This window comes from Urtica dioica, chromosome 5, assembly GCF_054948205.1.
Source record: "Urtica dioica subsp. dioica isolate 48M chromosome 5, U.dioica_male_clone48M_v1_H2, whole genome shotgun sequence".
Lineage (NCBI taxonomy): Eukaryota > Viridiplantae > Streptophyta > Magnoliopsida > Rosales > Urticaceae > Urtica > Urtica dioica.
Window position 1 is genome coordinate 4,341,859 of NC_142760.1, and position 72,089 is coordinate 4,413,947.

A 72,089-nucleotide genomic window follows, 5' to 3' on the forward strand; every position below is an offset into this window, starting at 1 on the left:
TGTCTACCGATATGATAAAAAAAAAGGATTAATTCCGTTTTTACCCCCGGACTCGTACCTCGATTTAATTTTATCCCCTGGACTTGGGATTGTTGCATAACTCATCTCAGAACTTAGACACGTGTTACAACTTGGCACTTCCGTTAGTATTTGGACGTTAAGTGGTCACGTGTTTAACACGTGAACTGGTCTGAAAGGGTATAAGTGTACTTTTGCATATACTGAATATTTTTATTGTTTAAATAAATTCTCAGATATATTAATTATTAGAATAATTATTAAATATTACAATTGTTTCAAAAATATAAATACTTTTTTAAAAAATGAAAGAACAAATCCCGCGTACACAAATCTAGGGTTTGTTCTTATCTCGCGAAAAATGGTGAAACCTTCGACATCCAAATCTCCGGCGAAATTGAACCCTAGCAACAATGGAGGAGGTTTCAGAATGAAGTCTCCGGCACAGAAAAAGAAAAAAACCCAGCCAGCGAAGTCTCCGATGGCATACTCGAAGAAGAAATCACAGGGTCGGAGAAAAAAACCAAGTCTCCGACGAAAAGAAGAGCTGGTCGAGAGAGAAGTTCATCAGAGACCGCGTCGGTCAATAATAGACCATTACATGGTGAGAAACCCTTTTTATATCTGTATTTAGGGTTTGAAAAGTGTAGGGACCACATTGTCTGGTTTTGGTTGGAGTTATGTTTCGATTTCGTAAAGAATCTGAGTAGGGACCACCATTGTTTTGTTGTTTCCTTAGTTTTGAGTGTTAGAATCTTTAATGGGGGGACCAGTGGTGGGTGGTAGTCTGTTATTGGTTTTTTGTCCTTTTGAATTTGTTTAGTAGTTGTATTTTAATACTGCTTTGGTTGATTTTCATTAAAAATTGGTTGATTTTAATTAAAAATTGGTTGATTATTGTTTCAGTTAAAGGGTCTGGTATGTTCACGTTCAAAGTTCACCACGGGGGTAGAGTGGAAGTGGTGAATGAGCGTTTGACCTATGTTGGTGGTCGGATTGACTACGTAGACCACGTAGACGTGGAAAGACTGTCGTTGTTGGAGCTAGACAAGATTGTAGAAAAAACTCTTGGATACTCAGCGATTCCCGTGTACTATCTGGAACCTTATGGGGAGTTATTTTTCCTAGACTGTGATCTGAGCCTGTTTATAGCAGTGTCAAAGGTGTATGAGGAGTCTGAAGAAGTGAATTTGTATCTTGATCACCCCGTACAAGATGCATCTGTTGTACAAGAGCCTGGGCTATTGCCCCCTGTGCCTGGAGTTGAAGAAGAAGAAGAAGTTCAAGACTTTGAAGTGGAAGAGCCTGAAGAAGTTGAAGAGGGAGAGCTTGGACAGAGTCAAGTCGTGGATGAGGCACCGAGTCAAGTTGAAGACCCTGAGCATGATGGAGACGTTGAAGTTCTTATTGAAGACCTGACTTACCCTGAACCAGAATTGACTGAAGTGGATTTGGGCTAGCCTGAAGCATGGAGTGAACAACATGAGTTGGGCCAGAGTCAAGCTGATGACTTGGGCCAGACTGAAGTGGATTTGGGCCAGAGTCAAGTAGAGGATTTAGGCCAGAGTCAAGTAGATGACTTGGGCCAGAGTGAAGCAGATGAGTTGGGCCAGAGTCAAGCACATGACTTGGGCCAGAGTGAAGCAGAGGAGTTGGGCCAGAGTCAAGCAGAGGATGTTGTCAATGGTGCCCACAAGAAGAGTAGTAGAGTCTATTTATGTACATTTGATGTCATATAGTCTTACGAAGACTCTTGCTTGTAATTACCTATCTATTCATTAATAAAGTTGAAACGTTCATTCATTCTTTCTTTGTTTGAAGCTTTATGATAAAACCTTAGTCTTTTAGTCCATAAACAAACTTAACAACTTACGAAGAGACAAATGTAGATTTGCATGAACAAACTCTTCGTAGTTTGCTTAAAACGATATATTCGCAATCTTAGGGTCAAAGGACTATTGACCTCAGTATGATTGTTAGAAGAATCTATGATGTCTGGTTATGAGGCATTGAGAGTTGGGGACTCTATAGTTCTTCTAGGTATCTTCCGAAGGTACTGAATTGACCAGTGCACTTCTAGAGACAATATAAGAACAAACCATTTAACCTCTTATGTCTCGAAGTCACTATGTATGAATTGCATCATGCTTACCTTAATCCTGAAATGAGACATGCCATTTCACACCTTAGTATTCTCATTTGAGAAAGTCAAAGTTCGGACTCACTATGTGATTCGGAACAAGGCCTATTGGTGAAGTACTAAGTTGTGAGTCTGTCATGAGTAACTTTGTGAAGTTCTCATAGATATGGAATTCATGTACAAGATTGCTGAAATGCAATGTATGTCACCTCATGCTTTGTTCCTTGGAGTGTGAATAAATGAACTAGCCAGTGTCCAAATTGAGTCCTGACTCTTTTGGATGAAACAATGTGACTTGTTAGCTCCTCGTCAATACATTGTTTCTAACTTATTCACAAGCGACAAAGGAGTTGAGGAAATAACAGCTAGAAGGGTAAAATGGTAATTTAGTAAATCCCGACTAGCTGATGACATTCATGAAGGGTAAACATAGATAATATTCAGTGGATCCGCTCATCATAATTAGGTTGAATTCTTGAGTAGAAAATAAATTCATTTGAACCGAGAGATTTTCAGTGTCAACTCTTTAGTGGAGTCAGTTGGCATTAAGCTAAACTTGGAAAAGGTTTGTGAACTTTTGAGTCCAAGTGTTTAGCTCAAGCTTTGTTCATTTGGGTCCATGAGGTCACTGTCACGAATCACATCGATAGGAATAGTTAAACTGGAAGCTAAGTCAAAACAAGAACGAAAAATTGTCAAAAGGGTAATTTTGTCTTTTTGGACATGGCATGAAATGAATGTCAATAAATTTTTTGACAATGTCATATGATGACATATTATATCACACGGCCATAACATGTTTATTGGGCCTTGTGAATTAATTTCATTTCATAGAATTTTACTTGAAAATTCTTAATGGGCTTTTCTTATGTTGTCATGAACAATTAAAGAAAAACCTAGAAAGCCTTTTTAGATGGCTTTTGGCCGTCCAACCCAAGTGAATGGGAGACCAAATTTCGTGCAGCCCTTAGTGTGAAAGAGAGATTATTTTGTGCATTAATGTATTTAGATACTTGCCAAAAGAAAAAGAGGAAACAAATTTCCTCTAAGAGGAATCAAGATGGGCGCCCAAGTAGAGTCAAAAGAGGAAACAAATATGATGATATCTTGGATCCTCTTTGGCCGTGTGAAATAAGGAGAAGAAAAGGAAATTGGCTCATGAATATGTGATATTCTATAGAAGAGGAAACTACCTTATTGAAGGTGAGACCTCTCCTATAAATAGGAGCCTTATTCTTCACATTTCATTCATTCCAAGTTTTAGAGATTGAGAGCTTCTCTCTCTAGCTTGGCCGCCCCTCTCCTCTCTCTCTCTATTCAATTTAGATTTTTGTTTTGGCACCTAGGTCCTCATTTGACCTAGAGTTTAGCTCTGCGACTTCAAGACTCGTTCTTAAGTCGTAGTGTTTAAAAGTGCCCACTCACTGATTCCTTCTTTTCGAGTGATTTAGTGATAGAAACTTTCGTGGTTGCTCGAGGTGCCGAGGAAAGAAAGAGAGACGTGCTGCGAGGGGAGACGAGCGTTGCAAACTTTCCACAAGCTTCTTCAAAGTTCAAGCTTCAAGAAAGGTTAGTAAACTTCTAGCTCATATTGGTTTTTAATTACATGTACTTGCACTTGTCTAGGTTAGTAAAAACTGTTTTACTTGTAAAAGAAAATTTTTAAAATTCCGCCGCTTACCGAAGCGTTAATTATTTTCTCAAACCCTAGATCGATTCCAACAGAGGAGTTGGGCCAGAGTCAAGCACATGACTTGGGCCGTAATCAAGAGTTTGAGGAATGTCAAGACCATCTTGATGACCTTGAGCAAGACAGTGGGTTTGAGAACAGTGAAGACGAAGTTGAAGTCAATGGCGTTGCCGTGGACCGTGGTCTAGGATTAAAGGGCAAAGAAAAGGTAGCTCTTACTGATGATGAAGCCGATTCTGACGAAGACAGTGACTATAACGAGGAGGAAAACATTGTGCTGGAAGATGAGTCGTCTACTGAAGATGAGCCTGAGCCTGAGCATAAGCCTACTAATTTGTCCAGGAAAATTCTCCCCAGGTTTCAAGAATTCCGTGAAGACACTGACATGACAGACCCCAAGTTTAAGTTGGGCATGGTATTTTCAAGTGGGGCAATCTTCAAAAATGCCATCAGGGAGTATTCTATCAAGGCAGGGAAAGAGCTGAAGTTCAAAGTGAATGATCGAAACCGAGTTCGAGCAGTTTGCAAGGACGAGTCATGCAAGTGGTTGTGCTATGAGTCTGAAATGAAAGATACCACATCATTCCAGATCAGGACCTATGTACCAGAGCATACATGTGCTCGAACAAACAAGAACAGATTTTGTACTGCTTCTTGGATGTCCAAGAAGTACCTGGAGGAGTTCAAGGACAATGAGAGCTGGTCATCTATCAAGTTCATGAATAAAATCCAGAAGGACTTGATACTTGATTGTTCGAGGACTAAAGCTTGGAGGACTAAGAAAAAAGCTTTGGAAATCATTGAAGGCTCTTATGCTCACCAATATGCCAGGTTATGGGACTATGAAGCCGAGTTGAAGAAGACCAATCTAGGCATAACAATCGAGTTCTTAACAGAGGCAGATGAGGAAGGTAATCCAATATTTAAGAGACTTTACATTTGCTATAGTGGTTGTAAGGCAGGGTTCAAAGCTGGCTGTAGGGCAGTTATTGGGTTGGATGGTTGCCACATCAAGGGACACCATGGTGGGCAACTTCTCACGGCCGTAGGAATCGATCCTAACAATGGCATGTTCCCTGTGGCCTTTGCTGTTGTGGAGTCAGAGTGTAAAGACTCTTGGGCATGGTTTCTAAACTATTTGAGAGATGACATCAACATCTACAATGGATACCATTGGACTTTCATAACAGACAAACAAAAGGGTTTGATAGAGGCACTCAATGGCATGTGGGAGGAGGGTTCTGTGCAAGCTGAGCATAGGCATTATGCTCGTCACTTGCAAAGCAATTTCACTCGGGTAAAGTAACTTCTAACACTTTCAATTTTCAAATATGATTTCAGTAGCTTGCATAAGAAGTTAAGAGTTTCTTGTTTTTTTGTAAAATTTGGTTAGGTGTTTAAGGGACAGTTCTTGAAACACAAGGTCATGGCCGCAGCCAAGCAGTATTCTGTGGAGAAGTTTCACCAAGAGATGAACTTAATCAAGGATGAGGATGAGGAAGCCTACAACTGGTTGTGTCAGAAGAATCCAGTGCAGTGGGCAAGAGCCAACTTCAGAACTACCCCAAGATGTGATATACTCCTTAACAACCTATGTGAGTGTTTCAATGGTAACAGGGCTATTTTACTAGCTCGACAGAGACCCATATTGTCTATGCTAGAGAGGATTATGATGTACTTAATGAAGAGGATGACCAAACAACGCCTTGCCGTGGAGAAGTGGCATGGGGACATAGGACCTAGAATCTACAAAATCATAGAGAAGAACAAGACCTTGAGTGCTGAAAACATTGCAGAATGGTATGGGGATTCATTGTATCAAGTTACAAATCTGCATGGTCGCATGTATAGAATTGACTTGGCATTGAAGACATGCTCTTGTGGTCGCTTTTAGTTGTCAGGTAATTGTCACGACCTTGAACTATTCATTGCACTGATATTATTCATGTTATTAATCCTTAAATTTGTCAGGTATTCCTTGTGCTCATGCAATTCAGTGCATTTGGCAAAGGGACGAGCAACCAGAGAACTACATTAGTGAATGCTACAAGAAGTCAACATACATGAATATCTACAAGCACAAAATCTGTGCAATTAATCCCGTGGAGCAGTGGCCCGAGACAGGAAAGACACCTATGCGAATGCCTCCCAACAGAGTAGGACCAGGAAGGCCAAAAAAACTAAGACGACTCGAGCACGATGAGGTTGTGCCACCACGTGGGACTAGAATGACCAGGAAACATGTCACAGTCAAATGTTCTGGTTGTGGAAAGTATGGCCACAACCTCACTACATGTTTTAGAAGACAACAAGAAATTTTGGTAAGATTGTACACATGTTGGTAACTCTGTTGGAAGATTATAAATGTCTATAAATGTGGTTACATTTCTTGATATTGCAGAGACAAGAACAACGTCAAGCCAGAGATGCACACCTACGTGGCCGTGGAAGGGGACGTGGACGTGGTGGTGGATCAAGCCAATCAACTCAACAACCCACACAACAAGCAGCTAGTACGAGCCAATCAAATCAACAACCGGCACAACAAGCACCGTTAAGGGTAAACTCAACCACTCTTTAACCCAATTTTGTTCTTTGTATGTGGTCATTACTCATAACCTTTCGTATTGCAGCGGAGTCCTCGAATGAACCGGGGCCCACCCAGGCGTTTCGGCCTTCTACCAAGAACTTTATTTGGAGACTGGATGTAAAGACAATTAAATCTTTTTTTTTTGGATGATGTACTGGCTTTGGGTGAAAAAACTCAAGCACTTTTATTGGGTGACAAGTTCACAAAACTCAATACTTTTTTTGGGTGACGGGTTCACAAAACTCAATGAAAAAACAATGAATTACGTGTATGAATTATGTGTATCAAACCTAGTTCTTTTTGTATTGACAATGTATCAAATTTATGTCTTTTTATTGGCAATGTATTAGACCGAGCTAGAAAATACCACATTCCATTACAAAATACCAATTACAAAGTTTAGACCAAACTTCAATTATCATAATCCCCAATACATTACAACATAATTTGACAATTACATAAGTCTCACTTAACAGACTTAGAATATTCACAGACTTAATAATCAACCACAATTAATTCATAACATATACTTATTTGAAACAGATGACATAAACAAGAGCAAGCATGACGAGAACCATATAAAACTTGATCTTTTGCGCTTCTGTAGTTATCTTCTCCCTCAGTCTATTCAGATCGTCTTCGTCTCCTCCATAAACATCATTCTTTGACACTTCAACTTGTTTCAAAGCAGCTTCAAGATTGTTAATCCTTTTAAGTAACCCAGGAATTATTTGAACTGACCTTTTACACATCTCAGGATCAACCCAAATCAATATACCACAACCTCTATCGTCGGGACTCTGCTAACAAAATAAGGACACGAAATCAGTAATCCAAAACAACAACGAAGACGAGAAATCAGTAAGGACACGAAATCAGTAACCCAAAACAACAACGACGACGAGAAATCAGTAAGGACACGAAATCAGTAACCCAAAACAACAACGAAGACGAGAATAGGGGAAATATGAATTACCTTGTATCTTGAACACCCATAAAAACGCCGACCAAGATGATCACCTTTCCACGCCGTCCGTAGAACACACGTCATCTTGCATCGACACCGCGGCCTCTGCTTGTCATCGGAATGGCCATCGTCGACTCCGTCAGAGAAATTACTCGTGGAAGACGACGCCATTGACGAACATCAGAGAAATAAGCTTGGAATAGGGTTTTGTTTCGGGAAGAAGGTTTTTTTTTCACGATCTAGGTTTCAGTTGAAATCGCGTTTTAGTTTTGATTTGGGATTTTCTATTTAAGTTCATTCTTCTATTATTATTCCTTTTTATTTCATTTAGATTTTAGTTTTCAATTTCATTTTCACTTCAAATCAACTAAGTCAGGGGTGAAATCATAATTCCACCAATAAAGCCTTTTAAATCATGCCACATCATCAAACCGTTACAATTTAACGTCCAAATACTGACGGAAGTGCCAAGTTGTAACACGTGTCTAAGTTCTGAGATGAGTTCTGCAACAATCCCGAGTCCAGGGGGTAAAATGAAATCGAGGTACGAGTCCAGGGGGTAAAAACGAAATTAATTAAAAAAAACATAAAAACATTGTAACGGGATACCCATAAACAGCTAGGTCTTATTTTAGAATCTTTAATCAGCTTAAAGTTACAAACTGTATTTGTTTAAAAAAAAATTAAAAACACTTAATTTATTCACTTTTTTTAACGGAAATGCTTTGTAGCACGAGTCACGATTTCACAGAGCCCCACCTAAAAGCATTAAACACAAAAAAGTATTTTAAAAGGTGTCATGTGTCAAAAAGTGTATGGATCGTTCAAATTCATACTCGGGCTAAATAGCAATGCTCCGTTTTTAATTTTATGATTTAGATCTCAATGAATAAAATAAGTTTTTTAGTTTTGTAAAATATAAAATATTTAGTTTTGTGAAATATAAAATATTTTACAACTACTGATAGAATTTGAGAATGAGATAGTGGTTTGATTCAGAGAGAAATCCTCAACTTAATCTTGTTGTGACTGTATTGATTTCACTAACTGAATATTATAACTGATGCTATGGATATAAATACACAATCGTAATTCCTAACCGCTTCTATCCACACTACGCTAACAACCTTGACTCTGAATCTTCCGTCTTTGAATCTTGAGGTGACGTGCCTATTGGCTTAACCAAAGTCTCAACGGCCCCTCAAGTTGGATGGAGTGGTCTTGACATGTAGCTTGTAGATAAACAACTTGCAAGGAACTGAGCAGGGTGGACTAGCAGCGTCGATATCGAGATGGTTGGGTTATGGTTTTTCATTTACAGAATAAGACTTCCGCCACAAGTCTTTTAGAAATAAATTTTTAATGTTTTTATTTTCAATTGTTTCAAAGTTATGAAGTTTCAAAGAATTTTCTATTTTGGTTGCGATTTAGAACATGGATTATTTCTTAGTATTCTCGCCGCTATATTTGGTTTTAAATTCGTATTCTCAATTTTAATTAAGTACTGCGCATGGAACGTTTGAAATGCAATCTTCATTTTTCTTAATGGCTTTTGTTTCTTTTTAAGATCTTTAAAATTTTGGTTCAAATTGATTCGATGTGTTTTTTTAAAAAAAAAATTCTCCAACTTTTTAAAGTTTAAAAAGCAAGTAGAGTAAGATGGTCCAAAAAGTCGGGTCGTAACAGTTGGTATCAGAGCAACGAACCTATGACCCCTTTCGCTATTCGATCGCACGGCTACCGCCTACTCAAGTAAGTTAGTATTTTTTTTATCTTAGTCGTATTTTTTTTTACTTAGATGGAAACGTTCAAGCTGCTCGTGGACAAGGTAGAGGTAGGCCACGAGGTCTAGGTAGAAGAAGAGGCAAAGTTGCCGCTGATGTCCCACTGCAAAATGCTCATCATGTCGCTCAGTTTTCGGCATAACATGGAGATGCAGAGAATCCCAACGGTCCAGCCCCCGGACCTCAACCAGCGGCCCAACCAGATCCTGCAGTGCTCGTTACTGCATTACTGCAACGCATCGAAGCTCAAGAAGCGCAGATAGAAGAGTTGAGGAACCACCTCCCCCAAGTGAATGGAAATGTGGGAGAGGATCAACAAGAACCTCCTCAAGGCGTACCTCAGATAGGCCAAGTTGTTGTGGCTGATGATTTTTTTTGAAAGGTTTAGAAGGATAAGAGCTCCAGATTTTGAAGGATCGACTAATCCTTTTGTGGCTAAAGAATGAATGTCAGAGATGAAGAAGATCTTCAACTTCATGAATATCTCGGAAATTGAGAAAGTCGTATGCGCTTCTTTTGTTCTGAAGAAGGATGCACGATACTGGTGGGAGACAGTAGCAGTTAGAAGAGACACACGCGCTATGTCTTGGGATGACTTCATCGAGAAGTTCAACAGTAAGTATTTCAACATGCGCGTGATGAACATTCAACAAAAGGAGTGTACAGAGTTAAAGCAAGGCACGATGATTGTGACTGAAGCTGTGAGGAAGTTCAACCAGCTGGCAAGATTATGCCCTCACCTGGTTTCGACCGAGTCAGAAAGAGTTCGAAGGATGATGAGAATGTTCCGACGAAAACTAGCTCTAGCAATTGATAGTGAATGTCATCAACCATTCACTGTTGCAGACTGTCTCGAAACGTGCAATGCGTGTTGAGTACCATTTGGTTCAAGTGAAGGAGGAGCGAGACAGGTACATCAAGGCACGGAAGGAAGAGAAGACTCAAAGTAGAGGAATATGCAATAATAAGAAGTCCGACCAGCCTCCCTTCAACAACCAAGTCGGTAAGGCGCAATATCTTGAGAATGAAAATGGGAAGAAGAAGAGCCATCCTGAAAATAGTGGTAATGCCAATTACAAAGTCAAGACAGAAAATGGGTCATTTCTGAAGTGCAACATCTATGGGAGGATGTACCCAGGACACATCTTCAAAGATTGTCTGAAGCAGAACTTTGAGCAGAACAATCAGAATGAGCGACTAAACTTCATTCAAGCTGAAACTGAAGGTTCATAGATTTTCCAGGGCCGACTAGAAGCACCACCAGCAACTCAGACACCATAACGACCTCAATGTCGCATCTACGCCTACACCAATGTTGATGTCCTAGCCAGCACCTCGGATGTAGTAGCAAGTCCGTTATAACGCCTTTGTACTGTTTGACTCTGGTGCTACTCACTCATTTTTTTTGTTGGAGTTGGGAAAAAAATTAGGCTATAGTCCAGAGAAAACTAGAAAAGTTTTATGCACGGCCTTACCCTCCGGTGATGCTTGGACCGATAATAATTAGTGGTCAGATCTAAGGATCGATTTCATCATCTTGGAGATTAAAGATTTCGATTATTTTTTTAAAGAGACTTAATATTTCCAATTAAGAGTTTTTAGTGTTCTTCTCAACTTTCTTGTTAATTTTCAGGACGAAAATTCTAATAAGTAGGAGAGATTGTGAAATCCCATATTTTTTCAGCTTAATTAAAAAGTTAAAATATTTGTATTCGAGTGATGTTAGTATTTTTTTTAGTAGTAAAGTAGTAGTGAATGATTTATTTACGTGGTAGTTTTTGAAGTTTTAGTTTTTATGTGTGCTTTGGTGTGTTTTTGAATTTTTATATACTCTTTAAAATACAAATTATGGATATTATATAAGTGTTATATATTATAACTAAGTTATATATATATATATATGTTATATATGTTATATGATTATATATTATATATATACTTAAGATTAATTTGTTAAGTATTATATGTATTATGTACGTATATATAATTATGTGATATACTATATTATATAATATAATATTATACTATACATAGTAGTCACGTAATACTAAGCATTAGGATATATACATATACGTATGTACGTATATATAATAAAAATAATTATTAATATATTAGGGGTAAGAGTAAGTTTAAGTTTGGGTTTTTAGGGCTTAATCAAGCCCTATATATAACATCCAATCCATTATTGTTAACACTTTCTCTCAGTCCTCTCTCTTTCGTTTCTCTTTTTTTTTTTTAAATTCGTAGTCCTAGATAGACAATTAATCATTGAATAAAAATGTATGTATTTCTTCTATCTGGTTCGGATTCAGTAAATATTGTTTCTTAAAACGCTTGCCATGGTTTCAAAAATCATTATTTTGCATCGATTCTTTTTGGAAAAGTTAGTTTCAAATGTCTTTTACCTAAATCCTTAAATGAAAAATATTTTTATGAAATACAGAATATTTTCCGATTATTTTCAAATCAGTGCGCAGACCTGATTCGCTGGTCTGACCTATTTCTGATTTTCAGTCTTTAAAACGTTTACTGTGGATTAAAAAATTATTATATTGCATTGATTCTTTTTGAAAACGGTAGTTTTACATGTCTTCATTTTAAAAAAGTAATCGAAAAATATTTTCATTTTGTACATAATATTTTCTAATTATTTTACGATCAGTCCGCAGACCAGTTTTTCACAAGTTTTTAAAGTAAGATGTTATACTTGTTTTATTTTTAAGAAATAGTTAAAGGATATTTTTCGTCGTGATGCCTTTACAAAAAGTGCTCAAATTTATGTTTTATAGTTATCAATTTTTTACAGAAGTTTTTACAGAGTTTTATTTTTCCCCCGGAATCCTAGTAGCCAAGGGTATTTTAGTAAATTCACGTTGAATGTCGTTCTGAAATTTTCCAGAATCTAAAGTTTGTCTTGAAATCCATTTCTAAGCTGATCCCCGAAAATATTTTCCGTTGATTAGGTTCCGAGCCGCTTAGCTTTTCCGAGCCGTCTAGTTTTCCCGAGCCGTCCACGACCAACGGTCGTACTTTCCGAAACGAATGTAAGAATAATCTCAATGCAGCACAGATTAGTTCAAAAAGAAAATATGATAAGTATATCATCTGAATGAGTTAATAATATTTTTTTTTTTGAAATTGTTATTGTGTGTTTGTTTGACATATGTGTGGTATGGTATGATATAGTATGGTATGTTAAATTATGAATGATATGTTATGTAAACTGAGCTTATGGTATGATATGGTATAGTATGTTATGTAATGATATGATATTGTATGGTATGTTATGTGATGATACGTTATAAATTAAAATATTTATATCATATTCTTATTTCTAGTCATGTTATCATATATATTTTATGTCGTACGTCATTCATGCGTGTAACGAAAATAAAAAAAAGTGAAAAGATAAGGAAAACCAAGGGAGTCGTACCGCCTCGAATTATGGAGGTCTTAAGGAGAATTTCTGGAGCCGACTTACGGGTCCAAATGGGGAAATTTCTGGGTCAAGGCCCTAATATGTTTATTAGCTAGAGCAAAGTGTGGGACGTTGCAATCCCATATCTTTGTCTCTAAAATGCGCATTGAAATAAAAGTTGATAGAATCAAGAAAATAAAGATCGAATCACCTGTTAGTTTTAAAATACTAATAACCGGTTCATGTATTGCATTACTCTTTTTATTTTGTGAGCTTTATATTGTTCTCGCTAAGTGTAAGCTCATCTTTTCGAGAAAAAAATATACGTCTGTGTTGTAGATAAACAACTTGCAACGAACTGAGCAGAGCGGACTAGCGGCGTCGATAGCGAGAGGGTTGGGTTATGGTTTTTCATTTACAAAATAAGTCTTCCGCTACAAGTCTTTTAGAAATAAATTTTTAAAGTTTTTATTTTCAACTGTTTCAAAGTTACGAAGTTTCAAAGAGTTTTCTATTTTGGTTGAGATTTAGAAAATGGATTATGTCTTAGTATTCTCGCCGCTATATTTGATTTTAAATTCGTATTTTTAATTTTAATTAAGTACTGCGCATGGAAGGTTTGAAATGCAATCTTCATTTTTCTTAAATGCTTTTGTTTCTTTTTAAGATCTTTAAAATTTTGGTTCAAATTGATTCGATGTGTTTAAAAAAAAAATTCTTCAAGTTTTCTAAAGTTTAAAAAGCAAGTAGAGTAAGACGGTCCAAAAATTCGGGTCGTCACTCTCCCTACTTGAACTACCTCATTTGGTCAATTTGTCAATTTTACTTGAAACCCCAAACTACATCACACAAAACCCCAATATAAAATGGGCATTGTAGATTTATAGCCAAAAATAAATTATAAAATTGGAATGTAGTCAACGTTTGCAAACGTTTAAGAAAATTGTCAATGACAATCATATTTGACTTAAATATAATCATATTAAACATGCTATAATTAACAAAAAAAAATATATATATATATAAATAATTTAAAAAATTCGACAATTAATAACAAGTGTATGGGCTTCGAATTTCTAGAAAAAATTTCAACCTACTTTCTCAATTAAAAATTTCACAAATTTCGTTTCTTAGCTTTTTTATGTAAACTAAAAAATCTAGACTAATCTTCATTAAATTTCTATTTATTTCTGAAAATTTCCAGTTATTTTCCATAAAAAAATACGTAAATTTCTACTTTTACATAGAAAAAGCCTAGAGTATCACTGGGAAGAAAAGACGACGATAATGACGACCTTGAAGTTTTATTATGTCTTGGTATTGAAAATGCGGATAAAAAATACATCTCGTCGGTGAACGGAAAATGTACCAATGGTGAATTCCGACAGAATTCTACAGCATAAGACATGATTTCATCCAACACAATGAGTCTATTTTTTAAGTTCTCCTTGTCACGAATTCGTATGATTTAGAATTACTCAATTTCGAGTTCATGTGAGGAAGATATGGATTTTTGAAGTTTTGATAAGAAAAAAAACTGTATGAGAGGAGAATAAGAGTAACGAATCACTATAACTAAAAATAAAAACTAAATGAATGAGAAAATAGAAAATTCAAATGGTTTATTCAAATTTATCTGTTTGACTATTTTTTAATAAGTTTTCAAATGTTGGTTATATCCTAAACGTGATGTTTAAAATGATCTAATAAGTTAAAAATTTCATATAAAATTTATAACCCTAGAAGAGAACAATAGATAACACATTTTTTAATATAAAAATTCATTTTTCAAAATATTCAGTTGTAGATAGTTTCTCTCTCTCTCTCTTCTCTCTCTCTCTCTCTCTCTCTCTCTCTCTCTCTCTCTCTCTCTCTCTCTCTCTCTCTCTCCGACTGCTAGGATAGGCGGCCTAACATTTTAAATATTTGTTGTTTAGTCCGAAACCATTTTTTTTTAAATGAGTACCTTGATAGATTTCTCTATTACTTGTCCTGTTAAAAAACTTGTACAATAAGTTATATATAAATGATTCACGATTTTCAAAATTAAAATCATGAGCCATATCTTCTAATTTTTAGTTTAATACGATTGGGAGACAGAGTAAAAGTACAAAATAATATAACCCTGAGTATATTAAACATTCTAGACATGATTAGTCAAGTCATTAATTAGTTAGCTTGAGCGTACGTTGAAGCATACACTGACGAGACGGACTAAAATAAAATAAATAATATTTAATAATTATAACAATTACGTCGCTGTACGAACAAACAAGCCCAATCCCTATATAATTACCTTGGATTCTGAGAATTCATAATTATTAGTATTCACAACATTTGGCTTCAAAGACAAAGAAACTTCATAATATATATATATATATATGTATGTATATATATATATATATGTATGTATATATATATATATATGTATGTATATATATAAACCGTTGGTGAGGCTGACATTGAGCTGTGATGTGTATGGGTTCACTGTAACAAGACTGAGAAGTCCTAATTTGCCATTGTGGTTCACTGCACCACACGATAAAATCTGCAGCAATATTATTTAATTGTCGCCTATCATGTTGCTTGTTTAAAATTTAAACCAGTTAGGTTTAGTTTATCTTGTTTCATATTTAAAGGAAATTTGAAAATTAGATTTTTAATATTTTTGGTGATGTCAACACCTCCGTCAGGACAAAGGTGTATATTCAGACAAGATGGGATTTGGACCCATGATTAGATTAGTGCATACTTCCAAAACAAATGGAAAAATCATACAAATTAAAATATCATTTTATTAAATATGTAGATGTGATTTTGGTCTACTTGGAATATTTGTTTTTATTTTAAGTGTCTTGAACATGTGTTGTCGCTTTTAGTAACAACTTATTAAAATGTTTAATGTTTTTACTTAATAGTGCATTGATGCAATGTCACAATTATTTTGGCATGTATTGTCATGCATATGAAATATTTTACGAAATAAGTTTTAGTGCATAACAAGTTTTACATTGTTTTTGGAATAGTAACTTATATCTTACAGTTTATCCATCTAATTTTAAATCTATATCTCGGACCTTATTGAAAAAAACTTTGTTAATTATATATATATATATATATATATATATATATATATATATGTGTGTGTGTGTGTGTGTGTGTGTGTGTGTGTGTGTGTGTGTGTGTGTGTTTTTGAAAGAATTTGTTAACTATAAAGTTTAGATGTTGAGTTTCGAGCACAACATTGAATAGTTGTATAATATTCAGAAAAATAACCCGTATAATTATTTTGATAAATAAATATTTGATAAAACATGCTATATACTATCTGGTATATTTATAACTTTTATATTGTCAAAATTGAAATATACAAGTGTATTAATTTACATCTTGGAAAAGTAATACCCCTTGCACAATAAACCTCGTTTTTTACCACTGGCAATTCGCGATCATTTTTGTGATCATCGTGAATGGTCAAAACATTTAATTGTAAATTAAAACTTCTCAAATACTCGCAAACGATTGCTTATCATGAAATCATCTCGTTCCCATGAAAAAACAGATCATCACAAATGGCCACATAGATGATAAAAATGGGTGAAAATTGCAAATTTTCCGAATAATAAAAAAACATACAATTCAATAATTGGTCGCATGAAATCATTTCAACTATATTTTTTCTTTCTCATTTTCACCTTAAAATTACCATCTTATTTGTAGATATTTACATTTCGATATACGTTTAGATACATGTTCATGTAAAAATAAATGGTTGTGTTGAATGCCTGCATCTTTTCGAATATTTACTTTTGCATAATATTGTTTTGAATTCATAATGAAAAAACAAATAAAATAATAATAATAAAACTAGGAACTGGTGTTCATTAAAATAATAGTTTTGATCCCGCCATCTTTGTACATTATAACCCCAAACATACTTTATGTAAGTACACTTTGTTTTAATATTACAATAAGTTTTCTAATAGACCGACAAGAGATTCTAACGAAGGAGACATCATATGGATTCCCTGCTGATATTTGTACTTCTATCTCTCTCTCTCTCTCTCTCTCTCTCTCTCTCTCTCAATATACATTTGCATATAGAGAGAAACAGTGGATCACTTCACGATCCGTATTAATGCTACCCTCTATCTCTCTCCACTACAAATTTAATATTATATATGTATGTATATATATACCTCAAATAATCTCTTATCTTCGCATAACACACACACACACACACACACACACACACACACACACACACACACTCTCTCTCTATCTCTCATTGCACTCTAAAATAGTATCTCATTTTTTCTTTCTTCTCTCAAACATGGATTTCCAGCCAAACACTTCACTTCACCTAAGCCTATGCAACAACAACAACAACACCACTCCAAGCCTGGATTTCTTCACAGACCACTCTTCACCATCATACTCGTCCTCATCGAACTCTCTCAACACTACTAGTCCCTCAGAGCCCACAAAAGTCTTCTCATGCAATTACTGCCAGAGAAAGTTCTACAGCTCTCAGGCCCTCGGAGGCCACCAAAACGCCCACAAGCTCGAGCGAACGCTGGCCAAGAAGAGCCGAGAGCTCTCGTCCCACGTGGCACAAGCCCAGGCCTCGGCCCACGTGTCATCGTCCCAGGTGCGAGCCCATCAACATCATCTTGGTTGGTTCGGAGGGAATAATACTTCGTGGTCCACTTTGAACGGATATAGAGCTGACCTTCAAAATGTTCACCAAGACGAGATTGCCCATATTGACTTGTCGTTGAGGCTTTAATTTTAGGGATCCTGATAATTAAATTTAATGATATATATTTGCATGCGTACATTTCCTGCAGTTTTTCATTTCTCTCCTTTTTCTTAACGACTTATTATTGAGTGGAAGTGCAAATTTGTATTAATACCTGGTGAGTGTCATATTTGGTAATTTTATTCACTGCTACGGGATTTATGTATGCTGCGAATTCTCTACGTATTTATTATACATAAGAATTGGGATTTTTCAGATCTTATCATTTACTGCGTGCGTATTATTTTAAACGACATTTTCTAGGTAATACAATAGTGTTTTATAATACCTATCAACTGTCGATTGTGTTAGTATATATATTACAAAGGATATGCTTTATATTAGTTATTCAATACTGCATATCACTCAAAATCACAATCTAGTCGAAACACAATATTTGACGTAGTGCATCTCTGCCCTGCGTGTGACGTAAATTTTCAGCTATTATTATTTTATACTTGAATAAATTATTCGTCTCTAAATAATGTGCAAACGTACTACCTACGTAAAACTGAAAGTACGCGCAGAGTTTCAAAAGCAACTATACAAAATGTAGGGCCGTCATGTCAAAAGGTTCAATATACAAGTCCTCGTCAGCTTGGAGATATGCTTCAGTTAACCAACTACCAAATTTACATTCCAGTTGCAAAAGCTCCTATCTACTGTTTAAGTTGTCTTATTAGATATTATTAGGTAAAGTAAGAACAATTGTAAAGACAAAAAGTAAAAGAACACACAAGAACGGTAATCCAGTTTGACCAAACTGTCTAATTTGGGGGATATGAATCCTGGTGAAAAGAATACCTTCACTAGACAATAGTATATATGAGTATAATGACATAATACATATGGATGGTAACTTTCCACTATTCCTAACTCCAAACTATTCTAGAGAGTTTCTAATCTAAGTTTCTCTTAGATTTGAGCTCCTCTCACTTTTCATTCTCACACACTCTAAGTGTTTCAATGAATCTCAACCACCAGCAACAATAGATGAGCTAAGTTTGTTCTCACCGAAAAGACACAAACACTAGTTGGCAAAAAACACATTTTTCCTTGTCTGAAGTTTTCGGCGTAGTAAATGTGTAACCCTACACAAGAGGGAAACATTCTCTTTTATACGAAACAAGCAAAGAGAATGTCCTCTGATTCAGAACAGAGACAGCTGGCGCACATCCAACGTAGCCAGTAACAAGGTGTCAGCGAGACCATGTCTCACCCTGACAGTAAGAGATTAAAGATGTTCTCTGTAAAAGGAGAAGCAACATGAGGGACATGAGATTTGCCTGAACCAAACGCCAAACTCCATGTAACAACAATCTCCCCCTTTGGCTTTGAGAAGGCAAATCAATGTGCCTTTTTCATAACAGATGAAAGATGTTCTCTGTAAAAGGAGAAGCAACATGAGGGACATGAGATTTGCCTGAACCAAACGCCAAACTCCATGTAACAACAATCTCCCCCTTCTGACAAAGATTAGACAAATCGATGTGAAAAAGAGAAATGACTTTTTTCGTCTTTTCATCGGATTTGTTAAGCTTTTATTATTAGGCACATAGTCCCTGATTCGGCTTCGGTAAGACGAATAAAGAACATCTAATAATAATGTGTTTCATTATTATAATCTCACTAGATGTAATTGTCATTGACACATCAATTCTGAAATATGGGTATTTGCATAATTAAATAATTATTTATGGTAGTATTAATTATTTATTGTTTGATCAAGTAAATAATTAATTAATTACTTATTTGATTATTGTTGGACCAAGCAAATAAATAATTAATTGAGTTTTAAGCAATTGGACCTTGCACATAATGAGGTGGATGATTTTCTTGAGGATCTCGGCACAAGATTTGCGTGAATTCCCTCCTTGGCCATGTGCCAAAATTCGTCCATGCTAATTATTGGTAGTTACCAATATTTTCTCTTTAGTTGTTTAAATAAAGGAGAGAGAAAAATATTTAAAAGAAAATAAGATATTGTCCTTTATTTTCACTCATGAATATTAGGAGAGAATAATATTTAAAAGGAAATAAGATATTGTCTTTTATTCTCTCTCATGAATATTAATGAGAGAATAATATTTAAAAAGAAATAAGATATTGTCTTTTATTCTCTCTCATGAATATTAATGAGAGAATAATATTTAAAATGAAATAAGATATTGTCATTTATTCTCTCTCATGAATATTAGGAGAGAATAATATTTAAAAGGAAATAAGATATTTCCTTTATTCTATCATTAATAAATATTATATATTTAAACAGAAAATAAAATCTCATAGATATTGATCTGATGGCTAAGAGAGAAAGTATGATTCATGAGATAAGATCAAATGGTCAAGCTTAGATTCACTAATGTGAACACAATAAAATGAAATAATAGATTTTGGAAACTACCAAGAATATATCATTTCCACTACTATAAATAGGGGGTTCATGAGAAGAGAAAAATACACTTATGTGCATTCAGTAAAATCGAACAAGAGGCTCTCCCTCTCTCTCTCTCTCTTGACCGATTCTCTCTCTCTCTCTCTCTCTCTCTTGACCGATTCTCTCTCTCTCTCTCTCTCTCTCTCTCTCTCTCTCTCTCTCTCTCTCTCTCTTTCTCTCTCCCCTTGGAATTGCTCTATTCCGTTCTTAGAAAATAAGAGTGAGATCTTAAAACAATATTTGTTTCTTGATCGTGTGAGATTAAAGAGTGTGGTCCCACGCTGTATTTCTTTATTTGTCCGGAGATTACGTTTCGGAAGACTACGGTGTCATCAAGAGTGTTAAAGTATACATCGTTAGATCAGCGTTAGTTACCAGTCTGTCAGTAGTGGACAGTTGAGATTAATATCCCAGATGTATTTATATCAAACACTGACCAAGAGTCAATCATTCAGTCAGAAAATCAATAACAGAATTCTGTTGTGCCTCTCTCTCTCTCTCTCTCTCTCTCTCTCTCTCTCAAATCTTGTTATGGTATAAGAGGCAAGACTCAACAACTAAGCTCAGCAAACTCATCAATGACGTCTTCAATCGGCACGACAGCGTCACCAACGATGAACGATCCTCAGCTTCAATCGCTGGCGAATCAAGTCCAGATGTATCAGAATGTGGTTCCACACATCAATCCATTGTCGCTTCGACTGGATCGGAACAATTTCCACTTCTGGAGCACTCAAGTCCTATCTACAGCTCGCGCTCATGGATTAGAAGGTTTTCTCCTCGGTACTCTCGCCTGTCCTTCTCAATCGTAGAGCTCAATCAACGCAAATGGTGAAATCAGTCAAGTACCGAACCCAGAGTACTATCTGTGGCTCAGACATGATCAATTCCTCCTGAGTTGGCTCTTCGCCTCCATCTCCGAAGGAATGTTAGGTCACGTCAATCGATGCCTCACGGCGGCGACAGTCTGGTCAACTCTGAACTAGATCTTTCAGACGACGTCGAAAGCTAGGGTTCTGCAACTTCGATTTGCTCTGCAATCGACGAAGAAAGGAAATCTGACAATCAACGAGTTCATTCTCAAGATGAAAACAATCGCCGATGATCTCAGCTGTGCCGGCGCGGTGATTAAAGATGATGAGCTAATCCTCTACATCCTCGGCGGACTCGGCTCTGAGTATGAATCTGTGATTGTCAATCTAACTAGCCGATCGGAGACTCCTACACTTCCAGAAGTTCAATTTGCTTTGCAATCTCAAGAAAAGAGAATTGGAGCTCTCAATTCGATTTCTGCAAACGATTCTTTCACATCTCCATCGGCGAATCTTGCTCAACGAGGCGGACGAGGAAACAATGGCGGAAGACGAGGCGGTCGTAACTGTGGAAGAGGAGGCTGGAACAACAACAACAATAATCGACCGGTGTGTCAACTTTGTGGCCGAGTAGGTCACCTTGTTCAGAAGTGCTTCCATCGTTTCGACGTCCATTTCTCAGGCACAGCACCGCAGTCACAAGCCACTCCTCCATCTCAATTCAATCCTTCTCAATCCAACGTAAACAACAGCCACAATGCCCAAGTCTACACAGCTACGAGCAATGATGATCAAGGTTCACATGAATGGTTCCTGGACAGTGGCGCTACAAATCACGTGACATCGGACCTGTCCAACATCACCAATCAGAACGACTACAAAGGGAAAAATAAACTCACAGTTGGTAACGGTTCTTCCCTTCCTATATTACATATTGGTGACTCAAAATTGAAAGCTAATCATGGAAACCTGTTGCTAAGAAACATTTTACATGTCCCAAACATCACAAAAAATCTTCTTAGTATATCACAATTCACAAAAGACAACCAAGTTCTGATTGAATTATATGCGGATAAATGTCTTGTCAAGGATTTGGCTTCGATGAGGGTGCTACTGGCAGCGGCTCTTAAAGATGGAATGTATCAACTCGATCTTTCCAAGCTAAATGCACCTCTCAAGCCAAACTTGCATGCACTTGTGTCAAATCTTGATGGCAACCTGTTCAACATTTGTTCTGAGTCTTGTAGTTCTAATAATGTGTCTTCTTTGTCTGTTGTCAACATTCCTAGAACTTGTAGTGTAAGTGATGAACATGATATGTGTGTAGTCTCTCTATCTGAATGTGATTTCACTTGTCCCATTTCCATAGCTAGAATCACTTCTGATCTTACACTAGAGTCAATCAGTGGTAGCAATCAGCCTCAGTCCTTAGTTTGTACCACTACCTCAAATTCTAGCAAGTCTGATGTCAAAACTTGGCATAGACGTCTAGGACATGTACCCAAGGATATCCTCAGTTGTATTCTAAAACATGTACAATGTTCCGAGACCATGAATAAAGATTTTTCCTGTCCTGACTGTGCTATTGGAAAACTACACCAATTCAACTTCAAACCTGTACCAACGCAAACAACAGCTCCTTTTGAATTGATACATTCTGATCTATGGGGTCCTTCACCCTGTCAATCCACTAATGGCTTCATATACTATATCCACTTCATAGATGACTTTACCAGATATACATGGATATACCATCTCAGAACCAAATCAGAAACCGCATCCATATTCCTCAATTTCAACACCTATGTGGAAAGACAATTCAACAAGAAAATTAAGGCCATACAGACAGACTGGGGTGGGGAATACAGACCTCTTCTCCCAATTCTCAACAAATTAGGAATCATTTTCAGGCATCCTTGTCCTCATACACATCAACAGCATGGAAAAGCTGAGAGAAAGCATCAGCACATCACAGAAATGACCCTCACTTTCTTATCCACTTCAAAAATGCCTTACAAATTTTGGTGGGATGCTTGTGTTAGTGCTGTTTACACAATAAATAGACTACCCTCTCACAACCTATCTCTCAAGTCACCCTTTGAACTCCTATTCCACCACAAACCTGATTATAAATTCCTAAAAGTGTTTGGATCAGCTTGTTATCCCTATCTCAGACCCTACAACTCAAACAAATTCATGTTCAAATCAGCCTTGTGTGTCTTCATTGGGTACAGTCCTTCTCATAAAGGGTACATGTGTCTAAACTCAGAAGAGCGTATATACATTGCTAGGTCTGTGGTATTCCATGAGTCTTACTTTTCATATACAGATCTCTTCTCTCATGAGAAAGCCAATCATGTGTCACCCACTCCAAACAATGTTTTCCTTGTTTTGTTGCCTTTTCAGAATGTCATTTGTGGTCCAACAACATCAGTCACTCACCCAGTTACACAACAATCATAACAGACACATCACAATCATCACATAGCACACAATAACACTCCACATAACCCACCTGAGACCACATCAGCACCACCCCACCTCACAACACACAGAAGTCAGTCCCACAAACGTCCTTCTCGCTACTCTCGGCTCAAGATCCACATCACCTCTACACGTTTACCTTCCCATTAAACCACAAAATAATTCTCACCAATAACTTCCCACCAACAACACACACACCATGGTCACACGCTCAAAAGCAGGAATAACCAAACCCAAAGCTTTTCATGTTAAGTCACCAATATATGATATAGTTGAAGAACCTGACTCAGTATGTGATGCTTTATCTAACTCAATGTGGAAATCTGCCATGGAAGTGGAGTTTAATGCGTTGCAGGACAACAAGACTTGGTCTCTAGTACCAGATGATGGGTCCAAGAATATTGTCTCCAACAAGTGGATATTCAAAGTAAAGCAGAACGCTGATGGTTCACTCAACAAACCGAAGGCTCGCCTGGTGGCACGTGGGTTTGAACAAACTCCTTGAGTGGATTTCTTCGAGACCTTCAGTCCCGTTGTTAAGCCGTCAACCATCAAAGTCATCTTTACACTAGCTGTCACGTTTAATTGGGATATACAACAGGTAGATGTCAACAATGCCTTCCTAAATGGCGTTCTCAGTGAAGAGGTCTACACTCATCAACCTGAAGGGTTTGAAGACATGTCCAAGCCACACCACATCTGCAAGCTACACAAAGCGTTATGCGGCTTAAAGCAAGCTCCAAGGGCTTGGTACGAGCAACTCAACGCAGCCTTGCTCAACTGGGGCTTCATGAATTCAACCTCAGACAGCTCTCTGTTCATTTTCAAGCGAGATGACACATGTATCTATCTACTTGTCTACGTAGATGATATACTCGTCACAGGAAATAATCCGCACCTCATCTCCAAAGCCATCAGTGATCTGGACAAGTCCTTCAAGCTCAAAAGCTTAGGCTCTATAAGCTTCTTCTTGGGATTTGAAGCCTACAGAGATGCAACTGGACTTCATCTAACTCAGAAGAAATATCTGCGAGACTTGTTAGCCAAAACCAACATGGTTGACTCCAAATCATGCTCTCCACCTATGTGTCCAAGCACAAAGCTCAAGAAGGAAGACAGTGCACCTTTTGCACACCCATCTTTGTATCGAAGCACTATAGGGTCACTGCAATATATCACCATGACGAGGCCTGATGTGGCTTTCTCAGTCAACAAACTCAGCCAATATCTGCAAGCTCCAACAGTCAATCATTGGTCTGCGTGCAAAAAAAGACTGCTTCGATATCTATCTGGCACACGTGAGCTGGGCCTGAAGTTCACACCAGCGACCTCAATGGAGTTAACAGCCTACTCTGACGCAGATTGGGGCAACAATCTTGACGATCGCCGGTCAACGACAGGGCTATGTGTGTACTTGGGCAACAATCTCATCTCGTGGCCGTCAAAGAAGCAGGAAGTTGTCTCGAGAAGCTCCACTGAATCAGAATACCGGGCACTGTCTTCTGTGACTGCAGAACTCTCTGGCTCAAAGCTCTATTCAGAGAACTTGGTGTGAACCTGCCTGATGGTCCAATGGTCATTTGGTGTGATAATGTTGGTGCCTCATCACTCGCGTCTAATCTAGTCTTCCATGCTAGAACCAAGCACATCGAGATCGACGCTCATTTCAGTCGCGAGAAAGTCCTGGCCAAGACTGTGGAGGTTCGCTATGTCCCTAGCGCAAATCAGGTCGCAGATGTTTTTACAAAACCACTTCCCCTACCCCAGTTCAGCTTCTTGTGTTCCAAACTGCCCTTGTCTACCCCATGTCCAGTTTGAAGGGGGGTGTTAAAGTATACATCGTTAGATCAGCGTTAGTTACCAGTCTGTCAGTAGTGGACGGCTGAGATTAATATCTCAGATGTATTTATATCAAACGCTGACCAAGAGTCAATCATTCAGTCAGAAAATCAATAACAGAATTTTGTTGTGCCTCTCTCTCTCTCTCTCTCTCAAATCTTGTTAAAGAGGAGTACGAGGATCTGAAAACTTGAAGAAGGAGATCAAGGTGTTCAAGTACGAGGATCTGAAAGTTTGAAGAAGTAGATCAAGGCGTTTGAAGACAGATTGTGAAAGCTAGAAGTTTCTATTCGTGAGCCCAATTCGTAAGTTCTCTATGAACCTTGTTCTTTGATCTTATTGGTTGCTTAACATGTTTGAATGCTTTAATGAATTAATTAATAAAGTAAATCTAGATCTTGTAAGATAACCATCCTTTTAATTAGCTCTTGTTAGTGTAATTAATTTATTCCACAACTTATATGGTTATCAAGGTGAACACATTATCCCGACGAGTTGTATCGGAGCAATCGTTTGTGTCTGATACCCCTCTCGTTTCCTTACAAGTGGTATCGGAGCGACTGTTCATGTCTGATACCACCTCCGTAATTACAACAAGTGATATTAGAGCGATTGTTCGTGTCTGATATCCTACGTGTTCACCAACAAATGGTATCAGAGCGATTGTTCGTGTATGATATCACTTCACTACTAGAAATATGACATTTAGCGACGGAAGTATTAACGACGACTTTATCGTCGCTAATTTGTCGTCGCTAATCACCCTTTTAGCGACGATAAAGCCGTCGCTAATTATTTGGTGCCAAAACTTCTAAAGTTTGGCGGCAAAAATAATTAGCGACGAATTAATCGTCGCTAATTATTTATATTCGTCGCTAAGTTCGCGGGGAAACAATTAGCGACGGTATTATCGTCGCTAATAGTTTCGAACTAATATCGAATTTTAACGAAATTCAAAGAGGGAAAAATCCCCCCAAAATAATTTAAATGAAATGATTTAGCAACGATTTTATCGTCGCTGAATGTGTAAAAATCAATTAGCGACGAGAAAATCGTCGCTAAATTCCTGGTTTATGAACTGAAAATTTAAGTTGATTTAGCTACGAAATTTAAAGACATTTAGCGACGATTAAATCGTCGCTAAATGTCTTTAAATACCAGATCGCGATCGAGACCCCTCATTCGCTCCCAAACCCTAAAATCCTCACTTCTCTCTCTCTCTCTCTCTCTCTCTCTCTCTCTCATCCGCCGTGCGCCTCCTCCGCCGTGAGATACATTTATTTTTCTTATTTTTCGATTAATAGATACTAACTAGTGAATTATATCAGGAACGACTGGTCGCTAGGTTCAACACGTTGCGAGCGGAGGCTGAGCAACAAGGAGCGGACGTCGATATTTCCGTCCTAGAGCAGCAGGCGATCCGCGATATTATGGGTTCGCGGGCTGATCACTTGACCGGCGTCGGACGTTTGGTGCCACAGGGAGCACGGATGGCGGCTGAAGTCGCCGAAGTCTACGGTTCGGAGGCTGGGACGTCGCAACCAGGATATGTCTCGCAGGAGGTGTTGACATCGACCCTCGCCGCGTTTGCCGAGACAACACAGAGTCAGGTGCCCGGCCTCAACCTTAGCTCGTTCATGTCCCAATTTTCGCAGAGTTCGCAGCAGGCTCCGTCATCCCACAGCCAGCAGACTCCGACGGCCGGCGTCCACACTCCGACGGGCGGCCAGCAGAGGACTCCCGACGCCAACCAGCAGACTCCGACGGGCGACGTCCACACTCCGACGGGCGGCCATCAGAGGACTCCCGACGCCAGCCAGCAGACGCGCCCGGCGGACCAAGTCAGTCTACTCCGACGCCGCAGCCTGCAGAACTTCAGCGCCAGCAAAAGAGCGTTTCACGTCGAGGAGGAGGAAAACGAGCGGCGGGACGACAAAAAAAACGTCGCGAGTAGTTTTTATTTCTTGATTTGGATAATATAATTTAGTTTTTATTTCTTGATTTGGATAATATAATTTAGTTTTTATTTCTTGATTTGGATAATATAATTTAGTTTTTATTTGATTTTTCATTTTAGAATTTCATAAAAAAAAAAATAATTAACGACGAAAAAAATAAAAAAAAAATTAGGGACGAAATAATTAGGGACGAAATTAGCGACGATTTTGTCGTCGCTAATTCACGCGGGAAATTTTCGCGCGTGAATTAGGGACGACAAAGTCGTCGCTAATTTCCTGTTTCAAAATGGAAAAAAACTTCTCGTCACGACATTTAGGGACGACTTTCCCGTCGCTAATATCGTCGGTAATTATTTAGCGATGAAAAAATCGTCGCTAAATATATTTAGGCACGCACATTTAGCGACGAGTATTATCGTCGCTAAAATCGTCGCTAAAGAGATTTAGCGACGATTATGGGGTTTTTAGCGACGAAAAAAATCGTCGGTAAATGTTGTATTTGTTGTAGTGCTTGTTCGTTCCCAACAAGTGGTATCAGAGTGATTTTTCGTGTCTGATACCACTCATGTATTCACCAACAAGTGATATCAGAGCGATTGTTCATGTCTGATACCACTCGTTCGTTCCCAACAAAACTTTTGGTATTCTCAGACATGTTCGAGGCAAGCCCTAGGTTAAGCATAGCATAAATGGCAGAGGTGATCGTCTCTCTTTCAAGAATAACTTGCTTAGACGTCCCTAAATGATCATTGTCCCTAGTGTGTGTGACAGGAGAAGAGTTACCTTGTTGCATGTCAACAACCTCGGACGACCCTTGCTTCTTAGAGAGATCATCATCACAGGGTGAAAGAATGGGATGAGGGAGCACTGTAGCTTTCACTTGTGGGAAAGAGGGCAAATTTCTGCGAAGTTCCACACGGTCCAACTTTGAAGATGGATATCCTGCAAAACCATCGACCCCGTCAGACTTTCCTTTTAAGGAACCTAACCCCATGCTTGTTGACTATGATAATCCTTCTTTTAGCAGCATTTGATTTATTGACCTTCTTTTCTTGTGGAGAACCAGTCACAAGATTTTCCCCGTCTTGTAACCACCATTTTTTCGAACAAGGTGAGAAGAATACACGACTGAGGAGAACAGTGATGAGGGAAAAATGAATTCGAAAAGTAGCTGCAAACACAACCGTGCTCAGAAAAAGTAATGATGGCAGTTGAAAAAATCGCGACTCTCCTTGAGAAATAAACCGTCAAAGCGAGCTTCAAAAATAACATGTGAAACACTGCGTTTTAATAATAGAGAGAAAAAGATATTTGCGAAATGGGCTTTCCACTGATCAAGACATAGGCCCAAACAAGTCTTCACCATCCCATTAACTACTATAAATCTGGAATACAAACTCCCAGAGCAGCGCAAAGCTTTTCCGTGTTCACATATTCCAGAGACGTGATTTTGTAACGCACAAAATCTCTAATGTAATGGTGAAAAATCTCTCGATATGCTTAGTTTTATTGTGCTGAATAGGATTCTTTGCAATGTTGATGGCGCTCGTGTTGTCACAGTAGAGAGTCACAACATCCTGAGGAACATCATATTCTTCCATCATATACTTAAGATAAACTAGCTCTGTGCTGGCAGCACCTGCAACTATGTACTCACCTTTAGCAGTAGATAGAGATACACAATTTCGCTTCTTACTGAACTAGGATATCAGATTGTTCCCAAGAAATAAGCATCCTCCAGAGGTGCTTTTTCTATCATCCGTGTTTCCTCCCCAATCTGCATCTGAGTACCTAACCAGGCATGAGTTTGTATCATGAGAGTAGAGAATACCATAATCAGAGGTGCCATGAATATACTTGATAATCCTTTTAACATAACTCAAGTGAGTTGTCGTCGGATGAGCTTCATATCTGGCATAGACACCCAGTGAGAACGAGATGTCAGGTTTGCTGGCTGTCAAATAAAGAAGACTTCCAATCATGCTTATGTACAGTCTTGTGTCAACAGGCTCAGCTTATCTTCATTGGAGAGCTTGATTGTGACAGAGGCATGCGTTCTCTTTGGTTTCCATGACTCAAGACAAAACTTGTTAACTAGATCCTTGGCATACATATTCTGGGATAAGAAAATTCCATCTTCAAACTGCTTGATTTGGAATCCTAGAAAGTAGGAAAGTTCACCATACATGCTCATTTCAAACTCTGGTTGCATCTGTTCCACAAAGTGGTTCACCATATCCTGAGACATCCCTCCAAAAACTATGTCATCCATATAAATCTGAGCAAACATCATCTTAGAGCCAGATCGCTTGATGAACAGAGTTTGATCCCTTACTCCTCTGATGTACCCCTTCTGAGTAAGATACTCAGCCAGACTCTCATACCAAGCACGAGGAGCTTGCTTAAGACTATACAAAGCTTTATGGCGCTTGCAGACATGATCAAGAAATTTAGGATCTACAAACGCCTTGGGTTGCTCAACATAGACTTCTTCATTGAGAATGCCATTCAAGAAAGCACTCTTGACATCCATCTGGAACAATTTGAACTTCTTGGACACGAGATTCCGAGCAGTAAGCGAATGGCTTCATGTCTGGCTACCAGAGAAAAAGTCTCATCAAAATCTAAGCCCTCGATTTGAGAGTACCCCTGAGTCACGAGTCTGGCTTTGTTTCTTGTGACATTTCCAAGAGCATCTGACTTGTTTTTGAAAATCCACTTGGTGCCAATGACATTCACCTCTTCAGGTCTAGGAACAAGTTTCCAGACATCATTCATTTCAACCTGCACCAACTTTTCCTGCATGGAATTCATCCAGAACCCATCACCAACAACCTCTGTGACATTCTTGGGTGTTATCCTGGAAGTAAAGCATACATTGCTTACCATTTCCCGATAGTAGACTGGCTCATTCCTTCTTGTGGTAACTTCATTGAGATTTCCAATAATGGCCTCTGTGTTGTCAATGGTGCCCCACAAAAAGAGTTGTAGTATTTACTTTTGTACATTTGATGTAATGAAGTCTCACGAAGACTCTTTCTTGTAATTGCTTATTTATTAATAAAAGTTGAAACGTTCATTCATTCTTCCTTGTCTGGAGCTTTATGATAAAACCTTAGTCTTTAGTCCATAAACAAACTTAACAACTTACGAAGAGACAAATGTAGATTTGCATGAACAAACTCTTCGTAGTTTGCTTAAAACGATATATTCGCAATCTAAGGGTCAAAGGACTATTGACCTCAGTACGATTGTTAGGAGAATCTATGATGTCTGGTTATGGGACATTGAGAGTTGGAGACTCTATAGTTCTTCTAGGTATCTTCTGAAGGTACTTAATTGACCAGTGCAGTTCTAGAGACAAGATAAGAACAAACCATTTAACCTATTATGTCTCGAGGTCACTACGTATGAATTGCATCATGCTTACCTCAATCCTGAAATGAGACATGCCATTTCATAGCTTACGTATTCTCATTTGAGAAAGTCAGAGTTCAGGATTCACTATGTGAATTTTAACAAGACCTATTGGTGAAGTAGTAAGTTATGAAGATGTCATGAATAACTTTGTGAAGTTCTCATAGATATGGAATTCATGTACAAGATTGCTGAAATGCAATGTATATCACCTCATGTTTTGTTCCTTGGAATGTGAATAAATGAACTGGCCAGTGTCCAAATTGAGCCATGACTCTTTTAGATGAATCAATGTGACTGTTAGCTCCTCGTCGATACATTGTTTTTAACTTATTCACAAGCAACAAAGAAGTTGAGGAAATAACAGTTAGAAGGGTAAAATGGTAATTTTGTAAATCCCGAGTAGCTTATGATATCCATGAAGGTAACCATAGATAATATTCGGTGGATCCACTCATCGTTAAATTCTTGAGTAGAAAATAAATTCATTTGAACCGAGAGATTCTCAGTGCCAACTCTTTAGTGGAGTCAGTTGGCACCAAGCTAAACTTGGAAAATGTTTGTGAACTTTTGAGTCCAAGTATTTGAGCTCAAGCTTTGTTCATTTGGATCCATGAGGTCACTGTCACAAATCATATCGAGAAGAAATAGTTAAACTAGAAGCTAAGTCAAAACAGGAACGACAAAAGTTGTACGAAAATTGTCTAAAGGGTATTTTTGTATTTTAGGACATTGGACGAAATGAATGTAAATAAATTCTTTGACATTGTCATATGATGACAAATGAAATAAATATCACTCGGCCATATTAGTGTAATTTTACTTGAAAATTCTTAGTGGTAAAGAAAATCTTGAGATCTCTTATATGGCCGAGTAATATTTATTTCATTTGTCATCATATGACAATGTCAAAGAATTTATTGACATTCATTTTGTCCAATGTCCAAAAAGACAAAAATACCCTTTAGACAATTTTCGTAAAACTTGTTTCGTTCCTGTTTTGACTTAGCTTCTAGTTTAACTATTCCTACTCGATATGATTTGTGACAGTGACCTCATGGATCCAAATGAACAAAGCTTGAGCTCAAATACTTTGACTCAAAAGTTCACAAACCTTTTCCAAGTTTAGCTTAGTGTTAAATGACTCCACTAAAGAGTTGGCACTGAAAATCTCTCGGTTCAAATGAATTTATTTTCTACTGAAGAATTTAACTAAATTGTGATGAGTGGATCCACCAAATATTATCTACGTTTACCCTTCATGAATATCATCAGTTAGTTGGGATTTACAAAATTACCATTTTACCCTTCTAGCTGTTATTTCCTCAACTCCTTTGTCACTTGTGAATAAGTTAGAAACAATGTATTGACGATGAGCTAACAAGTCACATTGTTTCATCCAAAAGAGTCAAGACTCAATTTGGACACTGGCCAGTTCATTTATTCACACTCCAAGGAACAAAGCATGATGTGATATACATTGCATGATGTGATATACATTGCATTTCAGCAATCTTGTAGATGAATTCCATATCTATGAGAACTTCACAAAGTTACTCACGACATCTTCATCACTTAGTACTTCACCAATAGGTCCTGTTCAGAAGCACATAGTGAGTCCGAACTCTGACTTTCTCAAATGAGAATACATAAGCTGTGAAATGGCATGTCTCATTTCAGGATTAAGGTAAGCATGATGCAATTCATACGTAGTGACTTCGAGACATAAGAGGTTAAATGGTTTGTTCTTATCTTGTCTCTAGAAGTGCACTGGTCAATTCAGTACCTTCGGAAGATACTTAGAAGAACTATAGAGTCTCCAACTCTCAATGTCCCATAACCAGACATCATAGATTCTCCTAACAATCGTACTAAGGTCAATAGTCCTTTGACCCTTAGATTGTGAATATATCATTTTAAGCAAACTACGAAGAGTTTGTTCATGCAAATCTACATTTGTCTCTTTGTAAGTTTTTAAGTGTGTTTATGGACTAAAGACTAATGTTTTATCATAAAGCTTCAAACAGACAAGGTAGAATGAATGAACGTTTCAACTTTTATTAATGAATAAGCAATTACAAGCAAGAGTCTTCGTGAGACTATATTACATCAAATGTACACAAATAGACACTACTACTCTTCTTGTGGGCACTATTGACAACACTATCAACACCATTGTAGATGGCATTGAGAGCTTTGGAGTTTGATAGAGCAGCTTCATCTTCTGTGGGACTCCAGTCAATCTCAGACTTCTTCTCATAAGTACGCCATCTGCCAAGAGAGTTTTGGGAGCTTTCCATCCTGAGATGACTGACTTCCATGTTTTGTGATCAATGAACCCGATGAAGGCACCCATCTTTGCCTTCCAATACGCATAATTTTGTCCATCGAGAAGCGGAGCTCGAGAGATAGAACCTCATTCCCTGAAAGTGTCCATCTCTAAGCAAAAACAGTTAGATCAGCACGAATCTCACCCAGAAACTTAGGGTGCCCGCTCTGATACCACTTGAAAGCCCAGTCCCACATGCCCCGCACAGTTAAAGCATGCCACGCATGCACAGTGGGGGTGCACCAGTCCCATATGGACGAAATACAAGCCTCCTAGGCTCATCCAATTGCAAAAAATACCCCCTCTCATTGAGGGGAAAGCCATACCATTCATTCTCTTGAATACTTACTCTCCTCTCTGCTTCTCTAGATGCCACCTTTGGCCTGAAGCACTTTCTACAAGATTTCTCGTTCTCAGAGGTTCCAAAGTACTCTCGGGGACTCCCGGACATTGCTCCTTCTGATCGAGCGCTGAATCTAGAGCCCAAGCGTGCTCCCAAGGTTTTCCACTAAAAATCTCCTATGCGTCTAGCACACCTGACGCATCCACGATTTTCAACAGAAAATTGCCTACACGTCCTACGCGTCCGCCACAACAGGGAACTCTAGAATGAGAGTCTCCCACATCTCCAAGAGAGAGAAAACACACATTCTCTCTTCTGGTCACTCGATCCCAGAGTCTTGACACGTCGCCGAGGACTCCTCCGTGCACCGCTTCCTCTGCGAGCGCACCCTCCAGGCTCTGCACCTCATTCAGCGCTACATACGTCTTGAACTACGTTTTGACCTGATCCCTATTCACATGAGTACGTAGGCAGCCTACACAAAAGGCACGGTCACCCCTCCTCCCCTTCCCCTTACTCACCCATTCTCTCCTCTGAGAAGCCCTCCGACTGGAGGAAACCCAGCTCGAGGCTTTCGAGTTCACACCTTTGGCTCGGGTGCGGCCACTTGGTCCGGCCTTGGGTCGAACAGCCCAAAGCTTTTAATAGTTGTTCATTTTCGTGCGACAACAGGAAACATTCTCTTTTATAAGAGACAAGAAAAAAGAATGTCCTCTGATCCGTAATAGAGACAACTAGCGCACATCCAACGTAGCCAGTAAAAAGGTGTAGCGAGACCACGTCTCACCCTGACAGTAAGAGATGAAAGAAATTATCTGTAAAAGGAGAAGCGACATAAGGGACATGAGATTTTCCTGAACCAAATGTTGTCGGTCGTTTTCGGAAAACCCGGAACGCCGGAAAGACGCGCCGCTCAAAGGGCCAATGGTCAGGCCGGAGGTCCTGAAGAACGGCGAGCCTTCCATCACGAGTCAACCGGCAAGCCCTCGTGACATACTCTCAGCTCCTCAAGTCGAGCCTCGCTCCTTGAGATGAGTAATTCTCCTTGACTCGAGCTTCACTCCTCGAGTCGAGCCTCGAGTCGTTCTCCTCGAGTCGAGCCTCGAGTCGTTCCTCGAGTCGAGTCTCGAGTCGTTCCTCGAGTCGAGCTTTGAGTCGTTCTCCTTGAGTCGAGCCTCGAGTCGCTCCTCGAGTCGAGCCTCGAGTCGCTCCTCGAGTCGAGTCACTCTCGCCAAGGAGACCTTCACATTTCACATAGAAAGCATGATATCTGAAGACCACTAAGGCCCGCAAGATTCCGATGAGACGGGCCATGCACTGCGCGCGCAGCCGCGCCGGCCAGCAACGCACAGCAAGCCGCGCGGCGCGCCAAACAGCCGCGCGCCGCGCGCCCGTGCGCCGCTCATCCCGCGCCGCGCCTGATGACCCGCGCGCGCCGTGCGCCTCCACTTGACGGTGCGCGCGCCCCTAGTCCCACATGGACGAAAAAGAAGCCTTCTAAGGCCCTCAAACACCTATAAAAACCCCTCTCATTGAGGGGAAATCAATCCCATTCATTCTTAAGGAACTTGAGACTTCTCTCTGCTTCTCTAGATGCCATCCTTGGCCTGAAGCGGATTTTCCTCGATTTCTCGTTCTCAGAGGTTCCGAAGCACTCACGGGGACTTCCCGGACGTTGCTCCCTCTGACCGAACGCCCCCCGGTGCTCAAGCACGCCCCTAGGGTTCTCGACTAGAGTCCCCCTACGCGTCTAACACGCCAGACGCGCACGCGATCTCCGAAGTTCTGAGACGCCGCCGAGGACTCCTCCGCGCCTCGTCTCCTTCGTCGAGTACGCTTCTCCACCGAGGCTCCGCGCCTCACACTGCCTTACATACGCCTGAACTACGTTCTGACCTGATCCCACGCACGGGTACATAGGCAGCCGACACCCAAGGCACGGTCACTCCCCCTCCTCGTCCCTTCTCTCCTCCGAGAGGCGGGTGATCGGTGAAAACCTAGCTCGAGACTATCGAGTTCACACTCTTGGCCCGGGTGCGATCACTTGGTCCGGCCTTGGATCGAATCGCCCGAGGTATTCAATAGTTGTTCATTTTCGTGCGACAACACCAAACGCCAAACTCCATGCAACAACAAGTTATACATTCAGCACTTAGTATAAAAAAAATTGAGCGAAATTAACCCCTATTAATTAGAAACAATGCAATGCATATTTGTTGGATACTCTGTGACAAGTTTTAGTCGTACAAAAGAATTTTGTTAAAGTTGTTCAAGACAAGCTGCAAGAAGTTGTTCAAGACTCAGGTAACTTAAAGTCACTTGTCCACCCGTTCAAATATAACTTGAAATATCCTATCTACAATTTTGAATTTTTTTGGTTAGATATATTCTCAGACATTTGGTTTATGTGAATAACTGATTCACGATAGATTTGGTGTTAACCTAATTAAACTCCTTGCGGGTTAGGTTAATCACTTTTTTCTAATTGATCAATTCACACCGACCTTAGCCTTGAACCAGTCTTTCTGCCTTGGTCATCTTCATCGATAACCAGTTCTAGGTACTTGCTACTGCTATACTTTATTTGTGCAGAGATTGTGAGTGTGAGTTTTGCATTGACGTGCTGTATCAATCTTTAGGAGAGGATTGCATGAAAAAGAGAGGGAGTCTATGCTCTAAGGAGAGCTTAGATTGTCATCCATTTGAGAAATCAAAGAAGTAGGTGTTTGAGAGAGAGTCTACAAATCTAAGTCATACCTTTGATTATTGAGATAGTAGATCACTTTTCACCATCGGACGCATCAGTCCCTCTACGAAGGTGCTTTATCACCGAACATGGTTACCAAATCTTTGTGTCCTTTATTTCATTCTGTTTGTTTAGTTTTTTTTTAAATTGTTGATTAAGTTAATCGTGCTAAAAACAGTCAATTGTTCAACAAGTTATTTCACCCATCGAACAATAATCTTAAAAGACGTGTAGTAACTACACATATGATGTCATTTTCATGCTATTTATTTTCAAAAATATAATTATCCTTCGATTGTCATCTTTTTTCTATTTTGAAAACTCTTGGTTTATTGAACCCAGAGTATACGGTTGTAAGTCTCCATTTTGGCATGTCTAACATCGTGAGGACGCTCCACTCACGAGCCCGGATCATATGAAGAAATTCCATCTCATAATCCTTCCCCCGTACCAGGAGTCGATGTGACTGACTCCGCGGGCATTGTGAGAGCGTTCCAACTCATAAGCTCCGAACATGAGGAAATCCCATCTCATGATCGTAAAAATTAGCTCTACTAGTTTCCCATACCCAAGAATCAGCCAGGCCAATCTTGAAAACCCACAACAATACCTCTTCGAAAATCTCATTTATCATAAAATCTCTTCTCTTTTTAGATGAGATGAGTTCATGCATATAAATGTGGCTATGATATCAAGTCCCGTAAATGAAAGAATCAAATGTATAGTATCATGTAAATGCAAACATCAAACACATAATGTTACATAAATGAAAACACATAAGCGCATAGCACATTGTTTTTGTGATAAAGTTAAGATGTGCTCATATTTGCGTGGTTATCGAACAAAATCAAACTTCACTTCCAAACTCGATCTTTCACACCAAAATCTACTTAGTGCGTTGCTGAATTAATTTTCGACCAAGCATGAGAAAAATAGAGAGATTCGAAGAAAGAGAGAAGGATAGAAGGGTTTTGTACTGGAGATTCAGGTGGAGCACGTTGGTCGGAGAGAGGCGAGGACAAAGAGTAGAAGAGAGAGGTGCGAAGATTTTGGAGATTTTTTTCGTTCTATTTTATTGCTGTTTTCATATGGAGATTTTTAAATCCAGTTTGACCTAGATTTGCATGCGACATTCAATGCGACACATCGCATCCAAATCTAGGTTAAACTAAAAAGGAGGAAATTTTTGATACGTTAATTAATGAATGAAATAAAAGGGCGAAACAAATCCCGCTTAATTCTTTTTTACTTTTAGATGCGACACGTGTCGCATCCAATAACCAAGCAGACTTTTGGATTTAATATGTCACATATATCCAAAGGATAAAAATCTAATTTAAAATTACAGTTTTTGTGATGCACGATGATGTTTTTGGTGCGACATGTCACATAAAGGTCTTTTAGATGCGACAAATCGCATTCAAAATTTGTCCGCATCTAAAAGTCACTTTTGTAGTAGTGGTAGACAACGTCATTTTGACCAACCTCAACTGATCGAATACTCCTTTGCTTTCTTTTGAGAAACCAATCCATACATTTTATTTATCGCGGGCATATGTTCTATGAGTAGCACATGTCCTACCCATCAAGAAGGCCATAACATATATTTTGTGATAAAAGCCACTCAAAGCGTTATATCCTCCGCAAGAGGAATTGCACACACACATAGGCCTAGAATGAATAAGTTCTTCATTGATGGACTTCAAGTAAGTAAAGTACTTACCAACTAACTTATGATCCTGTGTCCAATTCACTAATTCTCATCCGAGTTCAAAAATTCGAGGTGCGTTTCCGTGCTGACACCTTTCCTGTAGATCTAACCAGATCTCATGAGCTGAATCTAAGAACAGATCACTACAATTCATATTTGAACAGATCACTGTTTTGAATTTTCAAGTTTTTTTGGCAATAAATGAATAGTTTTTTTTTTTTTTTTTTTTTTTATAGGAAATACATAAAACTTGAATACTCTGAAAATTTACTGCCAAAAATGTTGGTCCCCGATAGCTGTGAATAACCAGCGAACACACACACACACACACACACATATATATCTATATATATATATATATATATATACATATATACGTATTGTAGCAAATATGAATTCTTGTCAAAGCAAAGGAATCAAAACAGCACATACTACAGAAAATTCGACGTATTCCGATCATTTCAAAACAATCATGTGATAATAATGATCACCTGGTTTTGTCAGTGTCATCTATTAATTGCATTCGTTACTCTGACGAAAACTTCCAGACCACAAACTTTCAAGCTCTTTCTATCCATAAACATATTGAAAGTTACAAATACACAAGTTACTAAGCAAACTGAGAGAGAGAGAGAGAGAGAGAGAGAGAGAGAGAGAGAGAGAGAACTCTACAAGGTCTTTAATTGAAGAAAGCGTTTTGGCGAGTATAGCCTAAACAGATTGAAAGAGGACACAGAAGCGATTAATATCATAAAAAGACATGCCATGTAAGCACACACTAAAGCCCCACCAACTTGAGTGCAAAATCTCGTAAACTTGTTGCACAACTTCATCCACTGGAAGTCTTCTTGGCCTGTTACTGCCATGATTGATCCTTGAAGAGCACGCGAAGTCGTCGCAAATGTTAAGTAAACTGCGATCTATATATATCACCCAATCATATAAAACAGTCAATATACTTAGCTGCTGATAAAGATTGGCTTGTTTGCACTAGTCGTTTCGATATTTTTATTGATTGGCTTGTTTGCACTATTGGTTTCTAAATTTTTATTTTTATTCTATTTGCTTTTGGACTGGCAGTTTTGAACTAGTTTTTTTTAGAGGAAATCTTAAGTGTATGCCCGTTGCAACACTTTTATATAAGGCATATCAAATAGTATTTTACCCAAAATTGGGTATTTTTGTTTGGGCAACTTAGTGATTGATCTCTGAATAAGAAAAAAATGATACAAAATAACCATTTAATTAGTTTATTAGTTAATTATATTGTCCAACTTTATTGTTACAAAATAAATAATTTTTTTACAGCTATATACAACCAATTTACCACTGTTTAAAAAAGTTATTGACTGAGCCAGAAAAATTACGGACTCGGGATACTGGTATATTTTGTTTTTGTAAAATTTCGACAAATTGAATTATTTTAAATAATTTTGAAATACTTTACTACTTCATTAGTTTCAGTTGACTATGTTGCTAGAATTCACCCGGTTTAGCCATCAACTATAGTATATTATTTTATGGGTTCATTAGAAAAATAACTAACTTAAACGTTTGATATTACTAATTAACTAACGTTTGATAAATCTTAGATAAATAGTCATTTTTTTATGTATTTACAGACGTAAATCTTAGTTAAATAGCCACTTCCATATGTTAGGTCACATCATTATTTACGGCCATTTACCTAAGATTTATCAAAAGTTGACTATTTAACAATGTCAAACGTTTAAATTAGTTATTTTCTTAATTTTCTGTCATTTTATAATATGAAATTTAGATAATTTTATCTTAAATATCAAAATTACATGACTGTCACGCTAAAAAGATTTCATCTATAATTTAAAGAACTTTAAGCAAAAAGACCACGAGTGCCAACTTTTTTAAATTGAGCCATAAACTTTAGAATTCATGACAAATAAGCCTAAATAAAGAATGCCTCCTGTAACTTGTTTTACTGCTACAAAGGTGATAAAATGTAAGCAACGTTCGTACATAAGTGTTTAATGCACCTAATTTTATATTAATAACGTGATATGCCTTCTGAGTCGATCTTGATCCATACATACGGACAAATATTTATACTCGAGCTAAGTATGATATCAATAATCGAGACATGGATGTATCGTGAGTCATATGCTCATTTCCTGGTTTTATTATTGAATTGTAGACCTGACATGTTCTTGAACACAAGTTTGGCGTACGTATATAATTTTTTCTTTGTCGTATAGTGCTTCTTGCATTTAATTAGGTCTCATAAACGTACAAGTTACTAATTGTTTTCATATAACCTAAAATTTTCAATTACGTACTCCTAATTTTTAATTTCAAAACGAGATTAGTTTTTATCTGACGATTTATTACAATACACAATCCTTAACCTAACAGCTCTACTGATATATTATTTTAGATGAACACATCATCCGAATACTTTAATTTTAATCCAAATTTAGTTTGTTGCGGTTGGCTAATTTCATTCTTTAGTGCTTTTTTTATTTCTATATGAACAAGTAGTACACATATTGAAAGGTAGGGAAAAATCATGAATACCTGATCTAACAAGAAACCAACCCAAGCTAAACTTAGGTTTAAGCCTTTCACCTTCTTTTGAAACCAAGCTGAGAAAAAGGTTGTACTTGTGCCTGCTCGTATCAGATTGTAACCCGCGGCTAAAGGGAAAACGTACATGGCAACACTACAAAAACAAAATTTAAAAATAATAAGAACATAAAAAGGAAAAATTAATGATGATTTCTATAAATAATCTGGACATATCGAAAGGTACCAACAATATACGAGATTATAATGAAAAATCATACCATATTATAGTATAGTGTCTGTGCATTTGAATGAATATATGACAAAGATTCAAGAAAAATACATTAATTTGAACATATAAAGCAGATTTGGAAATAAAAAAAAAAAATCACCAGAGAGAATTCAAGTCTCTGAAAGTAGCTTTCTTGGTGATGAAAAACACTTCCTTAGTCTGAGCATCGAAGCCTAACAAACACGCCACAATCACCAGAAGCAAAGAAGCTAAAATCCTTAATAACAGATGAAATCTCGCCATCGCTAACATGATATAAGAGATCCAAAGCGGCTCGGATGTATAATTTTAATTCAAACGATCTTATCTATAAATATCTATTCCCTCTAAGAAACGGAATGTCCTCAGAGACTGCCTTTATACATATATTCATATAGAAGCGATGCATGGCGTACTATTCAGGTAATTAATCATGGACAATGAAGATGATAATAAATTTCTATTGGGTTTCCAAAAGGGATTGGAGAGTTACAATTACATTGTACACCTACCAAATAATGGCGTACAAATCTTGTATAAATCTTGAGAGTTTATGGCGTGTGGTCCAAATCTTGTATGCCTGATCGTTTTCTTTTATTTATCGTCGTTGTGTTGTGGTTTCAGTCATTATTAGAGAGAAAAAGAAATAATAGTCTTGTGCACTTTATGAAAATTACATGTCATAGACTGGGGAGGACCATTGACTTATATATTGAAATGTGAATTTAATATATATATATATATATATATATATATATATATATATATATATATATATATATGTTAGGCACTAGCATAATACTATTTCTCACCTCTTTCAAAAAAAAAAAAAAAAATTACTATTTATCGAGGCTATTTATAAGCTGCCATGTGAAATTTATAAACATTACAAAGCATAGATAAGGGAGGACCATTGATTTATTATATATTGGAATACAGATTCTATAATTTTTTTAAAACAGTTACTATTTACAATCAACAAAAATATATACGTTTTGAAATACTATTTTTCTAATTATAAAATTTAATATGTATATATTTATGAAATATTTGGTATTTTAAAAAATACAAAAGTTAGTTAATTGGTTACCATATTGACGTTATGTTGGAAGCCCATAGCAAAGAAGAGAGAGTTGCTAGTTCATATCACGTGCTTGCCAATAAGCAAGTTGGACATCATCTTATCCACCACGAGATTCCCACCAGGCCCATCATATTAAGAGGCCTCAAGTAAAAATGTAGAGGTGGCTTTATATTATTATTATTTTTTTTTTAAAATTATGAGACATTACAAGGGAATATTATGCTTCTAAGGAACATGTTGTGGAACCCGATATACGAGCATATGAATTTGGCGTTACTTAGCAAGTTGGGCTGGCTCCATGCTAACGGATCGTCGCGTATTTGGTTAAAAGCATTAAAAGCCAAGTGTTGCAAGCACTCTCATTTTCTTTCGTTGTGAGACACACAGATCGGACTCGCCTACTTGGCGAGATATTCTGTCCAATCAAACCCTAATTAAGACAATTCCGTGCTACCTGGTCGGTGATGGTCAACGGATCGACGCTCTAGCCGATTCCTGGATTTCAGCGACCCAATGTCCTATTGAGCATGGTGGACGAGGGTCAAGGATTATGGTCCAAAATCTTTATATCACAGGGACACGCATCTGGGACCGAGACAAGATTCGCTCTAGTTTCAATCCCGGAACAATGGAAATGATGTGCCGCGTTACTCCACTTCCTACGTGTCACGACCCAGTTTCCCGGACTGTAATTCTTAACTTACTTTTAAAACTTAAGAAAAGTTGAGATAATTTTTCTTTAAACATCATTTCAATTATTTATAACCACAACATGTAAAGTCTTACAAAAACATTTGATAAAAATAAGAAAAATACTTAATTCAGAATTCAAACCAAAATAGATGGTTGGAATACTCAACGGAGATAAAACCATGACAATTCAACTTTAGTTTTGCAAAACTAATTAAACTTGAAAAATATCTTAAGCTTAAAAAAAATCTCAAACCGAGTGTTTAGAAATTCGCGTAATGGAAGTCTTTTAAATAAACGAGTGGAACCACAACCCCAATCCTTTAGCCATCGAATGCAACTGATCCACCTTCCACACTTGTTCATTTGTTGTTTACCTTGAACACAGACGAATACATATAGAATGAGCTAACGTTAAGCGAGAATAACTATGACTCACAAAAAATGAATAATGCAATGCATGAACCGGTTATTAGTGTTTTAGAACTATATGGTGACATAGACATTCCTAATTTACTTCTAACATATTTTAGATCGGGGTGCCCCTTGAGTAGTCGTATCAATATCAGTGTACGCTTTGGAAACGAACTATGAGGCTGCGATCTCTCATAGTTCGCACCATCTAATAAACATATATTGTATGAGAAAACTCTCTTTATGAGCTCGTACGTCGACTCGAGAGAATTCTCTTAATACCTCTATAGCTCGAGGCGGCACGACTCTCTTACTTATCTTATCATTTGATTATTCGCATAGCATACAAAGATGACACATACACATAAATAGTAACATGGCTAAGCATAGGAGTATGTCATGCAAAAAGATTAACTAATCTCATACATTAGATCATCATAAAAGACACATAATCACACATATAAATATATCAAACAAACAATCATATAACGCATATCAATTTTGAAAAAAATCAGTGTTGTGGTGAGATTAATCTCACCTTATTTCGAGAACGTATGACCTTAGAAGTTCGGACGATTGGAAAAGCTATTCGGCTCGAGATCTAAACGAAGAAATAACAATTAGGTTCCAATAATCACTTCTGGGTATAACAAATTTTCTCGAAAAACTCAGTGACGGGACTCAAAAGTGAAAAGACAAAAATACCCTTTTCCCTAGGGTTTCGGAAAATATTTAATTTCGGAGAAGAATTATGGAAAAAATCCAAAAGCTTAGAAAAATAATTTGAACGTTTTCTTCTTCAGTGGAAAGACCAAATATATTTCATAATAACGAAAGCTAAATAAAGTTATAATGTGTAAAAAGGAGTTTTATAAACATTCTGAAAACCGTTTGCGCAACGGTCTAAAATAAAATCTTTGATATACTTGCACTTATTAGAAACTCATAAAACATTTATTGTATAACAAAAACACATATAAGTACTCGTATAACACATTCATGCCAAAATACATTTCGTAAGTATTTAAAAAAATACAGAACTACATTGTTTGAAACAGAAATAAAATATATACGCACTGAATATAACTTATTTTTGAAATATAAACCGTTCTTCCAAAATTGATGAAATTTTAAAAATGTATTATTAATATCTGAAATGTTCATATATACATATATTGGCTCAAATATAATTCATAGCTATTTAAAACAAACATGTTTTCTTCTGCCCTGAAATTTGATGAAATCAAAGCGTATCTACCTTAAAATTCTTTAGAAATAAAAATAAACTTAAAACTGTTAAGCTTAAAAAAAAGGGATTTTTCTAACCCCAAATCAGCTTCTTAGACTGTTTAGAAATATAAAGAAAATAATAGATATTTAAATTAAATCATTGTTCTCATTGTTTATAAAATATGGTACATCATAAAAATAATATACTCAATTGTATTCATAAAAAAAATGACACAATAATCAGTTATATCATAAAATAATGAACAAGTGAACTTGTGAAAATATCTCTAGCCAATTAGTCGTAGAGGATGCTCTTAATCTTTGTATGGACACCACAACTCAAAGAATAGACTCCTTGGTAATTTAGGATTTTTTTTAGATGAAGAGGATGAAAAAGAAAGAGAGAAATATTGAGCATCTTTAATGGTCATTTGGTTAGCAATTTGAGGGATTTGCTAGTAAATAGCAAAAGTTTTAAGCTACTTGCTTACCATTGTTTTGCATATTAGCTATTGATTTAGCTTAGCAAATTAGCTCTATAGAGCAAATTGCTTAACCATTAGCTTAGCAAAAAATGGGTCCCATTTTTTTTCAACCAATGAGAATTATGTATCTTGATAAGTTAAAATGACATTTAGTTTACCATTAAAGATGCTGGTTACCAAGAGCTTCAGGGAAGAGCAAGAGAATTTTCAAAAGTAACACTAGCGTAATAAAAACGTCTTATATTAATGTGATTAAATCACAACTTTTATTCTTTCACAAAATAAATGTGGACAAATGCTAATGATTGCTTTTCATTCCTTTAATATATATTGCTATGAAATTACTAAACGTATCTATCCATATATAACAACACTCATATATACCTCTTTGTTAATTACTATTAATGCAAAAGATTCTTATTACGGTCCATTTTTTTTAAATGTGATAACGGATCTCTTCAAATTCATATATATATATATATATATATATATATATATATATATATATATATATATATATATATTATTTAGTGTGTATATTCGTATTCCAGACGCATAATTACTATTATATATATAATACAAAGATGTAACGATACTACTATATCAATATTACTACTAATACAATTACTATAGATATTTATAAATAAACTTTTTAAGTAATCGTATGATATATATATATATATATATATATATATATATATATATATATATATATATAATATTTTGTTCCAAAATAAGTATATAAATAAATTACCTGGAAAAATATATCATTTCTAAATTTGAAATTTGAAGTGATCAAAGCATGAAGAAAAATAAAACGCACGTAATGCAAATGTAGCGCAAGACAAATAATTCAACTCGAAACTTCACATCACAATTTTTAATATATATATTATTCTACGCTTATAAAAGATCTGCTGTGTTGAACTGGCTAATCTTCTAGTATTCACTCGGTCAAGTCAGGGTACTGGCAAGTCCCAAGAGCTCTCCTCAATCCTAAGCTTCCCCGATGGCTGAAGCATTGGAATTCAAAGCTCCACGCATGGCTAAATTTTTTCTTATGGCGTATCCTCGCTAATGCTCTTCTCATAGAGGCGAGGTTCCAACACATCTTTCTCGAGAATGATGGCATGTTCAATATTTGTCACGATGAGGTAGAGTCCACTACCCACCTCTTTTTCTTCTGCCATCTTGCCTGGGCTATTTAGCTCACCATCATGGATGGCTTCTCATGGCAGAACAACGCTGCCCCAGCATCACATCAGTTTTTCGACATCATTCTAGAGACGGGGCTAACTTTCCGGGTCTAAACGCTCAAGCAAAGGCCTCTTGGACAATATGTGCAGGGGTTCCGTTAAAGATTGTATGGTGGCATCCCAATCAGCGAAAGCTAGGCGTCTCAACTCGTACAGTGCAAACGTCGCTACACCAAATTCAGCAACAATTCAGCAAATTTACTTCATCGATAGCCAGCAACTAGTCTCCATGCCTACTCAATCTCCCGTATGCTCCCCAACTGCAAAGGAAGCACCAGGCTTGGGTACCACGGCCTCTGGCATGGTACAAAGTCAACTCAGATGCGTCTTTTCATGAGGGAGAAGCTACGGTGGGTGTGGTGGTCTGTGACCATTACGTAAGAGTCATGACGCTTTGAGCAGGGCTTGTGCGTGCAGAGACAGTTCTGGAGGCTGAGCTCTTGGGGATCCAACGGGCCGACCTTTTCTGTGGAATACTACACCCGTGCGGCGTCAAGACTCTCACAGTCGAGGCCAGCCTATCTTTCCTCGATCTTCTTCATGAAAACTCTCGCACACTTTATGCTCACGGACACGGATATCCTGACGGGAACTACGTCTGAAGAGTCTCGCTCGTAGCGATTAGAACTGCATCCCAGTGCCGAGTCTTGTCCGAGAATGCCTCGCTAACACTTGCCTCGTTACTAGGTTTCCTCGTGTCACCTCGGCCAATCCCGCATCAGCGCTCTCCCGCGTGACTCTCCACTCGGTTGCATGTGCGATGCCTTAGTCAACATCAAGTCATCGTCTGTTCCCATCACGATGGACTATCGTATGCCTCTCCCGAGTAGGCGTACATGGGGCTTAGGGCGGCACCCACACCCAAAGCCCTTTACTCCGACATCCAGTCTCGCAACTCATGCGAGTGAATGTCCGAAGGAGCAACTTGACTCACAACCTAGCCCTTATCCTTTTGATATCCGCATGTCTCGCTCACGTCATGCGTTTCAAGCTGCAAGTCATGCGAATAGAGTCGGACCTCGGACTCCTCGCGTTAGGTGCCGTCTGTGACACGGGAATGTCAATTCGATGGTCAATCCGAATACCCTGCGTCGACACTGAGAACTTGAGAATCTCTATGGAATAACCACCGTGTGGGATAGAGGGCGTGCAGTACTGCCCCCATGGAAATACTAGTCCGAGCCTATCCCAACTTGAACGACATACTAGTCCTCTTCTACTATGTATACCCGCCCCGCGTGCCTACCTCTTCGACACACAGGAAGCTCACTTCAATCACTGACATTGTCGGGTGGTGGAGAGCTTTACACCAAGGTACCCCAAATAGAGACCGTCAACATCCTGCCGTCTGACTTGCCATGACTCCCGTGAATGATCGGATCTTTGCCTTCAACTCCCGTATGAGATCTCCTTAGACTTCCTAAGGATTTCCATTCGTGCGGGACATTTGCCCATGCTTGGCACACGTTTCTAGCCCGTCTCAGGCCCCCAGCAGCCACCCGGCCGGTCGTGTCCCGGACAACCGTGACAAAGTGAGGGTAGGTCTCACCAGCCAACTCTGACTTTCGGGGGTCATTTTTTAAGGAGACAACAAGGTTGTTTTGGACTCACTCACTGAGGGACTAATGTGTCCAAATTGGATGATAGCTCCTACTTTTTAAAATATTCTTGTTTTAGTTTCTTGTTTTTTATGAATTTATTTTCATTTGGTCTCCACAAGGGACGAACGTGGTAGCCCACGCCTTCTGTTCTTGGGCTCTCAGGTCCAGATGGATGGGTCAGCTTCCTATTGAGGACGCATCTCCGTCTGGGAGGTGCTTTTTACCAGTTGTTGCTGCAGTTTAATTAAACAATCCTCTTTAAAAAGAATAGTAACTATATATTATCCCTATCTAATTAATATTCATCATATCGTGCCTAGAATGATAAATTTATACTACTTATTTAGGGTTCATTTTCTTTTCTAGTCAGTCGAGTTTCTCGTTGCTAGTCATTCGATATTCCTTTAGAGCTCCAGCTCTAAACATTCAAAGAGAAGATTTTTGGTGGTTCCCCAGTCTCAAGTTTTCGACTTCCCACTGTAAAACGTCGCTGAATTTACGGGCGTTGAATTTAAGTGGTGGGTCCTCATTTTGGAGGTTGGAAGCCTTGTTTGGCTGTTATTGCTAGAGTTTTTGTTCGTATTCTCATCCTTAGTTATGTGCAGATTTATATCTGATTTTGAGATAAGAAAATGTTTTGGGAAGTCTTAAATACGTTTCAGTCTTGGTTACGCCTCGGCGGTTCTATGGAGACACTATATTCAGCTAGTTTAGTCTATCTAGCTATGTGAAAATCCAATTTTTTTTTTCCTTGCTCATTATATAATATATATATATATATATATATATATATATATATATATATATATGTATATTAGTTCCTTGATTATTAGTTGATATTATTATGAGTAAACTAGCAACGTAGCCATTTTGAAACATTGTTTTTTGAATCTAGCCAACGTTTGGTAAATTTTGCAATCTAGCCATTTACTGAAATTTACGGATATAAAATACATAATTTACCCTTTTTCTTATACTTACTTGATCAAAACACTAGCCCACGTTTGACCGGTTTGAATTGTATACAACCAATTAATTTCAGATTTTTTCGCAATTTAATTGGATATTTAGCTAATTTAATAGGAGATTCGGTGATGTAATTAAAAGAGAAAATTTAATGCAATAAATGCACAGAAAATTTACCATAATTAACAGAAATTAACAAATCAGCGGAGATTAACAAAAATTTACAAACATTTACACTGTATTTGCTTACACGGCTATAATTTCAGCAATTTAATTTCAGGTTTTTGAATTCATAATAGGAGATTCGGTGATGTAATTAAAAGGGAAAGGAAATATTTATTTGATTGAATAAAGTCAAACAAGATAATGAATACACGTAATTATGATAAAATCTCGTTCAAAATTAGAAAATAAATTTGGAAAACAAAAATACCGTATTAAATGCGTATTAAAGGAAATGAAAGAAATCAGCTCTACCTGCACATATGTAAATTTACCATAATTAACATAAATAAACAAAGCAACGGAGATTAACAAAAATTTACGAACATTTACACTGTATTTGCTTACACGGCTATAATGTTCATTAAAGAAAAAAACGCTCAATAACCAACTTTGCCAAATATAGAATTTTTTTTTAAAATTCGAAATATAAACCGAATATAACAAATTCGGCTACAAAACCAAGTTTCAAAACGTGGGCTAGTATTTTTGAAACCAAACCAAGGCTAATATAGTAAATACCATCTTACATAAATATGACACGTCATCAAATTTGGCTAGATTCGAAAATTAAACGAAACGTTGGCTATATTACAATTGCAACGTTTGATGTGGCTTAGATCGACTGATTTTTCTATTATTATCATGTTTTACTATATAGAGTAAATTTGTTAGGTTTTTTTTTGGGTTATTAAGTTATATAGTCACACGGATATAATGGATTGAGATATAGCCCACCTTTGGTTAATTTCTTGTAAATAGCCAAGTAAACTTATTAACAGATTAATAAAAACCTTATTTAACACAACCAAACATATATTTTAGGTAGTTAATAGGCTGCCACGTATGCAAGTTGGCTATTTACAAAGTATTTACCAAAAGTTGGCTAATTTACAATTCCTATAGTTTAGGTGGCTTACGTAGCCAATTTTTTGTTTTTTTTTTTTTATATAAGAACGTGCCCGCCCATTTCTTCTCTTTTACCTTTAATGCTAAAGAAAGCGAAATTTTAATTTATTCTTGATTTGTGCTCAAATTTTTGTTATCAGTAGTTTATATACGAGTTCTGAGGCTACTTATGAGTAGACTAAAATCGTTATAATTAAAGTGTTGCTGAAGTAAAAAGGAGGATGGAAGAACACCGTCTCAAGTCAGACACTCGCAGATTCAGAGAGGATGTTTGTATCATGAGCTAAAATATTTGAGCCGACGAACAACCCAAAATCTTATCTTTGAATGGTTAACGCATGAAGTTTAAGAAGAACACTGATGAAAACATGCACTACACTGGTAAAAGGCTCGGCTGATTAATAAAAGAAAATAGACAATAAACTACAACCTACTAGAATAATCAAACAATCCTAAAAGAAACCCAAATCAATATTTTATTTATAAAGCAAGAGATTAAAACAACCATCAACAAGAACCTCTGAAATGGACTCCACCACTAACCGCCACAAAATTCTTCCCTTAAGAATGCACAAAATCATTGGAGTGAGGTCATAGAAGTAACATAAAAGGTGGTGCATGCTCGACATTGGTGGGGGTAAAATAGCTGAGCAAGTTTGTGCGACAGAGGAAGAAGTCGTAGACGAAACGACGGTGACTCTTGGCTCCAACAGTGACATCGAATAACTTGAAGCTGTTATGAATATTGATCACCGAAGATAGTTATGAATACAATAGAAAGTTTACTTTATTACCATTATTGGTTTATCGAAATAGGGCTTGAGGTTAGAAGCCGTTTAGCGGGTTCATGGTGTTAGTGAGCGCCTCATTGACGTGTGCAGAAGATTAGTGTCTTTAAGTAGGTGAAATTATTCCTTCTCACTTGACTTTATGCTTTGGCTAAAATTATATATTATTTTCGAAATAAAAATGTTTGCCAAAATGCCACGGAACCTGAAACTGTTTTTTATAAGGTGGTTGAATTTCATATCGAAGCTCCGATTGTGAAATCGAAAATATTTTTAATATTATATATATATATATATATATATATATATATATATATATATATATATATATATCCTGATTATTTTTTAAATGAAAATGTTTTGTATATTCTGGACAAGCTGGTTAAACATATATGTATATGAAGCAGATAGTGCATCATATATGTGCGGAGAGTGTACCATTCTGATCAGAGAGCTGCCAAAGGCTAAATGTGGTAGGGGCTCAAGAAATAGTACACGTTTAGGTATGCTAGTGACACATTTAAATTTATGTCATTTACATTTATGTCATTTATATTTCAGGCATTTAAATTTATGCAATTATACTCTACGTGTATGGCGATTTACACGTATGAGAATATTATTATTTCTAAAATATTTTTCTCAAAACAAAACTATAATACCTATTGAGCGTCTCGCTCACCTCTATTTGTTTTTAATTCCTTAATATACCCAAAAGAGAGAAGGAGGGTTTAAGATGACCTCGGAGTTTAGCATCGTCAAATTTTCTGTTGAAGACTCTGCTTTAGTAGTCCTTTAGCATATGTATATTACAAACAAGTACGAGTTTATAATTTTTTTTTTCCTTTGGACTTGTAAACTAATCGACTATTGTAACGTTTTTGTAGAATTTTATTAACTTTTTTTGCAGTTATAAATTTCACACACCACTTTTCCTGGGTGTGATAACATTAGAACTAGACGATATCCGAAAATCCTAAGGGGAGTTTTTAGGAGGGACGAGGGCAAAAAACATGATTTCAGCCGTGAAAGAAAGGATAAAAAAAACATGTGTACTAGTTATAATGATCTTAGATTATCAACCAATATCACAATCATATATTTGACTACATATAATGAATTGTTCCGAGACTTTATAATTTTGTGTCCATTAGATATATAGTCTTATTCACAATTTTGGTTTGTCATTTAGCTAATTTTTAGTAATGTTTTTGGTAAATATCCATTACTAAATATTTACACGGATAAATTAACTGAAATGTCTAACCGAAACATTGACTATTTATCTAAAATTTCTAAAACGTTGTCTATTTACGTTAAATTTACAAAATACTAGTTAATTAGAAATTACTCTAGTTTTAATTGGCTTGTGTGCTAATTATCAAATAAACTAATGCCAATCATTAGTCAAGGTACATGGGCCACTAGCACCAGGTTGATCGAGGTGGAGTTTCGAGAAGCTATTTCCTTTGCAATCCCAAGGGTTTGGTGCTTCTGTTTTAATGAGTCTTGGATGTTGTGGAGGTTGAGAGTTCAGTCTCGTGCATCTTATTTAATGAAAAAGAAATTATGTCAATTAAAAGTGAACGTTGAATTTAGATAAACAACTCGCATTTCAAAAGCTTCATACTTTTTTTTTTTTAAGAACAAAAGCTTCATACTTTGCAAGCTAAATATCATGATGAAAATACATTTTAAATTATTATTAATACCGACATAAACTTAAACAACCGCCTAGTTTCCGCATATTTCTAGAAAATGATAGCGCTGCAAAGACTCACTCAACATTTTGGAGGGGAAGAAGAGAGTTGAGAAGCAGAGAGAAAATGGAAAGATAAAAAAAATAATAAAAATAAAATAAAATCTGGACTTACTAAAAAAAATCTCATATTGAGACTACGGCGCCCTCCTCTACCTACACGCAACTTTGGAACAAGATTTGGAAGCTTCGGACTCCGCCGAAGGTGAGGGTGTTTATGTGGAGAGCCTTAAATGAGTGCTTGTCGACTTCTGAGGCGTTGCAGCGACGGGGAGTTAATTGTCCGAATATCTGTCTCTTGTTGGGAAGGTGGAGACGGTGGCGCATGTGCTGATCAAGTGTAGACAGACAAGAAAGGGTCGGAAAGAATCGGTCTTATAAGATCGTATTCCGTCGCGCGATGGGGCAAGCTTTCGGGACTACGCGGAGCCGATCTTGAACGCAACTATGGGCGAAGATGGCGCAATATTCAGCACGATCTGCTTTTTACTGTGGAATTCTTATTAGAATTGCTTGTTTAATCTTTGTATTCAGCTGAGTTGGAATGGTTTAATAGCCTTTTATTAGCTTTCTTTAGTTCTAAGTAATCTTTAAACTTCGGTTATAAAGATTATTGTTTTACCTTTTTGTCCCTAACTTAATCTGTTAAGTGAGGACATCTTTGTAATTTACTTTTCCCTGTATGTTTAAATTGGGGCTTCGTTCCCAATTCGAGTTAATAAAGAATTGTTTTCTTTTCATTCTTTTCTGAGATTTCTCTCGTTTGAATTCTTCTCTCTCGCGATCTGGTTCTTGACATGGTATCAGAGCGATATTCCGCGAATCGCATTCTGATCAGATCGCCATAGAAGATCATCTTTCTTTCTCTTCTTTTCCTCTTCATCTTCTGCAAAATGTCGTATGAAGAAGCTTTGAGCGGAGAAAAATCTGTGACTGGAGTCACATCTCGAAAGGCATCGATCGATGAAGCGATTGATCCTTTTTTCTTGCACCATACTGATTCACCAGGAATGGTCTTGGTGACACAACAGATGAATGGCGAGAACTTCCATTCTTGGAGTCGATCTATGAAGATGGCTCTCCAAATCAAGAACAAGCTAGGTTTTATCGACGGCTCAATTCCGAAACCTGATGATTCGAATCCTGCACTTCTCAACTCCTGGAGAAGAAACAACAACATCGTGATCGCCTGGATTCTGAATTCTTGCGCCAAAGAGATCGCATCAAGCGTTACCTATGGAGATTCAGCGATGGACATTTGGAAAGACCTGCAAGAGAGGTATGAACAGAGCAATGGTCCAAGAATCTTCGAGCTACGTCGAGAAATCATGAATCTGGTGCAAGATCAAATGACGGTTGGAGTCTACTACACAAAATTGAAGATACTCTGGGAAGAATTGAACAATTACAAGCCGTCTTGCACCTGTTCTTGTGGAGGATCGAAAGAGCTCATCAGCTTCATGACTGGGGAATATGTGATGAAGTTTTTGATGGGACTCAATGACTCCTTCAGCACTGTCCGCGGTCAAATCCTCCTCATGGATCCTTTACCACCAATCAACAAGGTGTTTTCCATGGTTTGCCAGGACGAAAAACAAAGATCTGTGAGTTCTGACTCTTCTTCAAATCAAGACCAGTCCAACCCTATGGCAATGACTGTGAATGATCAGAAGAAGAACAACAAGAGAGATCGCCAAACATGTACTCACTGTAAGATGACAGGTCATACAGTTGACAAGTGTTACAAATTGCATGGCTATCCTAATGGATACAAGCCTAAGTCGAAGAATCAGGCTAATGTGGCTGAAGGATCTCTCACCAATCAAGACTCCAAAGTTGGATCAACACCAAACCTGACCAACGATCAGATTCACCAGATCATCAACATGTTGTCTAATCAACTCACTGCTCCAACAGGATCAGAAGGCCATACCGACATCAACATGACCACCTTCCACACAGGTTCATGCCTTTATAATAAAGGATCAGGTTGTGTCTCTAATTTTAGCACTAGATGGATTCTTGATTCAGGAGCTACTCGTCACATTTGTTCAAATAAGTTTCTTCTTCAGAATGTGAAAATCCTTCATAATTCTACTGTCACGTTGCCTAATCACACAGTGATCCCTGTCTTTCATTGTGGTGATGCCTATATTAGTACTGATTTTGTGCTTAAGGATGTCTTACTGGTGCCTGATTTCAAATTTAATCTGATATCAGTACACTGCTTGACACAAGATCCTCATATTAAAATATCCTTCTCACAAAACCTGTTTGACATTCAGGACATCTTGAAGAAGAGGATGATTGGCAAGGGTGAGAAACATGGAGGCCTGTACATGCTTGCAGATAATGAAGAAGCTCATATCAACAATGTCACATCTCAAACATGGCATAACAGGCTTGGACACTTATCTTTTAAAAGACTGGAATCTTTAAAAAATAGACTGTCCTTTATCTCTTGCAATAAACATGTTCCCTGCTATATTTGTCCTCTTGCTAAGCAGCGTAGATTGCCTTTTCATAGCAATAACAATCTCTCGGAAAAAGTCTTTGACCTTGTACACTGTGATATCTGGGGACCATACTCAGTAGATTCACACAATGGTTTCAGATTTTTTCTTACTCTAGTAGATGATTGTAGCAGATTTTGTTGGGTTTTTCTCATGCGAAATAAATCAGATGTTCATAAGATCATTCCTAGATTTTGTGCTATGGTTTCTAATCATTTTTCTTGCACTATCAAGCATTTCAGATCAGATAATGCAAAAGAACTTGTTTTTAGTGATTTCTTTTCAAAGCTTGGTATTTTGCATCAGTTTTCATGTGTTGAGACACCTCAACAAAACTCTGTGGTTGAGAGAAAACACCAGCATTTATTGTTCAACAACCGCGTTCATGGGTCGTAGATCCCTCCGTCGGCGAACGTCCATACCGCTGCCAGCGAGTGGCTCACGGCATTCAACGAAGTTCACGATCGATGCGGACAAAGGAAGAGCGGGCGAGGCAGGGAGATGGCGAGATGGCTTCCACCGAGACGGGGCGAGCTGAAACTCAATACTGACGCCACCATTCCTAGTTCGGGGGCAGGGTCTGGGTTCGGAGGTGTGGTCTGGGGCAGCGATGGGAGGGTTGTGGCGGCTTTCAGCAGGAAGGTTTCCAACGTTTTCGACCCCCTGGTGGCAGAGCTGATAGCCTTGAGGGAAGGCTTATCCTTTGTCCGATGCCACGGGCTCCATGTCAGTGTGGCGGAAAGCGACAGCCAACTCGCTATCAAGGCTGTCAACAACAATGGCGCCTGCCCTGCTGTTGCTGAAGCGGTGGTGGCGGAGATTCGTCGCCTCCTCCCCGACGTTGGTGTCACTGTGTGCTCTTTCACCCTGCGGGATGGAAATAAAGTAGCTCATGTTTTGGCTACTAAATCCTTTTATTTTCAATCAAATGTTGAATGGTTGAACGACGGTCCTTCTTGTATTAACGGTGTTGTCTGGCTTATTAATGAGAATGCCACTCCAGTTTCAAAAAAAAAAAAAAAAATCTGTGAGCAATTGTTTCTGAGATGGAGTTAGTTCAGGTAATTTCCACTTACTATAAATTTGGATTTTTTTAAGCTAAATATTAGGACTCGAGCCCGTTCCCAGATGTATAATTTCAAAAGTCCATCTCCGTCCTTTGCTCTTAATTACGCGGGCCGAAAATAATTAATCTCTTGTGGCTTGTAATCCTGTAAAATGATTGGGCCTATTTTATTATTTTCTTAATTTTTTGTTTTTGTTTTATAAAGAGGCCATCCTTACATTATATTCTATGCATATACTAAAACAGAGGGGAAAAATACTATTTTTTTTTCCATGATTGCTTAAAACATTTTCAATGTTTTGCTGTCTTTGTTTTCAATGTCGCTATGTAAATAATAAAGAACAAGAAAGCTCACCACTAGCAATAATATATTTGTTCTCAAAGTAGGTTTCAACTTTGTGAAATTGACTTAACTAGTAGCGATTTTGATACTTTAGACAAAAATAGTAGCAATTATATTTTTTTTTTTTACATTTTTACTAGTAATTGTACATTTATATATCTGCAATTGTTGTTAATTGTAGACTTGTAAATCTTTCGTTTATGACAACTTATACTTTGATGTCTACATTTACTAGTAAAAGTGTCCAAAAACATAGTTACTACTATTTTGGTCCAAATTATCAAAATTGCTACTAGTTGAGGTCATTTCCCTTCAACTTTCGTCCATTAGAAAAATAGCTAACTTAGGCGTTTGATATTGCTAAATAGCCAATGTTTGGTAAATCTTAAGTAAATAGTCATTTTCATATATTTACAGACCTAAAACTTAGATAAATAGCCACTTTCATATATTAGGCCACGTCATCATTTATGACTATTTACTTAATATTTACTAAATGTTGGCTATTTAACAATATCAAACGTTAAAGTTGGCTATTTTCCTAATTTTTTGTTCAAATAATAAGAAGCAAAAAACAATGAGATACCTATATTATTTTGTCATATATTAAGTGTTTAGTTGTGTTTTTGTTGAATATATATTACGTAATTATTCTTAATTACTATATTTAACGCTAAATTTTAGAACTCCTACTATGATTTAAATTTATAAAAAAATATTAAAATTTCAATTATAATTTCGTTACATTAAAAACATAGAAGACAATAAGACTCAATAATATAAGTGAAATAAATTAGAGTATAATAATATTTATACATCGATTTTTTCTTTATAAAGAAGTTTATGATAAAATGACATATTAAATAATAAGTAAATATATTAATAATTAAGATGTAAAACTTTATACATATATCAAAAGGACTATGAATATGTCTATTAATTGATATTGTATATACTTCTTTATAATCCCTACAATTTCAAAAAACATATTATTGAACTCTTACGATTTGTAAGTCTAATTAAATGACGAGTATATCGAGTGTTTATTAAAGGGGAAGGGACCCATATGGATAATCTCGCTTCGCTTCGATACCTTGCATTATTCCAACAGACACTTCTATTTCACATTCTATTTCATGTTCTTTGAAAGTGGCACTACGGTGAGACGTGAAAACACCCGATCACATCTCGTTCCGACTTTGATATCCATAACTTGCTTTTATCACCGCTAGGGGTGAAACTGGATCGGTTCGGTTCGGTTTTTGACAGTTTTAGTATCCGAATCCGAATTTTCGGTTTTTAAAAACTCGGTCCAGTATCCGGTCCAATTTAGTCTAAAACCGAAATTCGGTTATCCGAATATTCGGTTATCCGGTTTCTTAAATCCAGTATCCAATTTTTAAAATTCGGTTATCCAGTTTGTAAAATTTCAGATCCAGTTTAATATCCAGTTTTATAAAATGGATATCCAGTTTCTAAAATCCAAATCCAGTTTGTAAAAATTCAAAAACCGAGTACAAACGACTCTTATAAAGCTCCAAAATGACAATACATAATCTAAAACTGAGTAAAAAAAATAAAATTCAAAAGGACACTCGTCTCCAACTACCTGCACATGTAAATATCATAATATAAAATTAAAAATTACTACCCTAATGATCATAATAAACCATACAACAATTGAATTTGTATGTTACCTTTATAGATCACATAATCAAGTTATAGTAGCAGTATGAGTTGATATATGAGAAGTTTGTTCTTCTATGACAACTTGACCATCATATGTTAATAATAGTGACATAAATTTGTTTTAATATATATTTATTTTTAATTAAAAAAATCGGTTAAATATCCGATATCCAGATTTTCCCAAAATCAAATCCGATATCCGGTCCAGTTTTGTAAACCGGATCGATTATCCGAATCCGAATTTCGGTTAGCTGACGTGGCTCCAAATTTCGGTTTCGGTTCGGTTTGGATATCGGTTTTATCCGATTTTCGGTTCGGTTTTGTACAGCCCTAATCACCGCATGAACAACCGGAAGAATCAAGTTTTACAGCCAATAAAGATATAATTTTCCAGTGTAGGCCAATCTCAAGTTGGATGAGAAGGCACCAATGTATCGAAGATAAGATCCTGATCCTCATCATACAGAGGAATCGTTTATATTTTATTCTACACACATTTAAAATCTATAGATCATCATTAAGATCTTTAATGGAAGTGTATTTTGATCTCTCGACCACGTTTTTTCTCTTTACGTTATCGTCATATTTTGATCTGTAATTCTAGACACATACAATGATAATATATATCTATGTATTAAAAATATAATTCATATACATGATTTGCATAAACCGATTGTAATGTACTTCACATTTATTATACATGTAAAAATAATTTAAGCATTTCATAACATGATTTCTTTTTTTGTTCATTTAAGACCCGCAACAACGCATGAGCAAATTCATTCGTACATACTAAAACAGAGCTGTAAAGACTGTTTTGTCCTCTGAGCAAAAAATAAAAATGCTACTTTGACCATATTCTGTTATTTTATTTCTTTCTCGGGATTGTTAAAGTATATTAATACATATTTATACATATTACATGCACTATAAGCGGATCACTAATTGGCTGTTAATTCTTTACTCATTAGAAATGCATGCCACTCATGTTTTCTTTTTAATTTTTTGAGAGATAAGCCTCGCAGATTAATGTACGCACCCAATATTACACCATATGTGTTTTTGTTTCATAATAATTCTTACTACAAATTTGTTTGCCCATTCAAAGTTTATTAGATTTATTTTGTCGCCGTCTTACTACAAATATTTGTAAGGTGCTCTAACTACAAAGATTTGTATGGATCAATAATACCGTTACCGACTCAGATTTTACTGGTATTGAAGACAAACCAGAGTAATATCGTGAAATTCAGAAAAGGAAAAAGAAAACTATACCGTTGAGAATATCATTACCGTCAAGAAATATACCGCCGAATACTGTAATTACCAAGAGGAATATAGTGAATAAATATTTTTAAAAAAATTCATACATAACATAAGATAAAATGTAAAAAGTTTACAATAATAGTTCAGCAAAAATCCAACACAAACTTAATGACATCGTTCAATACAAAGTGCAAAATCTGTGAAATCCCAATTTTTTTTAGCTTAACTAAAAAGCTAAAATTTTTGTGTTCGAGTTACGTTAGTTTTTTTTTAATAAAGTAGTAGTAAATGATTTATTTATGTGGTAGTTTTTGAAGTTGTATTTTTTTATGTGTACTTTAGAGTGTTTTTGAATTTTATTATGCTCTTTAGATTATAAAATATGATATAATATATATAAGTTATATAATATTTATAAATTATATATTATAAATAAGTTATTATACATAATTCATATATATATATATATATATATATATATTTATTATAGGAAATTTAAGTTAACGTAATAATAATATATATATATATATATATATATTACTTTATATTATATAACTTTAGATTCTTACGTTTATATATATATATATATATATATATATATATATATTTATATAAAAGTTAATGTGATCCGTGTAGTTTTAGGTTTAATAATAATAATAATAATAATAATAAATATATTATTATTAAAAGTAGGATTAGGGTTTGGGCTTTTAGGGTTTGGGCTTTTAGGGTTTATTTAAACCCTATTTAAGCATCTTCTCCTCTTTTTTTGTAACGCTTCTTCTCTGCTCTCCCTCCCCATCCCTCTTTTGGTTTGAAAAATTCGTAGCTAGGTATGCTTTCTTTTCTCTCTGGTTCGGATTCCCTGAAAACGTTTTCTTAAAACGCTTGTGTTGGTTTCAAAAAAATTGTTTTTACGTTGATTCTTTTTGGAAAAGTTAGTTTTAAGTGTCTTCTATCTAAATCTAAAATAGAAAAATAGTTTTATGAAATACGGAATATTTTTCGATTATTTTCAAATCGGCACACAGACCTGAGACCTATTCCCGATTTTCAGACTTTAAACGCTTACTTTGGATTCAACAAATTTGGTTTTGCGTTGATTCTTTTTGGAAACTTTAGGTTTAAATGTCTTCTATCTAAACCTTTAATCGAAAAATATTTTTATCAAATACTGAATATTTTCTGATTATTTTCAAAACGGTGCGCAGACAGTTTTTGACAAAAACTTTAAAGTTAGATCTTAGCACTTCTTTTATTTTTAATAAATAGTTAAAATATTATTTTGGCCGTGATGCCTTTACAAAAAGTGCTCAAAATTATATTTTATACGTACTTGATGTTTTACAAAAGTTTTTCCAGAGTTTCAGTTTTCTCCGAAACCCTAATAGCCAAGGGTATTTTAGTAATTTCACGTCGGATCTCGTTTCTGAAAATTTCCAGAAACTAAGTCATGTATTAAATCCTTTTCTTACCTGATAAGTAATAGTCAACCTTTTCCGTTTAGGTTCCGAGTCATTAAGAGCATCCTTTTCCTTCGACGGTCTTCGATCGTAATTCCGATATCCAGGTGAGAATAATCTCACTGCAACACGGATTAGTTCAAAAATATACTAAGTACTATGTAATATGAATCATTTATGTATTGTGTGAATTTTTGTGTGTATGTTTGTTCGAAATGTGCTTGGTATGATATGGTATGACGATATGTGAGTTATGTTATCTTATGTTGTGTGTTAGAATATCTATAACACGTCTTATGTTTCTAGCTATGTTATCATGTATGTTTTTATCTTATGTCGCTCATGCTTTTAACGTAATAAACACGATTAATAAGTTAAGTAAGCAAGAGAGTCGTACCGCCTCGAATTACGGAGGTACCTAGAGGAATTTCTCGAGCCGAACTACGGGCTCACATAGAGAGTTCTTCATATGTTTATGTATGTGACGGGGCGTACTATGGGAGGTCGCAGCCCCATGGTTCGTTACCAAAGTGTACACTGAAATCGGTACGGCTACTCTAGGGGACCCCCGAACTAAAATACGATAGACTTTTAATAGGGTATCTCATGTCACGGTTAAAATTTAAAGTACTAATAACCGGTTCATGCATTTTTGTTTTATTGCTTATGTTTTGTGAGTTATAGTTATTCTCGCTGAGCGTTAGCTCACTCTATGTATTTACGTCCGTGTTGTAGGTAAACAACATATGAACAAGTGAGGAGGGTGGATCAGCGGCGGCGATAGCGAGAGGGTTGGGTTATGGTTGCCGTTTTAGAAAATAAAAGACTTCCGCTTTGCTTTCAGTTTTTCAATAATCCAAACCCAAGATTTTATTGTTCATAGTTTAAGTTATGTTTTTCAATTCCGTTAAAGGTTACGACTTTATTTATGGTATTTATTTACTATGGTATTTTTGGGTTTTAATTTTTTATTATGCAACTTCGACTTTTTAGTTGCTTTCGTTCATCAAGTTTTAAATGAAAATTTATTTTTTTTAGGTTATGAGTTTTTCAAACTTTATATTTTAAGTTATGTTTTAAAAAAAAAAATTTACCTCAAATTTTCTTAAGTTTTAAAAAGTAAGATAAGTAAGACGGTCCGAAAAGTCAGGTCGTCACAGTTGGTATCAGAGCAACGAACCTATGACCCCCTTCGCTATTCGATCGCACGGCTACACCCTACTCAAGTAAGTTAGTACTTTTTTTTGTTTATATCTTAGTCGTAATTTGTTTTTTCTTAGATGGAAAACGTTCAAGCTGCTCGTGGACAAGGCAGAGGTAGGCCACGAGGCCGAGGTAGGGGAAGAGGCAGAGTTGTCGCTGATGTCCCAATGCAAGATGCTCATCATGCCGCTCCGTTTCCCGCACAACAAGGAGCAGCAGTGAATCCCGACGGTCCAGCCCCCGCACCTCAGCCAGCGGCCCAGCCCGAGCTTGCGGTACTCGTCACTGCATTGCTACAACGTATCGAAGCCCAAGAAGTGGAGATACAAGAGTTGAGAAACCACCTCCCCCAAGTGAATGGAAATATGGGAGAGGATCAAGAAGCACCACCAGTACCTCCTCAGGGTGTACCTCAGATGGGCCAAGTTGTTGTGGCTGATGACCTTTTCGAAAGGTTCAGGAGGATGAGAGCTCCAGATTTTGAAGGTTCCACTGATCCTTTAGTGGCTGACGAGTGGATGTCAGAAATGAAGAAGATCTTCAACTTCATGAATATCTCAGAAATTGAGAAGGTCATATGCGCGTCGTTTGTTTTGAAGAAGGATGCACGATACTGGTGGGAGACAGTTGCTGCTAGAAGAGACACACGCGATATGTCTTGGGAAGACTTCATTGAGGAGTTCAACAATAAGTATTTCAACATGCGAGCGATGAACACTCAGCAGAAAGAGTTTGCGGAGCTGAAGCAAGGGACGATGACGGTGACTGAAGCTGTTAGTAAGTTCAATCAATTGGCCAGACTGTGTCCTCACTTGGTTCCAACAGAGACAGAAAGAGTCAGGAGGATGATGGGAATGTTCCGACCGGAATTGGCCTTAGCCATTGATAGTGAAAGTCAGCCACCTACCACAGTCGCCGACTGCCTCGAACGTGCCATGCGAGCTGAATACCACTTGATCCAAGTAAAGGAGGAACGAGCTAAGTTTTACAAGGCTCGAAAAGAGGAGAAAGGTCAAAGCAGAGGACCCGACAACAGGAAGCCAAACCAAACAGGAAATCCCCAGCCTAACCATAACCGTCAAGGCTTCAAGGCACAACCCCAATGGAATGGGAATGGAAAGAAGAGAAGTCATCCTGGAAATGGTGGCAACGCCAACAACAAGGTCAAGGTAGAGGGAACAACCTTTCCAGTATGCAAGACTTGTGGGAAGATGCATCATGGAGAGTGCCGGAAGGGAACCATGACTTGTTTCAAGTGTGGTCAGCCTGGTCACTTTCTCAAGGATTGTCCGAAATCAATTTCCTCTCAGAATGGACAATATCAGCAGCACAACCCAAATGGACAACTTAACTTCATGCAAGCTGCCATCGAAGGGCCACAGATTTCCCAAGGTCGTTTAGAAGCACTTCCAACCACCCAAGTTCCACCACCACAACAAGCCCGCATCTACGCCTACACCAACGCGGATGCTCTAGCCAGCTCTTCGAATGTGGTAGCAGGTCAGCTTCCTATAGCTCATTTTGACGCTTTAGTATTGTTTGACTCTGGTGCTACGCATTGTTTTATTTCGTTAGAACTGGCTAGGAAATTAGGCGATAGTGTAGTGAAAACTAGGAAGGTTTTCAGGACGACATTACCGTCTGGTGATGTGCTATTATCAGAGTACTGTTTAAAAAGAGTACCGATAATAATTGGTGGTCATGAGTTAAGGATCGATTTCATTGTCTTAGAAATGAAAGACTTTGATGCCATCTTGGGTATGGACTTCTTAGGCGAGAATAATGCAATGATCGATTGTCGCCGAAAAAGGGTAATCTTCAAACCGGTAACGGGAAGAGGGTTTACCTTTGAAGGAAGGCCACTCAAGAAATCTAAGATGTTGGTGTCAGCATTACAAGCTAGAAGATTGATGGGTAAAGGGTGTTATGGATTCCTAGCGTCGGTAGTGGACAAGACTAAGGATGTAGAAGCAACTCATGACGACGTGCCAGTGGTGAGGGATTATGTAGATGTTTTTCCCGAAGAATTACCAGGCTTAGCTCCAGAGCGTGAGATTTCTTTTGGGATTGAATTACTACCTGGTATGGGACCGATCTCTAAGGCCCCCTACAGAATGGCGCCAGCTGAACTCAAGGAGCTGCAAACACAACTTCAAGAGTTGTTGGATAAAGGATTCATCCGCCCAAGTCATTCACCATGGGGAGCACCGGTTTTATTCGTGAAGAAGAAGGATGGATCTTTCCGTATGTGCATCGACTACAGAGAGCTTAACAAGGTCACCGTCAAGAACAAGTATCCGCTTCCTAGGATTGATGACTTGTTTGACCAACTCAAGGGAGCAAAAGTATTTTCGAAGATTGACTTGCGATCCGGCTATCATCAATTACGAGTCAAAGAGGACGACATTCCAAAGACTGCTTTTCGCACCCGCTACGGTCATTACGAGTTCACGGTCATGCCTTTTGGACTCACTAACGCCCCAGCAGCCTTCATGGATATGATGAATAGGATCTTTAGCGACGTCTTGGATAAATTTGTAATAGTCTTCATTGATGACATTCTGATTTACTCTAAGAGTGTCGAAGATCACGAAGAACACCTGCGAGTTGCACTACAGACTTTGAGACGACATCAACTATATGCCAAATTCTCGAAGTGCGAATTTTGGCTGGATAAGGTGCATTTCCTTGGTCACGTGGTTTCTAAGGATGGGATCTCCGTTGATCCTTCCAAGATAGAATCCGTCAATGATTGGAAACCGCCTCGAAGTGTGACATAGATCAGGAGTTTTCTCGGTTTAGCAGGCTACTATAGAAGATTTGTTGAAGGGTTTTCTACATTAGCTGCTCCACTCACCGCCCTCACGAAGAAAGATAAGAAGTATGAGTGGACCGAGAAGTGTGAAGAGAGTTTTCGTGAGTTGAAGAGAAGACTCACCAGCGCGCCAATACTTATAGTCCCTGAAAGTGGAGAACCTTTGTCTCTTTACAGCGACGCGTCAAAGACAGGTCTTGGTGCTGTGTTAATGCAAAACGGCAAAGTAGTGGCTTATGCGTCACGACAACTCAAAAAATCACGAGATGAATTATCCTACTCATGATTTGGAATTAGCCGCAGTGGTTTTTGCCCTCAAGATTTGGAGACACTACCTGTATGGTGTTCGGTGTGAGATATTTACCGATCATAAGAGCTTAAAGTATATTTTCACTCAAAAGGAGTTGAATATGAGGCAAAGAAGGTGGCTAGAATTGGTTAAGGACTACGACTGTGGTATCCATTACCATCCTGGAAAGGCAAACGTGGTAGCAGATGCCTTAAGTAGGAAGGGTGAGGCTAGTCTATCGATGATGCGAGTTTTATCTCCTCAACTCACTGATGAAATCAACAATTTAGGGGTTGAAATTATCACACAAGGATTAGCCAATATGACCTTACAGTCAGATCTTTTTGAGAGGATCAAGGAAGCGCAAATGCGTGATCCGGAGATGTCAAAGTTGAAGGACGATGCGTTGGAAAGCCAAGAGTCAAAATTTTCCATTTCGGAGAAAGATGTACTCTTTTTCGATGGAAGGATTTGTGTACCCAACGAAGATGAGTTACGAAGGCAAATTCTTACCGAAGCACATGAGACACCGTATTCAGTTCACCCAGGTTCCACGAAGATGTATCAAGACCTCCGAGAACACTTTTGGTGGAACGGAATGAAGGGTGACGTTGCAAAGTTTGTCAGTAAATGTCTTACCTGCCAGAAAGTGAAAGCCGAACATCAACGACCAGCTGGAGAATTACAGCCAATCGAAGTTCCTGAATGGAAGTGGGAACAAATCACAATGGATTTTGTGGTTGGATTACATAAGACAGTTGAGGGTTACGATGCTATCTGGGTAGTAGTGGACCGTTTAACCAAGTCTGCTAGATTCATCCCGATGAAGGTCACGTACTCCGTGGAGAAGTTGGCTGAGTTATACGTGAATAACGTGGTGAGACTGCACGGCGTTCCTCTATCCATCATCTCTGATCGCGATGGTCGTTTCACTTCTAACTTCTGGAGGTGCGTGCAAAAGTCGCTGGGATCGCAACTAAAGTTTAGCACCGCTTTTCACCCCCAAACGGATGGCCAATCCGAGAGGACGATTCAGACCCTAGAGGATATGCTAAGGGCATGTGTCATGGATTTTGGTGGGAGTTGGAGTAAGAGGCTGCCACTTATTGAATTCTCATATAACAACAGCTACCAAGCCTCAATCGGCGTTGCACCGTATGAAGCTCTCTATGGGAGAAAGTGCCGATCTCCAATTCACTGGTTTGAAGCGGGAGAAAATAATCTCGAGAAAACAGATTTTATTCGAGACACAACAGAGGCTATCAAGAAAATTCGTGATCGAATGGGACTACCCAAAGTCGACAGAAAAGTTACGCTGATAAGAGAAGGCGGCCACTGGAATTTCAAGTAAGAGATTTGGTGTTCTTGAAGGTAGCACCTCTAAAGGGTGTGATGAGGTTCGGAAAGAAGGGAAAGTTGAGCCCGCGGTACATTGGTCCTTTCGAGATCATAGAAAGAATCGGAAAGGTGGCCTATCGTCTAGCCCTGAATCCCGAGTTAGCATTGGTGCACATGTGTTTCATGTCTCGATGCTTAAGAAGTACCTACCTGACCCAACGCACGACTTAATTCAAGAGCCCATCGAAGTTCACGAAGACTTGACGTATGAAGAGAAACCTGTCCAGATTCTCGATCGCGAAGAGAAAGTTTTGAGGAACAAGGTGATTCCTTTGGTAAAGGTGCTATGGCGGAATCACAAGATAGAAGAAGCTACTTGGGAACGGGAAGAAGACATGAAAACACGATATCCCGATCTTTTTAAAGGATTTTAGTATGTCCAAGTAAGAATTCTTATGTTTTTCTCGACTTTTGTTAATTTTCGGGACGAAAATTCTAATAAGTAGGGGAGATTGTGAAATCCCAATTTTTTTTAGCTTAACTAAAAAGCTAAAATTTTTGTGTTCGAGTTACGTTAGTTTTTTTTTAATAAAGTAGTAGTAAATGATTTATTTATGTGGTAGTTTTTGAAGTTGTATTTTTTTATGTGTACTTTAGAGTGTTTTTGAATTTTATTATGCTCTTTAGATTATAAAATATGATATAATATATATAAGTTATATAATATTTATAAATTATATATTATAAATAAGTTATTATACATAATTCATATATATATATATATATATATATATATTATAGGAAATTTAAGTTAACGTAATAATATATATATATATATATATATATATATATTACTTTATATTATATAACATTAGATTCTTACGTTTATATATATATATATATATATATATATATATTTATATATATATATATATATATATATTTATATAAAAGTTAATGTGATCCGTGTAGTTTTAGGTTTAATAATAATAATAATAAATATATTAATATTAAAAGTAGGATTAAGGTTTGGGCTTTTATGATTTATTTAAACCCTATTTAAGCATCCCCTCCTCTTTTTTTGTAACGCTTCTTCTCTGCTCTCCCTCCCCACCCCTCTTTTGGTTTAAAAAATTCGTAGCTCCTAATAGGTATGCTTTCTTTTCTCTCTGGTTCGGATTCCCTGAAAACGTTTTCTTAAAACGCTTGTGTTGGTTTCAAAAAAATTGTTTTTACGTTGATTCTTTTTGGAAACGTTAGTTTTAAGTGTCGTCTATCTAAACTGCAATCGAAAAATATTTTTATAAAATACAGAATATTTTTCGATTATTTTCAAATCGGCGCACAGACCTGAGACCTATTCCCGATTTTCAGACTTTAAACGCTTACGTTGGATTCAACAAATTTGGTTTTGCGTTGATTCTTTTTGGAAACTTTAGGTTTAAATGTCTTCTATCTAAACCTTTAATCGAAAAATATTTTTATCAAATACTGAATATTTTCGGATTATTTTCAAAACGGTGCGCAGACAGTTTTTGACAAAAACTTTAAAGTAAGGTCTTAGCACTTCTTTTATTTTTAATAAATAGTTAAAATATTATTTTGGCCGTGATGCCTTTACAAAAAGTGCTCAAAATTATATTTTATACGTACTTGATTTTTTACAAAAGTTTTTCCAGAGTTTCAGTTTTCTCCGAAACCCTAATAGCCAAGGGTATTTTAGTAATTTCACGTCGGATCTCGTTTCTGAAAATTTCCAGAAACTAAGTCATGTATTAAATCCTTTTCTTACCTGATAAGTAATAGTCAACCTTTTCCGTTTAGGTTCCGAGTCATTAAGAGCATCATTTTCCTTCGACGGTCTTCGATCGTAATTCCGATATCCAGGTGAGAATAATCTCACTGCAACACGGATTAGTTCAAAAATATACTAAGTACTATGTAATATGAAGCATTTATGTATTGTGTGAATTTTTGTGTGTATGTTTGTTCGGAATGTGCTTGTTATGATATGGTATGACGATATGTGAGTTATGTTATCTTATGCTGTGTGTTAGAATATGTATAACACGTCTTATGTTTCTAGCTATGTTATCATGTATGTTTTTATCTTATGTCGCTCATGCTTTTAACGTAATAAACATGATTAATAAGTTAAGTAAGCAAGAGAGTCGTACCGCCTCGAATTACGGAGGTACCTAGAGGAATTTCTCGAGCCGAACTACGGGCTCACATAGAGAGTTCTTCATATGTTTATGTATGTGACGGGGCGTACTATGGGAGGTCGCAGCCCCATGGTTCGTTACCAAAGTGTACACTGAAATCGGTACGGCTACTCTAGGGGACCCCCGAACTAAAATACGATAGACTTTTAATAGGGTATCTCATGTCACGGTTAAAATTTAAAGTACTAATAACCGGTTCATGCATTTTTGTTTTATTGCTTATGTTTTGTGAGTTATAGTTATTCTCGCTGAGCGTTAGCTCACTCTATGTATTTACGTCCGTGTTGTAGGTAAACAACATATGAACAAGTGAGGAGGGTGGATCAGCGGCGGCGATAGCGAGAGGGTTGGGTTATGGTTGCCGTTTTAGAAAATAAAAGACTTCCGCTTTGCTTTCAGTTTTTCAATAATCCAAACCCAAGATTTTATTGTTCATAGTTTAAGTTATGTTTTTCAATTCCGTTAAAGGTTACGACTTTATTTATGGTATTTATTTACTATGGTATTTTTGGGTTTTAATTTTTTATTATGCAACTTCGACTTTTTAGTTGCTTTCGTTCATCAAGTTTTAAATGAAAATTTATTTTTTTTTAGGTTATGAGTTTTTCAAACTTTATATTTTAAGTTATGTTTAAAAAAAAAAAATTTACCTCAAATTTTCTTAAGTTTTAAAAAGTAAGATAAGTAAGACGGTCCGAAAAGTCGGGTCGTCACAAAATCAAAATAATGATAATATTCATATTAAAAATCAACTAATTATACATAAAAGAATTTTGTAACTAACTAAGCCACCTTAAACTCAAGGTTTGAGATTTAGCCCACGTTTGGAGAGTTTTAGAAAAATACCCAACTATATTAGGTGGCATTAGAGGTAATGTATTAAAATTCCGTATTTATCCTGAAATAAATATAACGTTCTTTTTTCTTCTAAATTTATCACTTTCTCTCTCTTGTTTTTTAATTCGTCACTTTCTCTCTCCTACTTTTTTCAAACATTTTTTTTTGCATAAAAACTTCAAAAATCCATATCTATCTCATACGAACTCGAAATTTAATGATTTCAAATCCTACAGATTCGTGGCCCCGAGATTTTAAAAAATGGACCCATTGTGTTTGATGAAAAATCATGTTTAATGCATCATGTTTACGTTTCCATTTATTTCCAGATGATTTCTGAAAATTTTCAGTTATTTCCAGAAGTAGCGTGATTTTTATATATCTATGATATTAAACATGATTTTTCATCAAACACAATAGATCTACTTTTGAAGATCTAAGCGCCACGAATCCGTAGGATTTGGAATCACTCAATTTCGAGTTCATATGAGATAGATATGGTTTTTTTAAAAGTTTTTATGAAAAAAAAGTGTAGGAAAAAAAGTATGACAGAGAAAGTGACGAGTTTGTTAATAGATAAGGTCAAATCAGACTTTTTTTTTGCTTATTAATCCGTTTGGCTATATTCCCAAGTTTGGCAAACATTGACTTAAACAAAATAAAAAAAGGTTTGCTTTTGGCCATATTTCTAGAACGCCTTACATAAAATTTCATATTCTACAACTAATTTAACAAAAAAAAAAAAAAAAACCAAAAACACTTTTAAATCTTAACCCTATTTTTTGATGTAACAAAAAAAATGGAAAACAGTTGATACAAACTCCAATTAAACACAATATTTGAAGTTAGAAACTAAGAATTTGAACTAAATCATAAAAAACTAACTATAAATTTCGTGAAGAATACTAAATATCATCGGATTTTAAGAATTGTCGGTATTTGACCACTTACCGCTAAGTTTCCATCAGAATGCGTGAGAATTTGCCTAAAGACAACCGCAAAGTGGAAGGATTCACAGGAAAACGCCGGAAATCGGAACGATTTCCTAGGAATCCAAGAAAAATTTTGGTTTTATATATACCGGTACCTGGACTATAAAAAAATGGTTTCTGATTCGGTTTTCGACCGGAATCTGCGGAATTTCAATTTTCAGATGGACACACTACCCTACTAATATTTGGCCGCAAATTTTGTCATCTTCAAAGCCCATGAAAAAAAAAACCATTATATATATATATATATATATATATATATATATATATATATATATATATATAAAACTAAGTTTTATTTATAGATGTTTATAAATACATCTGAGACTTTAATATAATGCATTTGTCGTCTCCATTTTTCATCAATCATATACGCTTCTTAAATAAAGGTTCAAAATTGGTGTCATAAATACCACATTTGTTTAAATAAATATGAGAAAAAAAAAACTAAAATGCCATATTTATATTTTAAAATAAAATAGGTAGTCAATTTCTGTTATAATAATAAACTCAAAATAGAATTTAGATTTAACCACTCAGTTGAAAAGGCAAACGATTTTCATAAAACTAACTTTTATTTATAGATGTTTATAAATACATCTGAGACTTTAATATAATGCATTTGTCGTCTCCATTTTTCATCAATCATATACGCTTCTTAAATAAAGGTTCAAATAAAAAATTTGGTGTCATAAATACCACATTTGTTTAAATAAATATCAGGAAAAAAAAACTAAAATGCCATATTTATATTTTAAAATAAAATAGGTAGTCAATTTCTGTTATAATAATAAACTCAAAATAGAATTTAGATTTAACCACTCAGTTGAAGAGGCAAACGATTATGGATTTTGATGTACAACCTATCAAATTAAAGCCCTGGAAGTCTAGTTTACAATGGAGAAAGAAGCAGACAGTTTGGACATGCCGATAATAAGTTATGACTGTTTTAATAACTAGTGGTCACCATTAAATGTCGCAGTTTTTTGGTTGTTAATTATATACTATTTTTATAAGTTTGTTACCATGTAAAAGTCTATAAATTGTGTGGCATTTTCTGAGAATAAAGCAAGAAACAAGAATACAAAATAATAATATTTATTTACGATTTTCTAGCGAGTTTCTTTAAAGTTTCCCAATCATTTTTCTTCTGAAAAAAAACTCTTCTTATTTTCAAAATATATTTTACTTGAACCTTCGATTCGTCTCCAAATGACACGTGGCCATACACTATCTTTTGAATGTGAACAATGAATTGTTTGTTCCCACACATATGATTGCTAGCGCCTGTATCGAGATACCACACACGTGTCATTTGGAGACGAATCGAAGGTTCAAGTAAAATATATTTTGAAAATAAGAAGAGTTTTTTTAGAAGAGAATTGATTGGGAAACTTTGAAGAAACTCCGTAGGAAATCTTAAATAATAATTATTATTTTGTATTCTTGTTTCTTGATTTATTCTCAGCAAATACAACACAATTTATAGACTTTTACATGGTAACTTATAAAAATAGTACATAATTAACAACAAAAAACTGCAACATTTAATGGTGACTACTTGTTATTAAAACAATCATAACTTATTATAGGCACGTCCAAACGTCTTCTTCTTTCTCCATTGCAAACTAGACTTCCAGAGCTTTAATTTGATTGGTTGTACATCAAAATCCATAATCGTTTGCCTCTTCAACTGAGTGGTTAAATCTGACTTGCTATTTTGAGTTTATTGTTGTAACATTCTGAATATGTGGTTCCTATGGTTAGAATGATTTTTTTTGAAGGCTTACAAATTTGTCAACTTTGCATAATGATGCTGAGAAGATGTATACGGTTGTAACTTATAAAGGCTGCTTCAACAGAGAGGAATTTGTGTACAGAACATACAAATTCTTTTAAGATCCTTTCTGGTTAAATGGGGACAGTTCAGAAGGAAGTTGACTATAACGACCTAATATAGACGAGAATATAAAGGCAACGTTAAAATCTAATGTATTGTGTTAAGCCGTTTTTTGGATTTAACATTTGAGGACACGTTGTGTGCCTGGAATAGTCACGTGCTTGGTATTGGATGAGTCCAAAATCACTCTCCGAGATCTCAAATGGCTCAAGGAAGTTTAGGACAAGGCTCAAAACATCCTGGAGCTTCAGAGGAATCTTTGAGTCGCGATTCGGGATGAGGAGTCTGTTGTCAATGGTGCCCACAAGAAGAGTAGTAGTGTCTATTTATGTACATTTGATGTCATGTAGTCTTACGAAGACTCTTGCTTGTAATTGCTTATTCATTAATAAAAAGTTGAAACGTTCATTCAATCTTCCTTGTCTGAAGCTTTATGATAAAACCATAGTCTTT

General features: G+C 36.8%; 3 protein-coding genes across 3 annotated transcripts; 2 read left to right on the top strand and 1 right to left on the bottom strand.

Annotated features, from left to right (window-relative positions):
* The first annotated feature begins 1,593 nt into the window (after positions 1–1,593).
* LOC149394922 (uncharacterized) lies at positions 1,594–5,742 on the top strand. The gene is made up of 4 exons (XM_089614150.1): positions 1,594–1,669; positions 3,884–4,759; positions 4,811–5,145; positions 5,242–5,742. Exons 1-4 carry the CDS (start codon positions 1,594–1,596, stop codon positions 5,740–5,742), a joined length of 1,788 nt encoding a protein of 595 aa, XP_089470276.1.
* An 11,198-nt stretch (positions 5,743–16,940) lies between these two features.
* Positions 16,941–17,396, top strand: ZFP2 (zinc finger protein 2). The gene has a single exon (XM_089614152.1). It carries the CDS (start codon positions 16,941–16,943, stop codon positions 17,394–17,396), a length of 456 nt encoding a protein of 151 aa, XP_089470278.1.
* Positions 17,397–37,943: 20,547 nt separating this feature from the next.
* LOC149394924 (CASP-like protein 2C1) lies at positions 37,944–40,664 on the bottom strand. Its single transcript, XM_089615749.1, has 3 exons — positions 40,415–40,664; positions 40,035–40,179; positions 37,944–38,404 (listed from the first exon to the last, which is right to left on the bottom strand). Exons 1-3 carry the CDS (start codon positions 40,564–40,566, stop codon positions 38,153–38,155), a joined length of 549 nt encoding a protein of 182 aa, XP_089471875.1. The 5' UTR covers positions 40,567–40,664; the 3' UTR covers positions 37,944–38,152.
* Between the last annotated feature and the right edge of the window lie 31,425 nt (positions 40,665–72,089).

Bases quoted from the DNA above. Each gene is read 5' to 3' on its own strand.
- LOC149394924 (XM_089615749.1), bottom strand. From the start codon at position 40,566: ATGTTAGCGATGGCGAGATTTCATCTGTTATTAAGGATTTTAGCTTCT. The intron at 40,180-40,414 runs GTGATTTTTTTT...TTGTTTTTGTAG, and splicing joins AGAGACTTGAATTCTCTCTG to TGTTGCCATGTACGTTTTCC. The intron at 38,405-40,034 runs GTATTCATGATT...TGATATATATAG, and splicing joins TTGGTTTCTTGTTAGATCAG to ATCGCAGTTTACTTAACATT.
- LOC149394922 (XM_089614150.1), top strand. From the start codon at position 1,594: ATGACTTGGGCCAGAGTGAAGCAGATGAGTTGGGCCAGAGTCAAGCAC. The intron at 1,670-3,883 runs GTTGGGCCAGAG...CGATTCCAACAG, and splicing joins GGCCAGAGTGAAGCAGAGGA to AGGAGTTGGGCCAGAGTCAA. The intron at 4,760-4,810 runs GTAATCCAATAT...GTTGTAAGGCAG, and splicing joins AACAGAGGCAGATGAGGAAG to GGTTCAAAGCTGGCTGTAGG.
- ZFP2 (XM_089614152.1), top strand. From the start codon at position 16,941: ATGGATTTCCAGCCAAACACTTCACTTCACCTAAGCCTATGCAACAAC.